Genomic DNA, 64,934 nt, shown 5'->3' with positions numbered 1-64,934 from the left:
TGTGTATGCTGGAGCTGCAGTACGGGGGTCCACATATGTGTGTGCAATGGGGGCTGCAGTCCCTCACTGCTGGGGGTGCATGTGTGTGCATGCATGTACATGTGTGTGCATACATGTGCATATGTGTGCATATGTGTGTATGCTGGAGCTGCAGTACGGGGGTCCACATATGTGTGTGCAATGGGGGCTGCAGTCCCTCACTGCTGAGGGTGCATGTGTGTGCATGCATGTGCACGCATGTACATGTGTGTGCATACATGTGCATATGTGTGTATGCTGGAGCTGCAGTACAGGGGTCCACATATGTGTGTGCAATGGGGGCTGCAGTCCCTCACTGCTGGGGGTGCATGTGTGTGCATGTGTGTGTTGCATGTGCATGCATGTGCGGGCTGGGGCTGCAGTCTCTGTGGGGTGGTGGTGCGGGGGTGCATGTGTGCACGCGTGTACAGCAGGAACTGTGGGCTCTGCAGGGCTGCGCGTGTGTGCACACCGGGGGGGGCTGCTCACCCACGGGGGGGGTGCGCACACACGGGGGCTGCAGACCCCATGGGATGGGGGGGGTGAACACATGGAGGGGGGCTGAGGACCTCGTGGGATGTGGGGGTACACATGGGGGGGCTGCAGGCCCTGTGGGAGGGGGAGTGAGCACAAGGGGGGGCTGAGGACCCCATGGGATGGGGAGTGCACACGGTGGGAGGGGGTGTGTGTCTGAGGACCCCATGAGGTCAGGGGAGTGCAAATGGGAGGTCTGCAGACCCCATAGGATTTGAGGGGGCTCAAGACCCCGTGGGATGTGGGGGTACACGGGGGGGGGGGGGGGCGGGCTGTGAGATTGGGGGGGTTGAACACGGGGGGGACTGAAGACCTCACGGGATGGGGGGGTGCCCACGGGGGGCTGCTCATGCCATTGGGGGCATGAGCTCATAGAGGGGCTGGGGACCCTGCGGGATGGGGGGGGGGCACACGGGGGGGCTGGGGACCCTGCGGGATGGGGGGGGGGGGACACACGGGGCGGCTGGGGACCCTGCGGGATGGGGGGGGGGGCACACGGGGGGGCTGGGGACCCTGCGGGATGGGGGGGGGGGACACACGGGGCGGCTGGGGACCCTGCGGGATGGGGGGGGGGGGCACACGGGGGGGCTGGGGACCCTGCGGGATGGGGGGGGGGGACACACGGGGCGGCTGGGGACCCTGCGGGATGGGGGGGGTACACGGGGGGGCTGCAGCGCCGCGGGGGCACTGCGGGGCCCGGCTCACGCGGGACCACCCCGCCCTTGCTCCTCTCCCCCGGCCCCCGTGGCAGGTGGGTCTGACACCCACCCTCACCCCCCCGGGGGGGATCCCCCCACGCGGGGCCGGGCCCGGGCCCAGACCCAGACCCAGACCCAGGGCGGGCCGGGGCCGGGGCCAGGGCCGGGCGCGGATCCCGGGCGCGCTCCGGGCGGAGCCGCCGCCCTCGGGAGCCACCGGGCGGCCGCGCCCCGTTACTGCCGGCCCGGGACCCCCGCCCGCCCCCACCGGGCAGCGCCCCACGCGGGACTGCCGTGCCCGCGCCTGGAGCCCACCCCACGGCCCCCACCGGGGCGGCCCCCGCTCCGGAGCCCGGCCCCGCTCCCCGCCCCCCGCCCCGGGGTCCCGGCCCCCCCCGCCCGGGGCCGCCGGCGGCGCATGCGCACCGAGCCCGGTTTAAAGGTAACCGGGGCCCCGGCCGAGCCCCGCCCTCTGTCCCCCCCGCCCCGCGTGGAGCTGTCCCGCGTGGGCGCCGGCCGAGCCCCTCCCCTCCCCCACGCGGGGCAGCCCGTGTCCCGCGTCCCCGTCCCCCCCCTCCGGGGCGGGGGATGCGCTGCGCTGATGGCGGCGGGGCCCCGCCGCCCCCCGGGCCGCGCAGCCGGTGGCGGCCGCCGCTGCGCCGTGTCGGCGGGCGGTAGCGGGGCGGCGCGGAGCGGCGGGTCCCGGCCATGAGGTCTACCGCCTTCCGGGCCGCCGGGCCGCCGCGGGGGGGGCGGGAGGAGGAGGAGGAGGAGGAGGAGGAGGGCAGCGCACCGCACCGCCCGCCGCCCCGCCGGCCCCGGGAGCCGCCGCCGCCGCCGCTGGGGGCACACAAGGGCCGCGGCGGCGGGGTGGCGGCGGCGGCGGAGCAGCAGCAGCAGCAGCGTTGGGCCGGGCTGGTGCCGCTGGCCGGCGGCAGGCAGGCCGGCGCGGGGGATGCCGGCGCCCGGCCCCGCTACCAGGCGGTGCTGCCCGGGCGCGGCGCCGGGGAGGGCGCGGCGGGGCCGGGAGCGGGGCCGGGAGCGGGGCCCACCGAGCCGGGCCCTCCGCCGCCGCCGCCCGCCGAGGGCAAGTGGAAGAGCGGCCCGCGGCGCGGCGGGATGGGGGCCGGCGGGGGCTCGCCGGGGCAGGCGGCCTGCCTGCGGCAGATCCTGCTGCTCCAGCTGGACCTCATCGAGCAGCAGCAGCAGCAGCTGCAGGCCAAGGAGCGGCAGATCGAGGAGCTCAAGGCCGAGCGGGACACGGTACGGCGGGGGGGGGCGGGAACGCGGCACCACAGGGGTTAACACACCCCCCCCCGCGCGGTTACCCCCCTCCCCCCCGCGGGGTTACCCCCCGCAGCGTTCATGCCCCCCCCCCAGCACCACCCAGGGGTCCCTCTGGGCTTTGGCCCACCGACAGGTAAGTGCCCCCTCGTGGCACCCCGGCGGTTAACCGCCCCCGCCGTGGGCTTGCCCCCCCCGCGGGGTTACCCCCCTCAAGGTTCACCCCCCCCAGGGCTTTGGCCCACTAACAGGTAAGTGTCCCCTCGTGGCACCCCAGGAGTTACCCCCCCCCAGGGGTAACCCCCCCACCCCCGTGGCACCCCGGGGGTTAAGGCCCCCCCCCCCCCGATAATCCCTCCCGTGGCACCCCGGGGGTTAAGGCCCCCCCCCCCCCGATAATACCTCCCCGTGGCACACCAGGGGTTAACACCCCACCCCAGGGGTTAAGGCTCCCCCCCAGGGGTAACCCCCACCACCCCCTGTGGCACCCCAGGGGTTAAGCCGCCCCCCCCCCCCAAGGATAATTCCTCCCTGCGGCACCCCAGGGGTTAACACCCCCCAGGAGTAACCCCACCACCCTCATGGCACCCCAGGAGTTAAGGCTCCCCCCCAGGGGTAACCCCTCACCCCTGTGGCACCCCAGAGGTTAACCCCCCCCCCGGGGTTAACCCCCCCCCGGGGTAACCCCCGCGGCACCCCAGGGGTTAACACCCCCCCACCCCCCCTGCAAGGGTGCCCCCCCCCCCCCCCCCCCCCGGGGCACCCGTGTGGTTAACTCCCCTCCCCATAGGGGCACCCCGGGGGTTAATGCCCCCCCCCCCCCTTGGAGGCTAATGCCCCCCCCAGGGGGTTGGTGCCCCGCCCCCCCCGCCCCCCCAGACAAAGGCCGCCGGGGGGCGGGGTGACCGGCGGGGGCACAAAGGGCCGGGGCGGGGCGGGCCGGCGGGGGTTAACGGGCCGCCGCCCGTCGCCACGGCAACGGGCCTGCGGGGGGGGCCTTAAAGGGCCCGCGGCGCCTTCCCGCCCCGCCGCGCGGGGGTTAACTTAAAGGGGCCGCGTCCCCGCGGTCACGGGGATGGGTGTGGGTGCGCCTGCCTCACCGCGGGGCCCCCCCCGCTGTTAGCCAACCAACGCGGGGGTGGGAGGCCCCCACAGCCCCCCAGGGCTGCCGGCCTTGCCCCCCTGCCGTGGGGGAGGGCCCTGTGGGGCATGGCCTCGCGGTGTGCTGCCCCACTGCGTGCACCCCACGGCAGGGCTTCACCCCCGCTGCCGCCAGCCGGTGCCTTGTTTGCATTGCTCCCCCACGGGTGCCCTGTTTGCATTGCCCTATGGATGCTGTGCATTGCCCCCCCACGGGTGCCCTGTTTGCATTGCCCTATGGGTGCTGTGCATTGCCCCCCCACGGGTGCCCTGTTTGCATTGCCCTATGGATGCTGTGCATTGCCCCCCCACGGGTGCCCTGTTTGCATTGCCCTATGGGTGCTGTGCATTGCCCCCCCACAGGTGCCCTGTTTGCATTGCCCTATGGATGCTGTGCATTGCCCCCCCACGGGTGCCCTGTTTGCATTGCCCTATGGGTGCTGTGCATTGCTCCCCCACGGGTGCCCTGTTTGCATTGCCCTATGGATGCTGTGCATTGCCCCCCCACGGGTGCCCTGTTTGCATTGCCCTATGGGTGCTGTGCATTGCCCCCCCCACGGGTGCCCTGTTTGCATTGCCCTATGGATGCTGTGCATTGCCCCCCCACGGGTGCCCTGTTTGCATTGCCCTATGGGTGCCCTGTTTGCATTGCCCTATGGATGCTGTGCATTGCCCCCCCACGGGTGCCCTGTTTGCATTGCCCTATGGGTGCTGTGCATTGCCCCCCCACGGGTGCCCTGTTTGCATTGCCCTATGGGTGCTGTGCATTGCCCCCCCACGGGTGCCCTGTTTGCATTGCCCTATGGATGCTGTGCATTGCCCCCCCACGGGTGCCCTGTTTGCATTGCCCTATGGATGCCCTGTTTGCATTGCCCTATGGATGCTGTGCATTGCCCCCCCACGGGTGCCCTGTTTGCATTGCCCTATGGATGCTGTGCATTGCCCCCCCCACGGGTGCCCTGTTTGCATTGCCCTATGGTGCTGTGCATTGCCCCCCCACGGGTGCCCTGTTTGCATTGCCCTATGGGTGCTGTGCATTGCCCCCCCACGGGTGCCCTGTTTGCATTGCCCTATGGATGCTGTGCATTGCTCCCCCACGGGTGCCCTGTTTGCATTGCCCTATGGATGCTGTGCATTGCCCCCCCACGGGTGCCCTGTTTGCATTGCCCTATGGGTGCTGTGCATTGCCCCCCCACGGGTGCCCTGTTTGCATTGCCCTATGGATGCTGTGCATTGCCCCCCCACGGGTGCCCTGTTTGCATTGCCCTATGGGTGCCCTGTTTGCATTGCCCTATGGATGCTGTGCATTGCCCCCCCACGGGTGCCCTGTTTGCATTGCCCTATGGGTGCTGTGCATTGCCCCCCCACGGGTGCCCTGTTTGCATTGCCCTATGGGTGCTGTGCATTGCCCCCCCACGGGTGCCCTGTTTGCATTGCCCTATGGATGCTGTGCATTGCCCCCCCACGGGTGCCCTGTTTGCATTGCCCTATGGATGCCCTGTTTGCATTGCCCTATGGATGCTGTGCATTGCCCCCCCACGGGTGCCCTGTTTGCATTGCCCTATGGATGCTGTGCATTGCCCCCCCACGGGTGCCCTGTTTGCATTGCCCTATGGGTGCTGTGCATTGCCCCCCCACGGGTGCCCTGTTTGCATTGCCCTATGGGTGCTGTGCATTGCCCCCCCACGGGTGCCCTGTTTGCATTGCCCTATGGATGCTGTGCATTGCCCCCCCACGGGTGCCCTGTTTGCATTGCCCTATGGGTGCCCTGTTTGCATTGCCCTATGGATGCTGTGCATTGCCCCCCCACGGGTGCCCTGTTTGCATTGCCCTGTGGATGCTGTGCATTGCCCCCCCACGGGTGCCCTGTTTGCATTGCCCTGTGGATGCTGTGCATTGCCCCCCCACGGGTGCCCTGTTTGCATTGCCCTATGGATGCTGTGCATTGCCCCCCCACGGGTGCCCTGTTTGCATTGCCCTATGGGTGCTGTGCATTGCCCCCCCACAGGTGCCCTGTTTGCATTGCCCTATGGATGCTGTGCATTGCCCCCCCCACGGGTGCCCTGTTTGCATTGCCCTATGGATGCTGTGCATTGCCCCCCCACGGGTGCCCTGTTTGCATTGCCCTATGGGTGCTGTGCATTGCCCCCCCACGGGTGCCCTGTTTGCATTGCCCTATGGGTGCTGTGCATTGCCCCCCCACGGGTGCCCTGTTTGCATTACCCTATGGATGCTGTGCATTGCCCCCCCACGGGTGCCCTGTTTGCATTGCCCTATGGGTGCTGTGCATTGCCCCCCCACGGGTGCCCTGTTTGCATTGCCCTATGGATGCTGTGCATTGTCCCCCCCCGGGTGCCCTGTTTGCATTGCCCTATGGATGCTGTGCATTGCCCCCCCACGGGTGCCCTGTTTGCATTGCCCTATGGGTGCTGTGCATTGCCCCCCCACGGGTGCCCTGTTTGCATTGCCCTATGGATGCTGTGCATTGCCCCCCCCACGGGTGCCCTGTTTGCATTGCCCTATGGATGCTGTGCATTGCCCCCCCACGGGTGCCCTGTTTGCATTGCCCTATGGGTGCTGTGCATTGTCCCCCCCCGGGTGCCCTGCCTGCATTGTCCCCCCCCGGGTGCCCTGCCTGCGTTGCCCCATGGATGCCGTGCATTGCCCCCCGGGTGCCCTGCCTGCGTTGCCCCCCCTGGGTGCCCTGCCTGCGTTGCCCCATGGATGCCGTGCATTGCCCCCCGGGTGCCCTGCCTGCATCGCCCCATGCCCGTGCCCGCATCACCCGCCTGCCAGGCCATGCCGCGAGTGCCGCATGCCGCAGGAGCGCGGCGCTCAGCCCCGCTGCAGCGGTGGCAGCTGCGGTGGCCCTGGTTGTGGAGGGAAGCGCCACCCCACGTGGTGCAGCGGCCGGGGCTGCGCAGCGATGCCGCGTCCTCGCCGCATGTGCCGGCTGCTCCAACATGGAGGAAGTGCCGTGGCGAGGTCGCCATGGGGCTTCACTGCGGTTCGTCCCCCCGCGGGGGTGATGGCAGACCCCCGGGGCACTGGGCGGGCAGGGAGGGAGAGCGGGGGCTGCTCTCAGCTCCTCTTCCCCAGGCTGGGTCCCCACTGCAGCCACATCCTGGGGGGTGCTGGGACACCACCCCCCCACCCCCCGGCTGTGCTTTGCTGACCAGACCCCTCTAAATGGCCACAGCTCCTGACTGGCGGGGATGGGCGAGGGTCGGGGCCAGGTGGCCGAGGGCTGGTGTCACCAAGGGGGGTGCTTGCCCTCTAATGAAGCCCACAGCTAAGTACAAACTGCCCTCTCCTCCTGGGGCCAGTGGTGCTGCCTGGGCACTCGGGGTGGGGGGATGCAGCGGAGGTTGCAACCCCCCCAGATATGTGGGGTTTGCTGTGGCCTTTGTGCCATGGGGACAGGCAGTGCCAGAGCACCAGTGGCCGTTTTGTGCCATTTGGTCACTCTAGGTGCTGCCTGCCGGCGTCACTGTTAAACTGCCCAGGGATGCCATGCCCACAGCACCCAGCACTGGTGGTGCTCTGGGGGGGGCAGGCATCAGCCATGGCGTTCCCGGTGTGCCGGCTGAGCCTGGGTGGGGGGTGGCTCGGTCACTGTTTAGGGGCTCCTCACGACCGTGCTCGGAACGCTTTGCCACGGCAGGGCACCGCGGTGGGGTGGCACCGGTCCGCCAAGTCCCCTCCACCTGTACTGGAGTGTTTGCACGAGTGGGCACTGGCTGAAGCGTGGGTGCTGCTCCGGGGTGTTCCTCTGCCACTGACGGGACCTGCGGGCAGGGCGATGTGCCGGGGGGAGCTGGGGTGCCCGTGGGGTGCGTGCCCGTGGGGTGAGCCCTCGCCCTGCCTTGCAGCTTCTGGCCCGGATTGAGCGCATGGAAAGGCGAGTGCAGCTGGTGAAGAAGGACAGCGAGCGGGAGAAGCACCGCATCTTCCAGGGCTTTGAGGTGGACGAGAAGCCGGAGGTGGAGGTGTGCGAGAAGCTGCCGCTGGAGTGTCCCCAGGACCTGCTGGAGCCCCCCCCGACCCTGCAGCCCAAGCACTTCCCCTATGGCAGGAATGGGAAGGGGCACAAAAGGTAGAGGGTGCTGGGGGGTGCGTGGGTCCTGGGGGAGGGTCTTTCCCCTCCATTCATGGGGCTGGTGCTACCTCGAGGTGCCAGCTCAGCTCAGTGACCCTCGAGCTGCTCAGAGGGGCTGCCCAGCACCGGCAGCACATCCCATCCATCAGCGGCTGGGGGGAACCTTGGGAAACCCTGGGGGGGGTGGGTGTCCCCAGAAAGCTGGGGAAGCCCCTTTTGCCTCTGCAGAGCTGCCTCCAGCCGGCCCTGGTGCAGCAGCCCTGGTTTGGGGGTGCTGGCAGCCCCCCCCCCCCCCCCCCCCCCAGCAACCCTGATGTGGGGCGAGGATGCGCGTGCCTGGCTCAGCTCCTCTTCCTCCCGCAGGAAGCCCACGTTTGGGAGCACGGAGAGGAAGACGCCTGTTAAAAAACTGGTGTCCGAGTTCTCGAAAGTGAAGAGTAAAACTCTAAAGCACTCCCCGGGGAAGGAGGAATCGGGCGGCTCCTTGTCCGAAACTGTTTGTAAACGAGAACTGCGGAGCCAAGAGACTCCGGAAAAACCCAGGTCGCTCCTGGAGACCCCGCTCCGAGCCTCGGCACCGCCAAAGGGCCCCGGTGCCCACCCCAAGGAGAAGAGCTTCAGCAGTGAGGCAGACGACCTGCCCTATCTCTCAACCACGGAAATGTACTTGTGCCGCTGGCACCAGCCGCCCCCGTCACCGCTGCCGTTGCGGGAGCCTTCTCCAAAGAAGGAGGAGACTGTGGCAAGTAAGCAATGGAGAGCCCGCCGTGGCACCGGCGGCACCGTGCCAGGTGTTGGGGCAGAGCCGGTGGCCGGAGAGGGGCTCGCCTGCCTCGGGGCGGCCGGGGAACGGGGCTCAGCACCCGCGACCTGACGCTGGCAAAGGGCAGAGTCCCAGTGGCGGTGGGAGAGGTGCAGCTGGTGGTGCCGCGCTGCCGGGTCCCTGCCGCGGCGATGGGTAGCGGCTCTGGTACCAGCGATGGGCTCTTCCAAACCGCGTCTCCAGCTCATCCCGCTGCAGCGTGTGCCAGGCTGCCGGAGCTGGGGGCAGCACGCTGCTCCGCTTTAGCCACCGGGTTTGCCGAGCAGCCTGCGTGCCCGTTTGAGCGAGGGGTGAAGCAACGTCCTGTTGGCAGTTGAGAAACGTGGTGGTGGCTTGTGCCAGCGCGGCACACACGGCTGCCCCCAAATCCAGCACCTGTCCTGCCGGCTGCTCCTTCCCGGCTGGTCTTCTGTGGCGTGGTGAGCACCGGTGATGGGGAGCGCTGGGCTGTGCCGGTTGCTGATGCCGGTGGAGGCTGTGCTGGATGGCCGAGCGCTCCGGCACAGGGGAGCTTGGAGCGGCTCAGGTTGGGTGTGCACGCTTGGCTGGGGAGATGGCGACGAGCTCTGCCCCCCCCGGGCCCCCCGGCAGCTCCCACCACCCTCAGCCAGCGGCATCGCCTCAGCCAGGCTCAGGATGGGGAGTTGGGGGGGCTGAGCTGTGCTCTCTGGCGGGGGGCCGGGCTGGCAAGGGACAGTGGGGCCGTGGTGGTCCCAGTGTGGGGCTAACAGCCTGGCCTCTCACCCCGCAGTTCCGTCTTGGAGGGACCATGTCGTGGAGCCCCTGAGAGACCCCAACCCCTCGGACCTTCTGGAGGTATGTACGCCGCCGCGGTGGTGGCAGAGCTGGCGGTGCCGCAGACACCTTCCAGGCTGTTCCAGCACTCCGGCAGAGCAGCTTGTGGCGTTGGCTGTGGGGCAGGCGGCATCTCATCCCCTCATCCGGCATCACCAGCGCGGCAAAGCCCAGCTGCAGCCGGAGGGCTGGGGTGGGGGTGCAGGAGCAGCACCCCGTGTGCCGTGGGGGTTGTGCCGGGGCTGGATGTGTTCATCCCTGTCTGTCGTTGCAGAACCTGGATGATAGCGTCTTTTCCAAACGGCACGCCAAGCTGGAGCTGGATGAGAAACGAAGGAAAAGGTGGGAGCAAAGAGGGCGACAGGGGGTGTCCCGGCTGGGTGGGCGATGGGCACCTGCTCCTGCTGGGAAGGGCCCCCAGGTGTCACCCAGAGCTGGGGGATGGGACTGGGGTGTGGCTGGGGTGGGCACCAGCAACGCTGCCGGAGGAGGGATGCTCTCATGGCGCAGCCAGCACGGTGGCACCGGCACAGCTCCTGGGGGGGGGTCCAGTGCCGCCCGCTTGCTACCCGCGGCATCACCTTCTCCAGGTGGGACATCCAGCGGATCAGGGAACAGAGAATTCTCCAGCGGCTGCAGCTCCGAATGTACAAAAGGAAAGGGATTCAGGAGTCGGAGCCTGAAGTTACCTCATTTTTCCCTGAGCCAGATGACGGTGAGCATCTTCGGTGCCGGGGAGCAGGCAGGGGTGCAGGTGCGGGCAGAGGCATGGGCAGGGGTGCAGGCAGGGTCAGGGGCGTGGGCACGGGGTAGGGGTAGGGGCAGGGGTGCAGGCAGGGGCGCTGCCTGCACTGGGTGTAACGCTCTGGTCTCTCCGCAGTGGAAAGCTTGCTCATCACCCCCTACCTGCCTGTCGTCGCCTTTGGCCGGCCCTTACCAAAACTGACCCCACAGTGAGTACCGGCGGCACCGGAGGGGATGGGACAGGGTGGGCTTCACCGGCGCATTGCGGGAAGGGCGCTGACCCTGGCTGTGCCCGCAGGAACTTCGAGCTGCCCTGGCTGGACGAGCGCAGCCGGTGCCGCCTGGAGATGCAGAAGAAGCAGACGCCGCACCGGACCTGCCGGAAGTAGCAGAGCCACCGGGAGCTCAGTCCCGTCACCGGGAGCTCCGTCCGTCACCGGGCCGTGCCGCCGGCTGCTCCTGCCTTCTGAGCGGGGGGCTTCGCCCCTCCAGCACCCCCGTTTTGTTCTTTTGGATTCTTACAAACGTGCCCCGGACTTGTGCCCCCCTCACCGCGCCACCAGCCGTACCCTCACCGGCACTGCTCCCCTACTGGTTGAGGCTGCCGCGGTCCTGGGGGGCAGCGGGCAGACCCCAGACCCATCCTCACTGCGCCACTGCTCTGGACGCTGCCCCTGCCGCCCCCCCCAGCCATGGTTGTGGACATTGGGGCTGGGGGCACCCGATCCTGGTGGGGGGGTGGGGGGGCTGTATCCTGCTGGGGCTCCACCGCCGCTGCTGTTACTTGTTAGTTGGGGAAAGGGGGGAGCAGCAGCTGGTGGTGGGGGGTGGGGGGCGGCGGTGGCGTGGGGAGGGTCCTCATCGGGTGGGTTTTTCCCCCCTTCCTGAACAGCTGTGAGGGGAGGGGGGGAAGTTTAAATTTTTTTTTTTTTTTTTTTTTTTTTGGTGAAATAGAAATCCTATACGCACAATTTGGGTTTTTAAATTTTTTTTTATATATATATACATATAATTTAATTGTTTTGAGGTTGCCGAGCGGTGCTGTAAGGAGGGGGGGGTTGCTGGTGGGGCCGGGGGGGGGGCTGTGGCTGCTCGGTGCGGTGGTCCTGGTCCCAGGCCCCCAGTCACGACCCTCGCTGCCAGGGCCCCCACGGTGCCAGGTAGGTGGGGAGGGGGCTCTGGGGGGGTAGGGGGGTCCCGTGTGCCCCCCGCTCCCCTTCAGCAGAGATTAAACAGGAAAGCTGCCAGCACAGCCGCTGCTTCCATTTTTAATTTTATTTTCGCCGTCCCTGCGCAGGGCCTGTACTCCCCCTGCCCCCCATGCCCACCCCCTCATTTTATCTACACACACACACACACACACACACACACACCCGGCATCCTGGCCGTGTTCTGGCCCTGAGGTTAATGAACGGAAGGAAACTTTTTTGGTGGTTTTTTTTTGTTTTGTTTTTTTTTTAAAGGAAATCTTGTTTTTAAAAAATACGAAAAATAAAGTTATAAACATGTTAGCGGCGGGGGGGGGTGTGTGTCACGTGTGGGCACACCCATGCTGGCTTTTTTTTTTCCCTCTCTTCCCCCCCCTTTTCCCTCCTCCCCTTTCCCTCGTCCCCTTTTTTTCCCTTCCCCCCCCCCCTTTTTCCCTCTCTATCCCTTCCCCCTTCTTTCCCCCCCTTCTTCCCCCCTCCCCCCCCCCTTTTTTCCCTGCGTGTTGGTATCTCCCTTCCCCTCCCGCGCGCTCATGACGCCATTTCCGCCGCCGTGACGCCACCCGGGCTGTGACGTCGTCAGCGCCGCGCCCGGCGCGCGCCTGCCCCCTGCCGGGGGGGAACGAAACCGCGGGGGGAGGGGGGGGGGAGGAGGAGTGTGTCGCTGCCGCAAGGGCTGCCGGGACGGTGGCGGTGCCCGCCGGGAGCCGTAGTCCGTCCCGTGGTGCCCCGCGCCGCCGCCCGCCCCTGCGGCTGCCCAAGATGGCGGACCGGCGGCGGCAGCGCGCCTCGCAGGACAGCGAGGACGACTCGGACTCGGCCGCCTCCGACAGCGCCGACTCGGCCGCCAGCGCCGCCCGCTCCCGCTCGGGCTCCGGCTCGGGCTCGCCCCGGCCGCCGCACCGCCCGCCGCGGGGAGCCGCCGGGGCCCTCAGCGCGGGGCCGCGGGGCCGCCGGGGCCGAGAGCGCGGCCGGCGGGGCCGCCAAGAGCGCGCCCGAGTCCGAGTGTGTGAGTGTGGCCGGGGGGGGCCGGGGGGGCGCTGGGGTGCCGAGGGCCCGCAGCCGGGGCGGTACCGGCACGGGGGGGAGCACTGGGGTGCCGGGGGGAGCCTCGGCCGGGGCGGTGGGGTGGCACCGGCACCCGGGGCGGCACTGAGGTGCTGGGGGGGCCTCAGCCGGGAAGGTACCGACACCCGGGGGGCACTGGGGTGCCGGGGGCCCGCAGCCGGGGTAGCACCGGCACTCGGGCCGGGGGAGCGCCGAGGTACCGTGGGGTCCTCAGCTGGGGCGGTACCGGTACAAGAGGGAGCACTGGGATGCTCGGGGGGCGCCTCAGCCGGGGCGGTGGGGTGACTCCGGCACCCGGGGCGGCACTGGGGTGCCGGGGGGGGCCTCAGCCGGAGCGGCACTGGCACTCGGGGGGCTGGGGTACCGTGGGGCCCTCAGCCAGGGTGGTACTGGCACCCAGGGGGGCACTGGGGTGCGGGGGGGGGGCTCACCCGGGACAGTACCAGCACCCAGGAGGACACTCGGGTGCCCTTAGCCGGGGTGATGGAGTGACCCGGGCACCCTTGGTGCCGAGGGGGCACTGGGGTGCAGGGGGAGCTGAGTGGGCAGCGGGCTGGGGGCAGCACGCTGGGACCACCCTGTGTTTGGGGGAGCAGGGCTGGGCCCCCCGGCTCCCCAGCACCGGGTAGGGGCCTCCCCTGGCCCCCCTGTGCCCCGGGGGTTGTTCCCCACAGCAGGGGCCAGGCGGGTGGGTTTGCTGCCCCATCCCGCCTCTGCCGCTCGCTATCATCTCTGACCAGCTGCCTTGTATGCCAGGGCATTAGAAACCTTTGACGGGGAGCTGGTGGTGCTGCTGTCTCCCACCCCCGCAGGGTAACTGCTCTCCTCCCGCACTTTGCAGCTGGGTGCGATTTTCCTCTGTCACAGATTTATAGTGCCAGTTATTTCAAGTTCCTCCTGAATCGCAGCGTATTTCTGCTTGGTTGTTTTGGCGTTTGGGCTTATCTCGTTAACGCGTTGGCTGGTTTTGGTTTTGATCTGAGGTTGTTTTTCCTGGACAGTACGATCAGTCTGTTCTTTTGCTAGAAACTTTTCCTGATATGAGCTGTTCTGCTTCATCCAGCATCTTCCCTGGGGCACAAGGTTTCGTTTCTGTTGCCGGAGTCTCTAGCAGATGCCTGCCTGAGCTCGGTCCTGCTTGGCATCTGTTCGTTATTCCTGGGCTCCTGCTTTAAGTAATCCTCTTGTCCTTTCCCCAGTTAGCTGTCTGGCCCTCCCTTATCGAGGGAGAGGAGCCTGGCTTCTCTGGTGATGTTGCTCTTTTCCCGCTGAAGACCCCAACAGTTAACGCAGTTTGGGCTTTTCCTTCTCAAGCTGTGTTCCCCCAGCGCAGCTTGCTCTGGAAGGATCTTAGATAAAGGTACTGGGAGCCCTGATTTTGTTGCTTCTTTCATGGTCACTGAAGTTGAACTTCCAAGGGCAGACACGATAGGGCTGGGGCCAAACCTTGTTGTAATTGTGTCTGGGATCGTAGGATGCTGTGGACACCTGGCTGCTGACCTTCCCTCTGCTAATGCGCCTTTCTCCCCCTCTCTCCCCAGGAAAGCGAGGATGGCATCGAAGGAGATGGTGAGTACTGACTCCCTGGCATTGCAGGCACTGCTGGCATGCAAAATGTAAAAACCGAACCGATGCCTTTTCCCATAGTTCCGTGGTTCTTGTCATCCCAAATATTAACTTGTAATAGTAGGCAGATGCGGGGTGCAGGGACAGCGCACCCCAAGATCGCCCTTGCTTCCTCCTGTGTGAGCTGGTGGTGGGTGGTGTTCATCAGCGACACTTTGGCACTGGCCTCTGACTTCCCCTCGGAGGGGCTCTTCGCTGTGCCTGCGCCAGCTGTCGCCCGCAGCAGGGCCTGTTACGCTCGGGGGGAAGCTGTGTTTCTCCTTCTGCCCTGACACCAAACTCCTTTTTCTCCCCTGCAGCTGTACTGTCCGATTACGAAAGCGCAGAGGACTCGGAGGTAAGAGGAGTCTCTGTCCTGGTGTTTAAAGTGTTCTGCCGAGCGACTGCATCTCGCATAATTTTAGCACAAAACCCAGTTTGTGTCCTTCGTTCTCTTACGCTGACCCTGCTGGCAGCCATCGCCTTTGTCTCAAGATACCAGCTTGTGTGCTCCGTGCCAGCCGCGCAGAAACTCGGAGCAAGCCGTGCTGCAGTGTAGTCATCGCCGCTGCGGAGGGAAACGGTCTCCCCCCGTCTGAGCCCCTCACCAGGCGATTTTCTGGCATTCAGTCCACGGTGCTGGGCCCAGCCCTGGGGAGAAGCCGCGTGTGCTGCTGGGGGGTGGACGTAGGGCCAGTATATGTGTGGGAGTGGGAATCAGACATTGGATACTGGGAGCAGGGTTTGCCCTGGTCTGGAAGGGTGTGGAAGGAAGTGTAGGGTGCTTGTTGTGTTTTGATTCGTTGAAATTAAAAAATGAACTGCTGGGTTGGAGGTATCCCAGGCAGCACCCCTGCCTTCTGCATACAGCTGCTGGAGGGGTAACGCGCCCCGTGAGTGCTGGCAACTCTGTGCTGCGTGTGTGCTGAGGAAATCCCACCTTGCATGTACCGAGACCCCCTGCCTGTGCATGGGAGGCAGCCTGGGCAGCAGCCTGTGGCTGTAGGTTTCCCTGGATTTTTGGTTCAGAACTGTAAATTCAACATTTCCAGGCAGTTTAGAAAAGTTCTGGTTCATATTGATTACAGTGAAGGTTTTCTGGTGAAAACCCTTCTCTTGAGGTGTTTGTTCTGGGGATGTTGAGTGGGGCAGCAGTTAGAGAAAACGCAAAACAACCAAGCAGCTGAAATCAAAGCTCATAAGGGCTGTTAGTTTGTGGATTAATCTCTGCCATTAGTGAGGAAGGAGCGTGGCAGGCTGTAGAGGCAGCACATGCAGGGTAAGGGCAGCTCTTCACACCTAAAAACCTGTGCGGAGGCTGCCCGGTGTTTCCACACACGGAGAAGCAGAGCAGCGCTGGTGCACGCTGGGCTGTTGGAGCAGCGAGGGTATTGCATCACTGACATGCCAAGATGACTCTGTTCCTGTGCCTAAAAATAATGCCACGTCTGGGTTTCCCCAACGTAAACAAAAGGAGCAGTTGATGTGCAAATACACTGTGTTGAAAGAGAAAAATAGAGCAGTCTTTTTGTTAATCACACAGAGCTATTTTTAGTGTCAGTTCCAGCCTAAGCAATGCTTGCAGGCTCCTGGAGGGTGAAACGAGGTCACGCTCCTGTGAGCAGAGTGCTCCGAGTGAGTCAGCTGAGTAACTCCAGGGAATTTGGAAACACGGCGCTGGCTGGATCCAGGCTCTCAGCGTGGGAAGGAAGGGACGCACACTCTGAGGGCCCTTGTTCGCTGGTCTCCCCAGCTCGCGCGAGCCCTTTGCTTTCAGGGCGGTGAGAGGTTCTGGCTTTGTGGGGGAGCTGGTCCCAGCTCTGTTCTGGAAAGCCTGACTGTTGGATCTGATGGAGTCGGAGGGGAGAGGTGTTGGGTTTAGTCTTTGTTTTTTCCGTAGAAATACAGGGGTAGGAAGGACCTTGAGAGCTAATTCTCTGCTTTGAAAGAGTCAGGTCTTCAACAACTGGAAAAGGGACTGGAACAGTCGGACTCGATGATCTTAAAGATCTTCTGCAACCTAAACAATAATTCGGTGGTTCTATGATTCTAGGGATCTAACTCCAGGTCGGGGGAGTTGTGTGGGGAAACTCCTGGGGGACCTGTTGCTAAAGGTTCATGTTTGAGTAACCGGGGCTCTTTCAGGCAGAGGAAGAGGATTACAGTGAGGAAGAAAGTGCCAAAGTGGAACTGAAGCAGGATAGTAATGATTCTTGTGAGTCAGCAGCAAAAGCGGAGAAAGGGGATGACAAACCTGACTCCAAAGGTGCTGTAACTGGTGAGAGGCAAAGTGGGGACGGGCAGGTAGGTGTTAAACATGCGTTCTCTGGGCCGTGGGGGGCTTCTGGCAGAGAGACTGCTGCAGTGGTAAGAGCTGTCTGGTTTTGACAGGAGAGCACCGAACCTGTGGAGAATAAAGTTGGAAAAAAAGTTCCCAAGCATCTGGATGACGATGAGGATCGGAAGAACCCGGCTTACATCCCCCGCAAAGGGCTCTTCTTTGAGCATGACCTCCGAGGGCAGACGCAGGAGGAGGAGGTCAGGTATGTGAGCATCCCCCACGTGCCTGCCTCTTTCTGGGTGGGTGAGGCCAGTTCCCAGGCCAGTGTTTGGCAGCGCTGCTCCTTGCTTGGGTTGTGAAGCGCTGGCAAGGTCTGTGCTTTGGTTGCCTGCTTGCAATGTCCTGCCAGGACATTTTAGCTCTTTGTTTGGAAGGGAGAGGCTGAGGGTGGTGCAAGAAAATCCACAAGGAAAGCTTCTTGCCAGTGAGTGGTGACCCTTCATGCTGCTTTTCAGAAATAGCAGTGGGTAGGCCAGCAGCTGCTGGGCAGGAGGAGTGGGAGGAAGAAGAAACACTGTCTCTTGTGCACACCCAGCCCTAGAAATGCTCAGGCTCTGTGTGTGGGACTGGTTGATGCTGCCGCGTCTCCTTGGCTTTCCAACAACTTTTTGATCTTCCCTGTGTAACTGTTCCAGGCCGAAGGGTCGTCAGCGGAAGCTGTGGAAGGACGAGGGTCGTTGGGAGCACGACAAATTCCGGGAGGATGAGCAGGCTCCCAAGACCAGGCAGGAGCTGATCGCGCTTTATGGCTACGACATCAGGTCAGCTCACAACCCCGATGACATCAAGCCCAGGAGGATGCGCAAACCAAGGTGAGCAGCAAAGTCAGACTAGAGCCTGGCTTGTCCCAGCGGGAGACGGGTCTGAAGCCCCAGCGAGGGAAAGCCTCTTGTTGTTGACTTTGGCTCTGGGGTGGGACCCTGGTCCTGGGTTTTCTAGACGCTGCGTCCCAGAGAGGGCTTCCCTCGCACAGCAGTAGCTCTCACCCAGGGATTTCTTTCCGGTCATCGGTACTGTTTTTCTCCCTCAGGTTTGGGAGTTCTCCTCAACGAGACCCAAACTGGTCCAACGAGAGGCCAAATAAGCCCCCAAGGCACCAAGGTGCAGACAGCACTTCAGCTCCCCCACGAACCTTCACAAACAGGAGCTCTGCAGGTACGGGGAGGATGCCCCCACCTAGGAACTACCCACGAATGGGGGGCTACAAAGAGACCCGTCCAAGCTACCGAGCTTCGGAAGCAAGTGTACAGCATCTGTCTCGAAACGGCGAACAAGCCAAACAGGAGAGCAACTATCGAGCAAAGCGTGCAGAGCAAACCCCACCGAGAGACAAGTCACCCGAGGTGGAAGCAGCTCATGTCCACAGCAGCCCTGTGAAGGAGGAGGTCGCTTTGGAAAACCAAGCCACGGCTGCTGATGCTGCACAGCCACCACCAGACAGACCAATTGAAAAGAAGTCTTATTCCCGGGCAAGAAGGACCAGAATCAAAGCTGGGGATGCAGGGAAGCTGGCAGATGAAGTTCCTGCTTCGGAAGGGCTGACTCCTGTGCCTCCAAAACCCGTGCAAGCCGAGACGTCCCCCCCACCAGCAAAGAGCAGTAACTGGGAGTCGCCGGTAGAATCCAGCTTGGATGGACTGGAGCAAGAGATGACCCAAATGAATCTCACTGAGCAGAACTGGACTCCGGGGCAGTCTCAGTTCCTGCAGCCCCGGGAGCTGAGGGGTAAGTAGGTGCAACCTGTTGGTTTTCCACTGCAGCCCCAGCCAAATGCGGTTCGTGTGGTCGCTCAGAGCTGAATCGGCTCTGCCTTAGTCCAGACTCAGGGTGGATAACGTGATGGCGATGCACGCTGCTGAGAAAGTGCGGTGGAGATAGTGAGAGGGGACAAAACGGAAAAGGAAAAAAAGAGGAAATTAAGCATTCTGGTATAGGCTGATGGAATTAGGGCTGGGGAGGACATGAGTAGATCCTTTCCCTCTTCCTGCCCTGTTTTGTGTTGAGATCGGGGAAGCTTCAGTGAAGCTGAAGGCTTGTGCATGGGACAGGCAACAGGGACTTTGTCCAGTGTGAATCATGGTGAGACTGGCTGCTGCAGCAGGAGCCAGAGTTCGGGAGATAAGGAGCGTTGTGCTCATCTGGCAGGTAAGGGTCGTGAGCAGTCGGGCTCCTGTAACATCCTGCTAGGAGCAGGAAGGAACATTCCTCTTGTTTATCAGCTTATTCCATAGCACTGAGACTTGGTTGCCGTTAGCTGAGGCCTGAGTGGGACTGGCAAATTCATTTTTACCTGGTGGGAGGAAGCTGCTCAGTTTGCCGCAGCAGGCAGGCTGGCTGAGGGCGGCATGTGTGGCAGAGTTACCCCCGTGCGAGCTCGGGACTGAATTCTAGTTGAGCATCCATGCGAGAGGTCGTTCAGGTATAATTATCTCTTTGCAGAATTAAGAGCCTTTTCTGGGGGAGCGTTAAGAGTTCATCCCGAGGGAAATAAAACTGGAGCAAGGAGAAGAAAGCAACTCGCTGCTTTCATAAGCATCTCTTGAGGTTTAGGTCGTGAAACCACAAGTCATCTTGTACTGATGTGACTGGTAAAATCTTTGTGCAAAGAGGCCCTTGGTCTTGACTGCGGATGCAAGTAGACAGGCTTTAAACATCCCAGTAGACTTGAGAGTTCAAAAGTGCTGTGATTTGCAGCTGAGATTATGTACTTTTTTTTTTTTTTTTAATCCTACAAAATACAGCATCCTAACAAATTTACCGTGAGACAGCTCTAGACTGCAGGTAGGAGAGCACTTTCCGTCTGTAAGCAGGGTGCGTTACTTTACTGTCCCCTTGTTTCTTCCTAGCAGAGAAGGCAGGAGTTAATTTTGGGAAACATTTGGGTAGGTGAGCCAGCCATTGGGTCATTCTGTATGTCTGTGTCTATATGTGCAATATCATTGATCCGTGGGCACTTTCAGCATTTGTTTTGTCCCCTCCTGCTTCCCTGGAAGCGGCTGTGATGAGTTTGGCACTGTGGTTTTAAATATGCGCCGTAACTTTGCTGTTCAAGTTAAAAGGAGCCTGTGATAAAAGTGGTTACGCCCTGGAGAGGGTTTAAACTGCAGCTCACCCAGTCCCACGTGGATCCTTGTTTCTACTCTGAAGAAATCCTTGTGCCAGCGGGAAGAGAGCTTAGATCAGAACTTGGATTTCCAGCTGAAAATTTTATTTTTTTATTTATTATTTTTTTTCCCAGCAAGATTTAAAAGGTGTTGAGCAGTGTGGATGATTGCACGGTGACACCACAGCTTCTAATTTGCACTGAAAGATTTAAAATTGTAACCCAAGAGATAAAGTTAGGTTTCTTGTCATGAAAGCAAGAGCTGTGCCTTTTGTAGTACAATAACGTCCCCGGGCTGCCAGCGCTCGTAGGGCCAGCGACAGGCGCCTCGGCGGGTGAGGTGGCCCTTTACTGGGAGCAAATGCAAACCATAATAACCAGTTTGTTTCTTCCTCAGGTATTCCTAACCATATGCACGTTGGAACTGGGCCACCGCCTCAGTTTAACAGGATGGAGGAAATGGTAAAGCATGTTGCGCGGTGTGTGACTCTTGCTTTTAGAAGCGCGGAAGCCCGGCGTTTATTTGTTTCTGGCTTGTAGTAATTAGAGGCTGCCTGTGACACCTCAGCCTTTCCCTTTTGTTGGGTGTTTGTCGTTTTTGCTGCGTGACCCAGATAGAGGTTTGCAGGGGCTGGTGGGGCCGTGGGTTCGTGCTCCCTCAAGCTCCTGCCCCACACACTGACCCTGGCTGATGCCTTTGGACTCTTTTCAGGCGGTGCAGGGGGGGCGCGTGAAACGCTACTCATCGCAGCGGCAGAGACCGCCAGTGCCGGAGCCTGCCCCCCCCCATGCACATCAGCATCATGGAAGGGCACTACTATGACCCACGTGAGTGTTTCCCTCTTGCTCCTGAGGCTCCGTGTGTGCTCAGACCTGAGCAGCTGCAGCAGGAATCTCCCTGCTCCTGTTAGGGTCGGGAAGGTCGGGGGCTTTGTTTTCCCTTCCCTTTGTAAATAACGTTGCTGCCTCATCTCGTACGGTAGCGGAAAGGCTGCTCTGAGCCTCCCTGGTTGGTGTTTAAACCCACAGAAATATAATCGGTGTTACCACCTCCCCTCCCTGTGCCAGGGCTCTCTAGGACACTGCTTTTCTTCAGGAAAGCTGGGATTTAAAATTAACTTGGAAATCAGAGCAATGTCTTTGACAATAGAGACCGGGGAGAATTACAGAACAGGGCTGAGGATGGAGTAGGAATTTACTCCAGCATTTAAAGTGTTGGAGAAGAAATTCCCCCAGTTATTCTCCTGTTTTGTAAAGGGAGTAGGAGGCTTTTTCTTTTGGGAGCATGCAGCATCTGCGAGCCTGGTAGACTGCGTGTGCCGATGGGAATGTCGCTTGCAGCACTGCGTTCAAGTCTTGTCGCTGGCTGGGGTGTGCGTGTGACTTGCTGCAGTAGAATCAAATTCGGTGGAGCTTTTCCTTACCAACTGTTGTGTGTTGCAGTGCAATTCCAGGGACCAATCTACACCCACAGTGAGAACCCAGCCCCGCTGCCGCCCCAAGGGATGATCGTACAGCCAGAAATGCACCTCCCTCATCCAGGTGAGGAACTGGCTCCCCAGCAGGGCACGGGGCAGCTGGTACCGATGTTATGGTTGTGCCTGGGGTAGGGGGAGGCTTGGTCTGTGCTGAGGAGTGGGTAACGCTGGTTTCACGCAGCCTCTCTCGCTGGGGGAATCCATTTTCCCTGTTTCTACAACATGGAAGAGACCTGCTTCCCTCGTGCAGTGGGGTTGAATCAATATAAATGTTAAGGAAAGAAAAATAGGCGTTTCTGGCTCTCGCAGCTGGTGCAGGACTGAGGTGAGCCGAATGTTTGGGCAGCCCCTGGCTGGCTGCCTGCAGGTCCTGCGCAGATCCTCCTGGCTGAGCCTCTTCCCCTTCGGTGGGGCCCTTTGCTCTGCCCGCCGTTGTGCCAGGCTGGTTCTTCAGTCCCTGCTGCTTGTAGTTCAGAAGAAGAAAGCAGAAACAAGAGCTGTTGAATTGGCATGTTCCCTATCTTGACCACAAGAACTGTTTCCTGGAGCGGGGGTGCCGACCCGGGGCTGTGTCTGGTTCCAGTGAGCTGGAACCCTGGTGCTGGGGAGCGAGCCGTGCTCCGCTCCGCTGAGAAGCGTTTCCCTTTTTTCCTCCCCAGCCCAGGAGCTGAGGTCTCATGGCTGCAGGAAAAGCCTTTGAACAAAGGGCTTCTCCTTCCCTCTGCAGCGGGGAAGGTGCAGCATGTCACATTCAGCCTTTTTTCTTTTTTTTTTTTTTTTTTTTTTTTTTTTTCTGTCACTTCCCAGGTTTACATCCCCACCAGACGCCAGCCCCCATGGCAAACCCTGGGCTGTACCCTCCGCCAGTCTCCATGCCCCCGGGCCAGCCCCCGCCGCAGCAGCTGCTTGCACCAACTTACTTCTCCCCTCCTGGAGTCATGAATTTTGGGAATCCTGGCTACCCCTACCCCCCAGGAGCACTGCCCCCTCCGCCCCCTCCTCATCTCTATTCCAACACGCAGGTAAGCCAGCTGCGCTGTGCCTCTCCTTCCTGAGCGGGAGCCATCAAGAGCAGATGGGATCCTGTGGAGTGTGGGGATATTCTCAGAGGCTTCCTGGGAGAGGATGTGGAGCAGCTGGGCTGCTCCGTGGTGGGAGGTTGTTTACTGTCATCCCTATCTCTGCTTGGAGCGGGGAACTGGAAAGGACTGCTCCTGTGGCTGCTGTGCAGCTACCCCGAATTTAGGGTCTAAATACCTGGGTGGGCGGATCTCAGAATCGAGGTGTTGCCCTACAGAGCAGGGAAGTGGCCCACCGGGAGCCTGTCAACAGTTGCATCCCCTCCGGGTCCATGCTAAGCCAAGGACACCTTGAAAATTGTTTTGGAAGCCCTTTTTGTTAGGGAGGGAGGCTGGAAACTGGCTGGTGCTGTTCTTTGGCACCAGCCAAAGGGACCAGCGTGGGGCTGGCTTTTCCTGCTCGACGTCCGTGTCCGCAGCGAGGAGGCAGATCTCCGTGGGCAGCGTGATGACGAGTCCGCCCAGGGCTGCCGTGCCAGCAGCACACGGCTGACACGCAGTGGCAAGCCCGCGAGATGCATCTCCCCGAGCCCTACAACCTCTCTGACCTTCCCTGCTGCCCTGGGCTGATCCCAGCTGCATTGGCAGGGATTCAAGCCCGCTTTGGGGGCAGGTCCCCAACCCCCGGGCAGCTGGAGGGGATCTGGGTGTGAAGGGGAGCTGTTACCTGCCTCGTTGGCACGGAAGAACGGTCGCTGCTGCTGTTGCAAAGCGCAGACGTTATCTAGCAGTTGGGAAACTCCACGGGGTGAAGGAAACCCATCTGCCACAGACGTCGGTCCGGCACGGCTGCGGGTTGCTGCAGCCTGAACCTGCCCACCCTGCCGAGAGCAGGGGCGCCCTGGTAAGGGGCAGGGGTAGGCGAGGGTCCTTGGGGAGCTGTAAGTGCTGCTGTGGGTTGGAAAGGACCTTAAAGACCACCCAGTTCCACCCCCCTGCCATGGGCAGGGACACCTTCCACTCACCCGGGTTGCTCCAAGCCCTGTCCAACCTGGCCTTGAACACTGCCAGGGATGGGGCACCCACAGCTTCTCTGGGCAGCCTGTTCCAATGCCTCACCACCCTCATAGATAAGGATTTCTTCCTAATATTGCATCTGAATCTCCTCTCTTTCAGTTTAAAGCCTTTCCCCCTTGTCCTATCGCTACAGACCCTGGTAAAAATTCTGTCCCCATCTTTCTCATAAGCATCTTTTTGAGTATTTGAGTATTCTCCAGTTAAGAGAATAGAGGTCTCCCTGGAGTCTTCTCCTCTCCAGGCTGAGAAACCTCAACTCTCTCAGCCTGTCCTCACAGGAGAGGTGCTCCAGCCCTTGGAGCATCTTCATGGCCTCCCCTGGACTGGTTCTGTGGTCCGTGTCCCTTTTATGCTGGGGGCTCCAGAGCCCCCGACACAGCCAGCCCCCTGCAGCGCAGAGCACTGACCCTTCTGCTCTCTGGGGAATGCAGGCCCAGTCCCAGGTGTACGGAGGGGTCACGTACTACAACACTGTCCAGCAGCAAGTGCAGCCCAAGCCTTCGCCACCTCGAAGGACATCCCAGCCTGTGACTATCAAGCCACCACCTCCTGAGGTACCGTCCCCCTCGGCCTGAGTCTGTGCGTGCGTGATGCTGTGCTGCTGGCGTGTGCGTGATGCTGCAGTCTCCCTCTCCCATCCCAAAAATACAATGTTCCAAGGAAATCTTAAACTGTCTTAATCTTTGACATGTCCCAAACCTCAGCTTCTCGTTACAGGTGGTAAGCAGGGTTCCAGTTAATTTGAGTTTCTAAATGCTTTAAAACTAAACCCACGTAAAAAGTAAGTCTAAAGTTGACTCTTGCTTTTTAAATTCTTATTATTTGCTCAGGGTAGAAAACGGAACACTTTAGAGAGAGAAAGATCGAGTCCTAAGCTAGGAGGCGGTGACTTCTCTGGAAGAATAGATGTCGAGACCTTAGTAGATAATTCAGGCAGCAGACTTCAAGGCTTTCCAGAGATGAGAGCCGTTTTTTCTGCGCTGGGAACGGTTTCCTCACTCCAGTGCTGTGAGCTGTGCGTGTGTGTGCGCGCGCCAGAGTGCCACGTGTGTGTTTGGTTTCCTTTTCAATGCTTTGCTTAGCATGTGGGAGCTGAGCGAGCCTGAATCCCAGCAAGCCCAGACCCGGGCAGGCATGTACCGGTTGTTTCCCGTACGCAGGGAAGGCGGCGTGCGGCACGGTGGAGGGCTGGGAAGCGTGCAGCGTTTGTAAATTCACTGCGAGATTGTCTGTTCGAGGTGCCCTTTGAAAGGCCTCGCGATGGGAAAATGTTTCACCAGGAGGAGGGCTTGGCTGAAGGGAGCTGGTTGTGCCTGGAGTGGGCACAACTGGGAGGAAGCTGGAGGCGGGGGCGGGGGGTGGTTGTATTTTGGCACCCAGGTAGGATGTTTTGGCATTGGAGGATGTTTGCTCGCAGGACCCTGGTGATGGTGCTGCAGCCCCCGTGCTGGTGTTTGTGGTGGGGCAGCCTAACCCTCTGCTTCTCTTCCCTCTTCCCCACCAGGACAGCAAAGGTGAAAAATCAAAGGAGAGGAGCAACACGTAGGGATGCGGCTGTGGGAAATCCCAGCGCCAGACTCGGCACCTCGGCGAGGAGGAAGCTCCTTCTCGGGAAAGGCTCCTTCCCTGTGTGTAGGTGAGGCAGCGGGATGAAATCAGCTGCACCAGCTTGTGCTCAGGGCCAGGCACCTTCCTTCCCTTTCTGGTTTTACCGGTGCCCTCCCGAAAAATCATCTCGCTGCTGCTGATCTGCCCTCCTTCCCTCTCCCTCACTGGGGCACAGAGTTCACCGAAGAATCAACCCTCAGCATCGGTCCTTGGCCGCAAGTCCTCGCGACTTCTTTTACTAAACGTCTGCCCTTTTCCCTCTCTAGGATGTTAAACTCAACTGGCTTGATTGTGTTCTCTGTTTTTATTTAAGAAATGAACCAGCCCCTTCAGTAAAGCTGATTTGTTTCTTTTGGGTATTTTGAATTTGTTTGTCTGGGCTAACTGGAACGTAACATCCCCTGCCCCCTGTGGAGACAGCTGATAAGTTAATTCTTCCTTTCCATTTTTTTTTTAAATTAGCAAGTTTATTTCTGCTGTTGTTTAAGGATAGGAAGGGCAGCTGAGCGATGGGAGCCTGTCAGGAAAGCGCTGCCTGCACGGGCACCACTTGATTTAGATGCTCCTCCCGTTTCTTTTTCCCAACAAGCCCTGTTGGTACCTTGTGTCGTTGGCTGTCTCTGTCCATGTGTGTGCAAGCTCCCAACCCGCATCAGACGGGAATCCAGGTGCACGAGCACAGGGCAGCCCCCTCCCCGCTGCCACAAGCACACCGTGCCGAGCAGGGGGAGATTTCCACCGGCCTCCTGTGCCTCAGCCAAATCAGCGCCGGCGAGGGAGGTTTATGGGCATCCAGGCACCTCGGCACTGCCAGAACAGCCCTGCCAGCAGTCAAACCAGCTAGACGGGGCAAGCAGAGGAGTGATTTGCTCCTAGCACTTGGGTGTTGCTGCTGTGGAAGTGGAAGGGGGTGTCGTAACCCGCCCCGACGCATCCAGCCTGGGCTCCCATCCCCAGGAGGAAGCACCTCAGCCCTGCGCCTGCCGCCACAGAAACCGGCGTTCCTCGCCGGGGACCTCGTGGTCGTGTTTCCCCCGTTAGGATTCGCAGGTTGATCTGCCAGGGTGCCCGGCACCGCAGCGCCGCGTGTGCCAAGCCGAGCCCGGCTGGCTCGCCTGTGCCGCAGCGCTGCGCCGCCTCTGCAGCACGCATCCTGCTGGCAGAGCCGCTCCGGCTCCCAGTCACGCTTGGGCTTGGCCGTGTCCTCGCAGCCGTTTGCAAATTGCATTAGGAAACTTGGCAAGGCAGGCTGCCGATCCCTGCCGCGCGCCCCGAGCACGTGCTGGGGCGGCGTGGGGAAGTGCCAGCTGCTGGCGCGGGTCGCTCGGCGAGAGGGGGAACGTCACCGTGGCCTCTGAGTCCCCATCTGCGGCGAGGGAGGGGTGCCCGGCAGCCCACCTGCCCGCTCGAGCTCTCCTGCATGCCCACCTCTCCAGCAGCAACACCTCCTGTGTCATTCGTAACTCGATGATCTTTTGTACCTAATTTCAGGCGTCGAAGCGACGCTTTCAAAGTAGAAATCCCGTATGTTTTCGCTGTAACCCATCTCTCTGCCTTAAGGCTGAAATGTACCGTCAACGTATCGGTCGCGTGACTGAAGTCCTGGACCTTACAACACTGTGATGCGTTTTTGGTTTTGTTGCTTTGGATTCCTGTCCTGTAGGAGTGCACGTTTGTAACCAGCGTTGTATCGGCACGCGGATGAGAATACCTTTTAGAAAGCAGCCCCTGCTCTTGTGTCTCTTTCCTCGGACCGAGACCCCCAGGGCCGGCGTTCCCTTCCACCGCGCCACCGGAAAGCTCGGCCGTGTGCCAGGAGCTGCTTTTTTCCCTTTTCCAGGAGCTCCTGGTGGGACTGGAAATGTGGCTCCTTTGTGGCCGGCGCCAGCCGCCCTCGCGCCGACATCCCTGGGGAGCAGCCACTGCGTGTCCCTGAGCCCGGCTGGGCCGTGGCAGCCGGGGCTGGGCGCAGAAGCGAGCCCCCTCCTCTTCCCCCCAGCCTCCTCGCTGGCTCGTGGGGAAAGGAACAACTGGTGTGTAGGTGGTGCGGGAGCTGCCGCCTGCGCCGCTTCTGTGCCGCCTGCTCCCTCTGGCCCGCAGCCCGGCTTCCCACGGCACATGGCAGCGGGGGGGTGGGGGTGGCAGGTACCCCAAGTCCTGCACCCTCCCGGTACACCCTGATGGCAGGGGTGGCGGCGGAGCGGGGCTGGGGGGAGATGCCGAGGGGGAAGGATGCAGGCAGGGCCTGCCAGCACCGCGCTGGAGGGTGGCTTGGGAGGGTGGGGGGCCTCAACTTGCCCCCCTTCGCATCGTCCCCCAGCCCCTTCATTCCCTGCACTCGCTGCCCTCGCTGCCAGCAGTAGGGTGGGGGTCCCAGAGCCCACCTGGCAGCAGAGGCTATTGACCTCCTGCCCACGCTGCCGTGCTGCCCCTTCCCTCCCCAGCAGCCCTGCCTCAGTTTCCCTCCCTGGCAGAGGGTTCAGGGCTGAGCCTGGGCCAGGGGCCAGCTCGGACCATCGCAGGTCTTCTCTTCGAGGGGCTCCCCCCTAAGGGCCGAGTCCCCCTCTCCCAGCGCCGCAGCTGGGAAGTGGGTTAAGGCGCTGGCTTGGGGAGGGATTTTTCCCTCCGTGTTCGTTTTTCCCTCCTACACAAGGTCTGTTTTGAGCAGAGCCTGGAGGCTTCGCACCCCCTGCTCGCTTAGCGGGGCGGGGGAACGCAGCGCGGCTGCAAATGGAGGCGCAGGCTTTGGGAGGGAAGCGACCGCTCCAGATCCCAGCTCGTTAGGAGAAATAACAGCAAATTAATTAAGCTAATAGCTTGCTCTGCGCCAGCAGTGCCCCCATCCATGCTGAGCTGGGGGAGAGGAGCCAGGCTGAGCCGATGGGCCTGGATCTGGGGTGCGTTTCCCAGGGGCGAGCGGTGCCCTTGGCACGGTGCTGCAGGTCCCTCCCGCCTGCCTGGCCCCGCTGCCACCGGCGGGCGCAGCCTCTGTGCCTCAGTTTCCCCTTCTGCCTCCTCCAGCCTCCGCTGTCAGGAGAAGCCCCTCTCCGTGCGGCTGCAGCCTGGCCAGGGCACCGCTGGCACCAGGGGCTGGGCACCCTCGTCCGGCCACCCCAGGCGGAGGGGACACCGGAGGGGACAGCGGAGCTTGGCTGGGTGGGATTGTTTTGGGGTCTCGGGTGGGGTGTGTGGGCGTCTGGGCTCTGGGGCCCGGTGGGACGGGTGGAATTGCCGTGGGGCAGAGGAGGACCGTGCCGTGCCATGCCGTGCCGTGCCGTGCCATGCCGTGCCATCCCACCGGGCCCGTGCAGCTGGGGGTGGGGACATGGGGACACGTTTTGCTGTTTTCCCGCGGCTGCATGGATGGAGTTGCCAAGCAACTGCCGGTGGAGGCGAAGTGGGAACAAAGCGGGAGCTGCCGGGACCCCCCATCCCCCCCCCAACCCCCCCCCCGGGCCGCAGGGTTCCCGCCATGTCCCCCTGCCCATTGCCACCGTCCCACCCCGGAGCTATCGCAGGGTTGGGGGTTTGCAAGGGATGAACCCAGGAGCTGGTGACTGGGGGGGGACACACGCTGGGTTTGTCCCCCCATTGCTGTCACCGCCATTGCCCTGCCCAGAGGGACGCAGCCCCGGCGCCTCCCCAGCCGCTCGCGGTGGGGCCGGGGGCAGCGGGGCCGGGGCAGGGTGGGTGCTCAGCACCCAGGGGGCAGGGGGCACGGTGGCTCTGCCCCGAGCAGGCGCCACGTCCCACCCTGCCCTGCCCTGGCACCTGCCCCGGCTTGCCAGCCCGGCAGGGCCTGTTCCCAGCCTGGCAGGCGGCTGGGGGGGGGGGGGGGGGGGGGGGGGCAGGCAGCTGCCCTGCCCTGCCCAGCCCAGCCCTGCCCGGGGGGGCCGTGCCAGGGTGGGGGGTCCTGCGCCCACCCCCAGCCCTTTCCCACGCTGCGAAGGGCTGGTCTAGGGGTGCTGGCGGTGGGTCACCCCATGCCTGGGAATGTGCCCCCTGCGGAGGGGACACTGGGGAGGGACACTGGGGGGGTGGGGGATGGTCCCGTGTGCCCCAGGGCAGTGGGCTGGCACGGGGGGCCGCGTGGGGGTGCTGGGGGGGTGTGACGCGGGTGTGCGCGCGTGTGGGGGGGACACACCGTCCCTCGGTCGAGGTGGGTGATGGTGCCAGTGGGGGGGGGGGCTGGGGGGCTTGTGCTCCCCCCACCCGGCTGTACGGCGGGGGCAGGGGGGCTGCGCCGGTGTCCCCGGTGTGCCGATGCTGGGGGGGGGGGGGGGGGGGGGGGCGGGGGTGTCACAGGGGTGTGAGCACGCGGCGGGGGTGACACTGCCCCTCGGTCGAGGCGGGTGATGGTGCCGATGGTGTGATGGGGGCGGGGGGGACTGCGCCGGTGTCCCCGGTGCGCTGGTGCTGCGGGAGGGGCTGCGGGGTTGCGCGACGCATCACCTGCGCGGTGCTGCGGGGGGCACACACGCCGCCCCCGCCGTGCCCCGGTGCGGTGCCGCCCGCTGCCCGCGCACTCCCGGGCCGGTCCCGGTGCCCGTCCCGGTGCGGCCGCGGGGGCGGGGGCGGGCAGGTGCCGGCGGCGGGGCCGGGGGGCGGGGCGGGGCGGCGGGGCCGGGGGCGGCGGCTCGGCGGGCCGCGGCGGGGCGCAGCGCGCAGCAGGCGCGGGGCGGGCGGGGAGCGGCGCCGGGGCCCGAGCCCGAGCGGAGCCGAGCGGAGCCGCCCCGCCGCCGCCGCCGCCGCCCATGGCCCCCTGAGCCGCCGCCGCCGCCGCCGCCGCGCCCGGGCGGCCATGAAGCCGCTGGAGAAGTTGCTGAAGAAGCCGGGCTCGCACCTGCCCGCCCGCCCCGCCGCCGCCCCGGGAGCGGCGCAGGGCTCGGCACCGGCGGCGCGGCGGCAGAGCCTGTCGCGCCCGGCCGCCTCCCCCGAGGAACCGGCGGGGCCGGCGGGGCCGCTGCCGGGGGGCGAGGGCCGCTGGCTGGAGCTGCGGCCGCCCGACGCGCCGCTCCGCTCCCCGGAGGACCCGTCCCCGGCTGGTGACCGCGACCGGGACCGGGAGCCGCCGAGTCCCGAAGCGCCGCCCGCCGCCCGCTGCTGCTGCGGCTGCGGCTGCGGCCCCGCCGCGCCCGCGCCCCCCGAGCGGCTCCTGGCCGCGCTGCTGGAGCGGCTGCCGGCGGGCGGCGCGCACGGCCGCGGCTGCGGAGCAGGTACCGCGGCTCGGGGGCTGCGGGACCCACGGGGGGGCTGCGGGTCCCGGCGGGAGGAGGGCTGCGGGGGTGCCCGGGGGACGGGGGGGGGCGATGCGGCAGCGGGTGGCGCTGGAGGCGGGGGGCCGGAGGTGGCGGGGGGGCGCCCGCCGGGCCGGTGCCGCCGGGATGCGGTGATGGATGCGGGTGGGCGATGCTGGGTGCGCGGGGAGGGGGGCGGCACCGCGTGGGGCGCAGGTGGGTGGCAAGGGCAGGCGGGGGTCCCACCGGGCCAGGGCAGCCGTGGCAGCCGGGTGGGCAGGGGGCCCACGGGGCAGCGCTGTCCGGCCCGACGCTGCGGTGAGGGGCACGGCGGGGCACCGAGATCGGTGGCGGCACCAGGCCCGGCGGAGGCCGAGGTTGGCCGGGCACCGGCTGCTACCGCGCCGCACCGAGCCCTGGCCTCCCGCTTGATTAATTTTTAACATCTTCCCGCTGCTAAAATTAGCCCCACCAGAGCCGCAGCATGGCGGGGGGGGGTGTCAGGTGGATGCCCCATCCCTCCGGCACAGGCTGCCCGGTGCCCCGGTGCCATCCCACCGCGGCTCCCCGTGCCAGGTTCTGGGGTGGTTTGTGGTGTGCGGAGCTGGGGGGGTGCAGGCGGGCTGGGGGTGCTCCTCAGGGTGGGGACCCCTGCTCCGGCCGACCCCCCTGGGCTGCTGGGGCGCAGGGCTGGGGGGCATCGGGGAGCCCCAGCCCCACGTTCCCGGTAGGGCGCACCCACCGACACGAGGGAGCCCTTCGGGTAGGAGCGAGATGGGACTGGCAGCGCCGGGCCCTGCCTGCACCGACACGCTGCCAGGCCCGGCCCTGCGGTGCCCAGGCTGGCGGGGAGCGGGGGGGACAGGAGCCGGTGGGGGGGGGTACGGAGTGTCCCACCAGCCCCGCTGTGGGAAAGCCATCTCTGCCGCTCTGGGGGTGGGGTGGGTGCTGCAGTGGGGTGGGGAAACTGAGGCAGGACTGGAGGGGGCTGCTGTCTGCAGGGCTGAGGGGGGGGAGGGGTGTCCGACCCCTGGCCCCCAGGCAGAGCTGGGTACATGTGCCCCCCAACTGCGGGTGTCCCTGCGTGCCCCGAGGCAGGTGCAGGGTGCTGGATGTGGGGTGCTGGATGTGGGGCACTGGCCCAGCAGCGCTGGGGGGGGGGGGGGGGCTGAGGGGTCCCGTCCGTGCCCCAGACAGCGTGTCCTGCTTTCAGCAGCACCTTGTCCCCGGCGGGCGCTGTGCCCCGGCGCGGTGGTGCCAGGGGAGCCCCAGCCCCCCCTTGGCACAGATCCACGGCCGGGTTAATGGGCCAGAGCCTGGGGGGCAGCTATGGGGGGGATGCTTTGCACGGCCCCTCCTGCGGGGACAGGTCATTGAGCCTCGGAAGGGCCCCTGGGGGGGGCACTGGGGTCTTGTCATCCCATCCCTGGGGCACCCATCCAGTTGGGGACCTGCTCAGGGTCGAGGGTTGTTCATGCCGGGCGAGGGAGCGGTGCCTCGTCCAAAGGTTGTGCGGCTGGGTGCTGGTGGCGGCTGGGTGCTGGTGGCGGCTGGGTGCTGGTGCTGACTGGCACACCGGGCCATGCCGTGCCAAAACACCCTCCCCAGGGCTGGTGCTGCCTGTGCTGACCCAGAGAGCCCGGCAGCAGGTACCGGCTGCCCCGGGGCTGACACCAGCACCAGCACGGTGCACCCTGAGCGCCCAAATATTTGCTGCAGGCACCTGACCTTGCTGCCTGCCTCAGTTTCCCCATTGCCCTGAGCTGTGTCCCAGTTTGCCCATGGCCAGGCTCTCGCTGGGCCGTTGGGCGTGCTGCGGCATCGCGGCTCAGGTCCTGCCCTGCCGGTGCCTCTGCCCCACACCACACTCGTGCCAGGACCTGGCTGCCCCACGGGGCTGGGAGTGGGGCCATGAGTCAATGCCAGGCACCGGGGGGGAGGGGGGGGGTGGGGGTGGGGGGGCTTGGCGTGGGGTTCAGCATCTCCCAGTGTTGCCCTGGGAATTAGCATCGCTCCCCTTGGCCGCCCGTTCTGCAGGGCATGGGGTCTCTGCGGGGTGGCGGTGGGGGGCTGTGTGGGGCAGGGTGCCCACACCTGCCCCCCCCCCCCCCCATCTCCCCCAGAGTCGCTGCTGGATGACATCGTGCTCACACACTCCCTTTTCCTGCCCACCGAGCGCTTCCTGCAGCAGCTGCACCAGCAATATCCTTGGGGGGCACTGGGGAGGGGGTGCAGGGGGGCATTGGGGTGCCACTGAGGGGGGTGTGAGGGTGCAATGAGGAGGGTCCGAGGTTGGGCATGCGGAGGGCACGGGGGTGCAGTGAGAGTGGGCACAAGGGTGCTGTGAAGGGGGCAGGTGGGTGCAATGGGGAGGGGTCCAAGATTGGGCACGGGGAGGGCATGAGGGTGGTACAAGGGGGAGCTTGAGGGTGCAGCCAGGAGGGCATCAGGGTGGGCATGAGGGTGGCACAAGGGTGGGCGTGGGGAGGGCAGGAGGGTGCCATGGGGGGTGCACACGGGAGCAGCAAGGAGGGAATTGGGGTGCCATGGGGGTGGGCGTATAGGTTCGGGTGCGAGGTGGGCAGCGGGGTGCCACCAGGGTGGGCACGAAGAGCCTCACAAGGGGTGCCCAGGGTGCGGTGGGTGCTGGCGGGTGGCCGGGGTCCCTCCTTGCCGTGGTGCCTCCTTGACGGTGCCACCTTCATGCTGGCGGCGGGCAGCCCCCTGCCACGCTGGGAGGAGGGGGCTGGGCTGCGGCGCAAGCGGGCAGTGCTGGCCGTGCTGCTGCATTTCCTCGAGACCTACAAGGGGCTGCTGCAGGAGGAGGAGAGCGCCGGGAAGGTGATCAAGGTGGGTGTCCCCACTCCATGACACCCCCACCCCCACCCCGGACCCCTGCAGCCCCCTGTCCTGAGCCCCTCTCGCCCCCCAGGAGCTCTACCTGCTCATCATGAAGGACACGTCCCTCTACCAGGACCTGGAGGATGAGATCCTCAAGCTGCACCAGCTCGTGGAGACCGTGGAGCTCAAGTGAGCAGGGGGTCCTGGGGGGCCAGGGGGTCCCTGTGGCTCAGGGGGTCCCCGGGGAGGGACAACGAGCTGTGGCCCAGGAGTTGGGGGGTCATTAGCTCATTAGCAGCCCTTAGGTAATGAGCAAGGACCTGGGCAGAGGCTGTGGCAGAGCACGCTGGCAGGGCTCGGCGGGCAGCACCCAAGGGTGCTAGCCATGCCGGGGCCACTGCCTGACCCCGCTGCTGTGCCGCAGGGTGGCCGACGAGACACCCCCCCCCAACAAGCAGGTGAAGCCGCTGTTCAGGCATTTTCGCCGCATCGACTCGTGCCTGCAGACACGGGTGGCTTTCCGGGGCTCCGACGAGAGTGAGTGACCGTGGCCGGGTGCCGGGATGGGTGCTGGGTGCCGGGGTCCCTTCCCTGGCCCACTGGCGGCTGCAAGAGACCGTGCCTCAGTTTCCCCACTCGGGGCTCTGGAGGACACCGGGGAGGTGCAGGGGGTCCAGCATGGCCCTGACGCTCCCCCCCAAACCTTCTCCCCAGTTTTCTGCCGCGTGTACATGCCCGACCACTCGTACGTCACCATCCGCAGCCGCCTCTCGGCCTCGGTGCAGGACATCCTGGCCTCTGTCACCGAGAAGCTGCAGTACTCGGAGGAGCAGAGTGCCCGCGAGGACGCCCTCATCCTCGTCACCATGGCCTCATCCGGAGGTGCCCGGGGGGCCGGCGGCGTTGCGGGCAGGGGTGGGGGTCTGGCTGGTGCTGAGCCCCTGCCCGCGCTCCGCCTGCAGAGAAAGCGGTGCTGCAGCCCAGCGAGGAGTGCGTCTTCACCACCCTGGGCATCAACAGCCACCTCTTCGCCTGCACCAGGGACACCTTCGACTCCCTGGTCAGCACCGTGCCGGGGACCCCCTGGGCCTGGGGGGACCCTCCTGCAGCCCCCCGTGTCCTCCAGCACCCTCTGAGCATCCCCGCCTCCTCTCACAGGTGCCGCTGCCTGAGGAGATCCAGGTGGTCCCCGGGGACACGGAGATCCACCGCGCGGAGCCGGAGGAGATCGCCAACCACCTCACCGCCTTCCACTGGGAGCTCTTCCGCTGCATCCACGAGGTGGGCTGGGGGCTGGGGGGCTGGCGGCGGGGGGCTGCCCACTGGCAGGGGATCCTGATGGCATCTGCATCCCCGCATCCCGGCAGCTGGAGTTCGTGGATTACGTGTTCCACGGGGAGCGGGGCCGGCGGGAGACGGCCAACCTGGAGCTGCTGCTGCAGCGGTGCAGCGAGGTGCAGCACTGGGTGGGCACCGAGCTGCTGCTCTGCGAGGCGCTGGGCAAGCGCGCCCACCTCCTCAAAAAGCTCATCAAGATCGCGGCCATGTGAGTGCGGGGCCGGGGTTGGGGGTGTGGGGGGGGTCCCCTGCCCGCTCCTCACCCTCTCTCCCCCCCCCTAGATGCAAGCAGAACCAGGACATGCTCTCCTTCTACGCCATTGTCATCGGGCTCAACAACGCTGCCATCAGCCGCCTGCGCCTCACCTGGGAGGTAAAGGGCTGGGGGGTGCCCTGGACCCCCCCTCTGGGTGCTCCCGGGCCCCTCCTGGGTGCTCATGGCTGCCCCCGGGACTTGTTTTTGCAGAAGCTCCCGGGGAAATTCAAGAACCTGTTTCGGAAGTTCGAGAACCTGACGGTGAGACCGTGGGTCTTGGGGACCCCCCAGCACCCTGGGGGGGAACTGGGGAGCTGGTGGGTGGGGGATGTTCTCATACTCTCCCGGGGTGTCCTTGCCCCCCCCCAGGCCCCCAGCAATGGCCACAGTGCTGTGCCCATGGAAGCTGGTGTTGTGGGGGGCGGGGGTCCAGGGTGGGCTGGGTGCTGGCACCCATAAAGAGCCCCCCTCCCCCAACCCTGAACCCCCGTGTTCCCCCTCCCAGGACCCCTGCAGGAACCACAAGACCTACCGGGAGGTGCTGGCCAAGATGAAACCCCCCCTCATCCCCTTTGTGCCGCTTATCCTCAAAGGTGAGGGGGGCACAGGGGCTCCCGCGCCCCATGGGGGGCCAGGGTCCCACTGCTGCCCCATGGGGTCCCCCTCACCCCCTGCTCGCCCCCAGATCTGACCTTCCTGCATGAAGGCAGCAAGACCCTCCTGGACGGGCTGGTCAACGTGGAGAAACTGGTGGGTGCCCTTTGCTGGGGGGACATGGCCGAGGGATCCCTGGGGTGCAGCCAGGGAAGGGGGACTGGGGGGGCTGGAGCCCTCCTGCCTGGTTGGGGTGGGGGGTGCTGGGGGATGTGGGGTCCCTAAGGTGCAGAATAGGATCCCCAAGGTGGAGACCCTGGTGATGGGGATGCCCCAGGGTGTGCAGCAGGATCCCAGAGGGGGTACGGTCCCCAGGCTCCTGGGGGGCAGGTGGTCCCTGGGGGGCCAGGCAGGGTCCTGGGGGGCTGGTGCCGATGGGGGGGTGCTCTCTGTTCCAGCACTGCATCGCCGAGAAAGTGAGGACCATCCGCAAGTACCGGAGCCGCCCGCTCTGTGAGTACGGTGGGGGGCCGGGACCCCCGCAGCCCCGGCTGGGCAGGGGTGGGGGGCCGGTGCTGTGGGAGGGGGCTGACCCTGTAGGGTGGGGGGACGTGCATGGCCCTGCACCTCTGGTGCTGGAGCCACATCCCCGTTCCTGCATCCCCATTCCTGCATTGCCGTCCCCGCGTCCCTCTGCGTCCCCGCGTCCCTCCGTCCCTGCGTCCCTTCATCCCCACATCCCCATTGCTGTTGCCCTTCATCCCTGCATCCCCATCCCTCCATCCCTGTCCCCCTGCATCCCCATCCCCCCATCCCCACGGCACCATCCCTGTCCATCCCTGCATCTGCATCCCCATCCCTCCACCCCTGCATCCCTGTCCCTGTATCCCTGTCCCTCCATCCCTTCATCCCCACATCGTCATCGCCGTCCCCCTTCATCCCTGTCCCTCCATCCCTGTCCATCCCTGCATCCCACATCCTTCCATCCCCCACCCCACTGTTGCCGTGTCCATCCATCCCCGTCCATCCATCCCCGTCCATCCATCCCCGTCCATCCATCCCCCTCCATCCATCCCCCTCCATCCATCCCCCTCCATCCATCCCCCTCCATCCATCCCCCTCCATCCATCCCCCTCCATCCATCCCCCTCCATCCATCCCCCTCCATCCATCCCCCTCCATCCATCCCCCTCCATCCATCCCCCTCCATCCATCCCCCTCCATCCATCCCCCTCCATCCATCCCCCTCCATCCATCCCCCTCCATCCATCCCCCTCCATCCATCCCCCTCCATCCATCCCCCTCCATCCATCCCCCTCCATCCATCCCCCTCCATCCATCCCCCTCCATCCATCCCCCTCCATCCATCCCCCTCCATCCATGCCCCTCCATCCATGCCCCTCCATCCATGCCCCTCCATCCATCCCCCTCCATCCATCCCCCTCCATCCATGCCCCTCCATCCATGCCCCTCCATCCATGCCCCTCCATCCATGCCCCTCCATCCATGCCCCTCCATCCATGCCCCTCCATCCATGCCCCTCCATCCATGCCCCTCCATCCATGCCCCTCCATCCATCCCCCTCCATCCATCCCCCTCCATCCCTCCATCCCACCCCGGTCCCGGGTGGGCGGGGGGCTGCCCGGCGCTGCCCCTGGCACTGACCCCCCCCCAGGCCTGGAGCTGGAGGCCTCCCCCGGGCAGCTGCAGACCAAGGCCTACGTGCGGCAGCTGCGCGTCATCGACAACCAGAACCTGCTCTTCGAGCTCTCCTACAAGCTGGAGCCCGGCAGCCAGTGAGGGCCGGGGGGCCCCCGCCTGGGGACCCCCACCCGCCGGGGGGCCCGGCCCCCCCAGCACTGACGCACTTTGGCCAGGGGACCCCGGCCTGGGCAGGGCGGGAGGTGCAGCGGGGTGCTGCCCCCCACCCTTGGCACGGGGTGGGGTGGGGGGTTGGGGACCCCGGGTGCATCCCCCCCCCTCCTCCATGTCCCCCATGTCCCCCTGGCTCCCCACTGTCCCGCCCCCCCCCCCCCCCCCCCGCCGCCTTGGCTGGGGTGCAGGGACGCCCTGGGGTGCACCCCCCCCTCCCCTGGCTGGGGGGCAGAGACCCCCCGGGGTATCGTGTATCCCCCCCTGGCCGGGGTGCAGGGACCCCCTGGGGTGTCCCCCCACCCCCAGCCGGGGTGCAGAGACCCCCTGAGGTGTGTGTGTCCCCCCTCTATTTTTGTACATGTCCTCCCGCTCGCCTGCCCCCCCCCCCCCAGACGTGTATATTTTGTACCGAGCTGCCATCAGGAATTGTACATTTATTTTTTAAGAAAAAAGGAGGAAAAAAAGGGGAAAAAAAAAAAAGAAAGAAAGCTGGTAGGGGGGCGCGGAGCCCCAATAAAAGGCTGTCCCAGCGCTCGTCTCCTGATGTCATGCCGGGGAGCGACGCCAGCGCCGTGCTGCCGGGTGAGGTCATGCCCGGAGCAGCGGGGGGCGCGGGCATCGCCCCCCCGCCCGCCTCTCGGCACCGAGCGCGGCCCCTGACCTTCTCAAGATGGCGGCAGCGTGGGCCACCACGGTGACCTTCCCAAGATGGCGACGACCAGGGGCCTGCCGGCCCTTCCCAACATGGCGGCGACCGGTGTCCGCTCGCCCTTCCCAACATGGCGGGCGGAGCTGCTGGCGGTAGCCGGGCCACCTCGGGGCTGGAGCGGCGGCTGGGCTGGCAGCGGGGAGTCGCTCCCCTGCGGCGCCCCGCTCCTCAGGCCGCCCGCGGAGCTCGGCAGTCCCGCCGCGGCGGGTGACCTTCCCAAGGTGGCGGCCGCCGCGCCCTTCCCACCATGGCCGCCCGACCTCTCCAAGATGGCGCCGCGGCCGTGCCGCCCCGCCGGGCCCCGCCCACATCCGGTCCGTGCGGCGCAGGCGCAGGAGGGGCGGCGGCCGCCATTTTGTTTGGCCGCGGCTGGAGGCCGGACGGCGCCGCGGGGCCGCGTTTCCGGGTGCGGCGGGAGGAGGCCGCGGGCGGCGGGTGAGCGCGGGGGCACCGGGGCGGGCACGGCGGGGCCTGTGCGGGCCGGGGCCGCGGCCCTCCGTGGGCTCCGGCGCCTCGGGGTGGGCGTGCGGGGGGCCGTGCGGCTTGGCGGGGCGAGGGGGCCGGGGCTGCGCTGGGGTCTGTGCGGGGCCTGCTCGGGGCAGGGGGACGCGTCGGGGGCTGTTGGGGGGGCGCAGGAGGGCTGGGGTGGCCGTGGGTCCGCAGGGGCGGTGGCAGCGGGGGGCGGGGAGGCCGTGGGGCAGTGCCCAGGGGGGGCACCGGCGCTGCTGGCCGTGTCTGTGCTGGGGGGGTGTTGGCAGCGGGCCCCGGTGGCGGCGGGGGGTGCTCTGCTGGGGTCCCGGGGAGAGCTGCTCCCCACTCCGCTTCTCCCCGCGTCACGGGAAGGTGGCCGGCACGTTCGTCCCTTTGCCCCCCGTCCAGCGACGCTGACAGGGGGAGCTCCGGGCCTGCGTGTGGGCAGCACCCGTGGGTGCCTCGTTTGTGTCCTTCGGGGGGGGGGGGACACACGGGGGACAGCGCTCCCAGGCACCGCCCAGGCCCAGGGTCCCCAAGCAGCGTTGCGGTCTGGTTGCTCCTCCGGGCCCGGTGCCGGCAAACCGCGGCCTGAGCAGCCTCTGCCTGCGAAGACCCGAGCGCGGGGCACATCTGGCTGGGCAGCGAAGTGCTGCGAGCGCCACGGTGGAGGCCGAGCTCTCCCTTCGGCTCTGGGTAAACACGGCTCCGCTGCGTGTTCCCCTTCCCACCCACGGAGCCTGTACGGCAGCGCCTGCCCCTGCCAGACACTGCCCAGGCAGCGTCCCAGCCTTGAGGACTGAATTCCTGCTGTGGGTTTTACCCTCTGGACCCCTCCAGAGCCCTGGTTGGAAGCACACAAATAAGGAGCTGATTGTTTTCTGCGTGTCCTTTGGGACAGAGGGAGCGCAGCAGCGCTGTGGCACGAGCAGCCGCAGCCTTCCCCCCCCCCCCCCTCGAAGACTCAGCAGAATTGATGTGGCTCACGCCTGTCCTTGAGTGCACAGCTGGCTCCGGCGAGCAGCTCTCGCCCACCCTGGCTCTCTGTTTGCAGGGTTCCCCGTGTGCCTCGATGTCCTCAGCCGCGACGTGGGAGGGATGCGGCTGGGTTCAGGCTGCGGGGTACGTGTGCTGCATGGTGACGAGCCCCGCGAGCGGGCTGCATCCATGAGCCGGTGTGCCTGGACACCAAGCTGTGCCTCCTTGGGGCTCTGCTCTTGTTGAGGTGTCGCTTGTTTTAGCGTTTGTCCTGTCACGGAGAAGCTGCGCTGAGCCCAGACCTGGGGGAGGCAGTGGCCAGGGTGGGTTTGGGGCAGTGCAGGCCGAAGCCCCAGCAAGCCCAGCGCTGTGTCCTCTGAACCCATTTATTCTCCAAGCACTGCTCAGAGACTTTTAAGGGGTTTACCTCGAGTCCCTGTTGCTGTTAGCCAGGGCTCCGCTGCAGGTACCCCCCCTGCGGTGAGTGGGACGGGAGCCCAGGCTGTGCCCACCCCCCTCATCTGCTTGGACTTGGGCAGCGTTTCTGGGGCCCGTAGGGTGGGATGCAGAGGGAGGAGATGCCGGCTGCCTCCTGACCCTCAGCTGACGGGTGGATGTTGGGTGCTGAGCGCCTCGTGACTGCCTTGCTCCGGTTTTTGCCCCACCTCAGCATCCAGGCAAGACGTCGGCTGGGAGCCACTTCCCCCACCCCGCTGGCCGGTGGGAAGGTGGCAAGGAGCCAGTGCAGCAGTGTCCTCGGGCCAGGTGGAGGCAGAGGTTTTGCATGAAAGTCATTTCAATGAAGCACAGCCTGCACGCTGGGCTGAGCAGGAGCCCTTGGAGAGGTGCCGTGATCCCAAACCGGCCTTGTTTTACCTTTGGCAGACTTGGCCGCGGATGGGTGTCCGCCTGGGTTGCTCTAGCCTGGCCTGATCTCTGGTGTGGAGTGTCGCTGCCCCGCTGACGGCTGCCAGAGAGGATCTAATCTGACCTGACTCCTGCCTCCGCTGCCGAAGGAGGCGGCTCGGTTTGCAGATGAGGTGTGAATCCGCCTGGCCCTGGCTTGGACGTGCTCTCTGGGGCAAAGCTACCTGGCGAGTGCATCCTCCGCTCTTCGTGGCTTGGCTGCCTGTCTTCATTCCTGCCTGTCTCAGCTTATTGAGTGTGTTGTGTCCCCAAGGTGTTTCGGCACTGCTGCTTCAGCTGAGCCTCCCCCCCCGTGCTGGGAGACATCCCCTCTTTGCACCTTGCGCGACGGCGGCCGTGCTCCCCGCCGGTGCGGGCTGCCAGGCAGCACGGTGGCTCTCCCGCTCGCAGGCCCTCCCGCTCGCAGCCATGCGTTGTTGCTGGAATGCAGAGGCAGAGCCTGTTTTCCCATGGCCGCTCCGGGGCCGGGAGCACAGACCCCTCTTTGTGCCGTGGAGGGCGAGGGAGAGCTTGGCTTCATCCCGCCGTGAACAAATGGGAACTGTCGGCCGTGGCTTGCCAAGCCGGTGCCATCCAGAGTGTGTGTCGTGCCCGGCGCCGAGTCGTGAGTGTGGCACGGAGGGGAGCGCGGCTGGCCGCTCCCACCTTTACCACCACTGCCTGCCCCTCCACCTCCCTTCCCCGTGGATCGGGTCTGTTTGGGTTAGTTTCTGCCGTGAAAAGTAGGTCTGTGGTTACGCGCTGTGGCAGATCGGCCGGTGCCGCCGACACGCGAGGCTGCAAAGCTTTCGGCTCCTGCAGCTGCAGGATATGAGACCCTGACACACAAGCCGCTGCGCAGAGTGCCGCTCTGCTGCTGTTAGATTTTCTGCTCTTGCTGAACGCATTATCTCTGAGGTGAGGTGTGCCGGTTTCCCCCCCTACCTCCACCAGCACCAAGGTGACGGGGCATGTTCCAGGTCAGGGCTCGCTTCCCGCTTTGCTTTGCTTTAAAGTGCTGTTGTCGAGGCGCTCTGGTCCTTGTCTGACCTACTTCCTTACATCTGGCTGCTTGGAAGGCAGGCAGATTTGCTCTGCCAAAGAAGTAGCTTTCTGTTGGGAAGCAAAGGTGGGAGGAGGGAACGGGGAAAGTGCCCTCCTGATGAAGGGCTGAGCATCTTGGGTTTCTCCTGCTCGTTTTCCCAGGGCAGCTCTGGCATGAGCGCAGCTCCCAGGGCTTGCTCCTCACTCTGATGTTACGAGGTTGGTTCAAAAATTAAATGGTCTTTTTCCCAAGCTGAGCCGGCTTTTTTGTCACTGGCCTCGGGGGGGGCTGCAGTACTGGGGGCTGAAACCTGCTGGGGGGATCTCCTGCAGGCTGTGGAGCTCTATGCCCCGGCATGGTGCTGGGGCTCGGGTGCCTTTCTGCTTCCTTGGGTCCATCCCCACTCCTGCATGGAGTCTCCCACATGCAGTATCAAACCCGTAGAGATTCCTGCTGCTCGGCAGGACCAGCTGCACCAGCCGGAGCCGCGGCAGCCCCGTGCCCTGGGCGCAGACTCTCCCTCCGGCAGCCCTGGGGCGGAGGCAGCTCGGGAGGGATGCTCACGGGGAAGGGGGAGAAGCTGCCGGGCAGGTGCGGAGGGTGGCAGGGAGCTCTGCTTTCCCCTTACCAGTGGGAGCAGGTGAGGGAAGTTGCAAATGCTGCTTGGCAGAGCTCGCTCGCAGCATGGCCCCCGGGCAGTCTGGGCCGTGGGGAGACGTGGGCATCATGCCGGGCCCTGCGCCCCAGGACGCTGCTTGCTGGGGTTTGGTGCTGCTGCGCTCGAGTGTCCTTGTCGGGTCTGACCCGCTGCCGTGGCGCTCCTGCAGCGATGCACGCTGTGCTTGCTTGCGCCCAGGGCCTGTCTCTGCTTTGGCCAAAGCAGCCGGGCACCTTCCCTGCAGGGCCGGTGGTGGTTCCTCTGGAGGTGTGGGGGCTTAAAGCTTCCCTGGCCTGGGCTGGGCTCGGGGTCGACAGCTGGGGTGTGCTCGCGGCTTCGCCTGGGAGCGAGGGGCTTGCATCTGCAAGGACCATCCGACCCCATTGCCGAGTCTCTCTGTCACACTCTTTTACTAGATCACGTCTCAAAGCAAGCCCTCCTCTCCCTCTGCGCCGGCTGTAAATTTGCAGCGTGTTCTTGGCACCTACCGACCTGAAAAGCAGCCGAGTGTAGATCCGACTGTGCGGAGAACTCGCTCTGACGGGGCTTGGCTCGCTTTCCCCTTGGCATTGACACAGGCACTTCCTTCGTGCTCTTACACCTCCTGCAGCTGCGGCTGTCACAGGGAAGGCTGGTGGGGCTGGGCCCTCGCCGCCTTCGGCCTCGTGCCCCAGCCAGGCCTCCGCTTGCCTTAAGCCATCCTGTCGATCCTACGGTGTGGATCGGCCCCGTTGGTAAGGTTTCTGTAGCTTTAGGGTCTTGCACAAGCCTCAAGTGTATACCTGTGTCCCGAGATAACACTTAAGTGTTGGGCGTTCTATGGTAGCTCGTCAGTTTTCTCCTAATGACTCGGGGTGCAAACTTGGTTGCAGGAAGGATGCGTTTCTTTAGCCAATTTGACTTTTTAGAAGCAGTCAGCAGTGGTTTTCCTAGTGGCTGCTTCCTCTCTGCGAGGTCGCTGTGGCTTTGGGGTGGTTCGGGGTGACTTTATTCCGCGGCGGGGACTGCACCCTTCCAGCAGGCACCTCCCGACAGCACCCAGTGACTTGCACTCTGCCTCGGTTACTTGTCCTGTGTATTCTGGATTGTGAGTCGGCGCATCTCTGCTTGGCCTTTGCCTAGGAAAACCCTGAGAATACTTGGCTGAGTTTTGTGGAACAGCAGGAGACCTCGCGCTCCAGCCCGGCTCCGCTTGTCTCCTTCGGGGCTGCTTCCCGCAGCCGGGCTCGGAGCAGCGCTTGCAAAAGAGTCGGCGCGGGAGGTGGGCGAGCAGGCAGAGCCCCAGCACCTCTGGCCTGCAGGAGGGGGGTGGCAAAAGGGACCAAAGGTGGAGGTCTCTGCCCTCAGCCTCCCCGCAGTCCTCGTCGGCAGATGACGAGGGTGGGAGCCTCAGGGATGCCTGGCCGGAGGTGGGAGAGACCCCAGCAGGGGACAAGGGCCGGAGGGCTAGCTGCCAAGGAGGCTCCTGGCCAGGGCAGGGCAACCAACCCAGCCCTGGGTGCTGCCTTGCTGAGCGAAGGGGCTGAAGGGCCACAGGCAGAGCAGGAGGGCGGCCGCTGCGGGCTACGGCGGGGTCTCAGCCTTAAGCCGCGTGTTTAAACACAGGCGGAGGCTGGTACGGGGGTTTAAGCTGGAGCCAGCCCTGCGGTACTTTAAAGGCATGGTTATTCTCCATCCAGGCTCTTGAGCAGAGCCGACCTCCAGGCAGCGTGTGTGTGAGTGTAGCTCATGGGTTTTCCACGGATATTTTTTATTTTTTCTTTACGGTTATAACCAAACTCTCTGGATGGGGGCCGGGGGACTGAGCAGAGGCTTTTTTCCTAAGATAGCCGCGCAGCCCGTTCGGTCTCGGGGCGCAGTGAACCTCTTGCAGAGGGGCTGTCTGCTGGGCCCGTGTGCCTGGGCAGGGCCACCGCTCCCGAGGGACAGAGGAGGAGGAGGAGGATGCAGAAATGTCAGCCCTTCAGCGCTGGCCTGGCGTTGCGTCGGCTGAGAGGGCGGGTTGGTTTGGTGCCAGCCGCTCGGATGTCGGGGTGAGCCTGGCAGAAGAGCTTGGCTCAGGGTTTTGGTTTGAAAGCGTGGCCTTCAGCGGGGTCCCGTCCAATTAATGTGCTTTTTTTGGCAGAAGGTTTCACCTGGACCATTTTGCTGTCCCTACCTCGTGACTCAGACCAGCATCAGTAGACGGCTGCGGCAGCTGACGGCGTCAACTCAGGGTGGCAGGCTGGAGCTGGAGACTGGGTGCCTGCTCCCGTGTAAGGCTCGCTGGTGCTGTAAGCTCTGCCCCGTGGAGCGCCTGGTGCTGTTTTACAGATAACTTTGCGTGCTCTTGGTTTGGACTGACGGTTGGGGGGGTGGGCCTGGCTCTGCACTGGTACCGCGGGCAGCCTCAGCCTGGTGGAGACCAAAGACTTGACGCTGCGTCGGGTTTGCTGTGCGGGGAGCCTTAGATGCAGCTGCCTCTGAACCAGCCTGGTGTGAGCGAGCCCCGGCACTGCTGGGGGGCTTTAAAAAGCTCTTGGAGGTGGCTGGAGCTCTTCTCTGCTCCTCGTCCTGCTCGGAGCAGCCTGAGGCCACCGGTATTTTCCTTGCTGCCTTGCACCTCGATTAGCTCCCAGCTCTGTCAGCTCCAACGTGCAGGCTTCATTTGCTCTAAACGTGCAGACGGTGTTTGGAGCCGACGGTGAAGGGGACGGTGCATTGTTGGCAGTCGATAAAAAGGCATTTTAATCTGACCTCTAGACTAACACCACCAGGCTCAGGAGCCGCTTTCCATTCAGCGGCGTATTGTTCTCTGCGAGGCGTGGGCTGTGCAGCACGTTATTCCCAGCCGTGGGTCACCGTCAAAGCAGCCGGGAAGTCCCTGCGTCTCCCGCTGCTTCCTCCCGCTGGAACAATCGGAGATGTCCGTCGGAGAGCGGTGGTTCAGAGCGGTTCCTGCCCAGTCCCCTCGTGTGCCACCTCTCCCTCCCCGGCTTCCTTTCCCTTCTCGCCTGGCACATGGGACAGGGAGAGGCAGGGAAGTCTGTGGGCCCTCCTGGGACAGGCTCTTCCTGCTCTTCCCTTGGCTGCAGCCTAATGTCGGGACACGATTCCTTGCTCCTGATTAAAGGTTTCCTCTGCCAAGTGCACCGAGCTGAGCTGGGTGGAAAGCTGCTAAAGGACAGCCCGACTCCGGGGTCCGATGGTCGGGGCTGGGGAAGCACCAAGGGCTGTGGAATTCGGCCCTGAGGCATTAGAAACTTTTGTGTTCGGGGTTTTGTTAAAAATGCATTGTCAGTGACCGTGGGTTGTTAATAATTCACAGTGAATGTCTGAGTCCCGCGGGGCTGGAGTGTGTCTGTCTGTCTGCACGCAGCGATGCACCAGCTCTTTGAGACGCTCCAAATCGAGATGGCAGCTCACTCTCTTAAAGCATGCTGATACGATTTTAAAAGCCTGAATGACCTTAAATCCTGTGATGGCTGTCTTTCAGGATAAATTATTTATGTCGCATCTTCAGTGCTGCCGAAGCCCTCGCTCCTCAGGAACGGGCAGAAATGTCAGGCTTTGGAGGACAGGCTCTGAATTTGGAAGGGCTGCACTCAGGGTAATGAGGAACTGAGGGTTTGGATGGGAAGAGGTGGAAGATAAAGGCGCCCTGCGAGGCGGGGTGGGAGGGAGGGTGTTTAAGAGGTCCAGCCTTGGAAGTTGTCCCCAAACCGGTGCAGCCACATTCTGCAGCCGACATCAGAGGGCTGGAAATTCCTCTTGATCTGCAGTTCAAAGCCGCTGCCTCCCTGAGGATGAAGCGCTTCATCTCGGGTTTGCAAATGCGGCCTCGCCGCAGCAGCGAGTGTAGCTGTGAAATACAAATCCGCCCCAGCGCCCAAATCCCCCTGAAAAGCGAGGAAACGCGCTTACTGCGTCTGAAGGTCACTGCTGCCTGTCCTGCTAAAAAAGCAACCCCCCCACCCCGAGGGATGAGCAGAATCCAGGGCTGCTTGCTGGAAAAGGCATTTCATTTCCCTTCACGGCAAATGGGGACTTGAAAAACACCTAAAAAATCCAACCAACCGAACTCCTGAAAACCGTGGTGTGTAGTCCAGGCCAGATCTGGCTAATTCAGCTGTTTTACAGGAGAGAGGGGCTGCTGAATGGCACATCCTGGGCTTTTAACAGTGTTTTGAACCCAGGGTTGGCAGGGGAGTGCCAACTCAAAACGCTCCAGGATCTTCCACCGTGGTCAGTGCCACCATGGGGCGAGGGGTCTGCGGTGCCGGTGACACCCGGCGTGGCTGCTGGGAGCAGCTTTCTGCAGGGTCACCTCGATTTTAGTGAGCCCGCTCTCCTCCAAAGTGATAGCTTTTCACACGTCGCCTTCCTCCTGGTTTTCTCACAGCTTTCTTGCGTTTTGTTTTTTTCATTTTAAAAGGAAAGCTAACGTGCAAACCTGCCCCTCCCGGCTTAACCGAAGACAAGCTCTCCTCTGCGCTTTGATCTAGCTGTGTCTCTCTCGCCACCCCGATTCAGGTCTTTCAAACCACTTTCCCTGCAAGTGCAGGGAGCTGCCGTGGCGGCATATGGAGCTCTCAAAGGCTCAGATCTGGCTTGGTGAAAGGATCCCTGGTAACGAAGAACAAAGGAGAAGAAATGCAGAGAAGTCGGCTGTCGGAGCAGCATTGTTTTAAAGGGCATGGTTTCCGTAAGGCATACGCCAGACATTAAGGGGTGGTAAGCAGAGCTGGGAGAACCCCCTCCTTTTTTTTTTTTCCTGGAGGATTTAGCTTGTGTCTCCCTAATCTTTATCAGCTGTGTCTGTCTTCATGAACATTAAAGATCTAGGCTTTATTTTAAAGACAGACACAAATCACTCCAGCGTTCCCACCCAGAGGTCTCGGCTTTTCTCATGGTATGAAATAAGCAGCAGCCTCCATGTGCTGAGTTCGGTGCCTCTTGATTTTGGTTTTTCAATGTGACCTTTGCTGTTAATCCACAACCTGAATGGGGCCGTGTGCTGAAACGAAATGACCTGTTTCTCGGGAATTCAGCTCCAGTTTATCCTCAAGCTGCTTTAGCTTAAACTCTTCTCTCCCCTCCTCTCGCTCTTCTAGGTCAGAGCCTTTATCTGAATGCGGGTTTCGGTGCAGCACTAGTTTTAAGGGCATGTTAGATACGGGGAGGTAATGACTCATGGTTTTCTTTGTAGAAATACCCCTCTCCTCCCCTGTGTTTACAGGAGGTAACGTCGCTGTGGGATTGTCCCTAGTCGCTCTGCCTGATGTGGGGCTTACGTGGGGAGCAGCAGGGCAAAGAGGGGGACCTGAGCAGCGTGCTCCCCTTGCAGATGTGGCACTGCCTTGTCTTCTGACAGCCAACAAACCCCTGTCCGCCCGTCTGTGTACAGCGAGGCGGTGTGTCCCTGTCGCAGAAGTATCTGAAGGGGCTCCTGTGACCCCCACGTGCTGTCGAGGTGCAGAGCTGGGTGGGGAGTGTCACCCCGTGAGTAACCAGCTGGAGCAGGAGCGTAACGGGCAGACGATGTGTGGGTGTTTTCTGTTCCCATGGATCAGGAGCAGAGGTGACGGCCCGCAGCGCTGGCACCGCTCCGGTGCTGGCTCAGGCCTGTGACACATGAGACCGAGTCAGGAGTCTCATTACCTGACACGTTTCTCAGCTGTATCTCTGCTAATTACCTCCAGCTGCTGGTGTTCAAACAAGGCCGGGGCCCTCCTGCCTGTCATGCCACGACGCCATCACGCCGTCCCCCGACGTCACGCTCTGCCCTGGCAGCAGCTCGCGCCGTCCTGGCCCTGTGGTCCCGCTGCAGGGTGGGCAGGAGCACAGGGGAAAAGCGCTCCTGTTGCAACATGTCCTGGCAGCGCCGGCGGGTCCCAGACGAGCACATTATGAGCCGTCTCTGATCTTGCTTTGGTGGGAAAGGTACAGGCCAAATGGGTTTGCTGGGCTTTGTTCCAGTCTGCAGAGCAGCCTGGCTTGGTGGGGCTGCAGAAATCCGGGGATTTGGGCTTTTTTGTGTGAGGCCTCGAGGTTGGTCTGGCGCAAAGTGGCACTTGGAGGTGTCAGGGGAGGGTTTTCCGGGAGGCAGGAGTGAGCTGGCGTCCCTGGCCTCCCCAGTGGGGTGGGCAAGGACCTGCTGAGTCCCGGTGGGTTCGAGTTCCTGCAGCTCCCGGCTCCGCAGAGGTGTGGCTGGTGCCACCGGAGAACTTGCCATCTCGAGTGACTTTAAAAAGGCCAGAAGATAGAGGGAGGGATGTCTTCCCAGAGAGAGGGTGTCTGTAGTTGAGGAGTTTCTCACTCAGTAGAGGAGCTGTTTTTAATTAAAAGGCAGTTTACTTATTTCTTTTCCTGAACCGCAGAGAGCTGGTGGTTCGCTTGAGGGCAGGGGAGCCGCTGGCATCGCAGAGATGCTGCTGGTCCATTTCTCCTGTTCTCACACCTCTGCCGTGATGGGGAGTGGGAACGTCACATGTGAGGATGGGCCAGGTCTTCTTCTGGCTTCCACGTACTGTAGCATCAGTAAATTGTGTTTTTTCTAGTAGAAGGCGAGTCTTAGAAGGGATCTGGATTTTAATATCTGATACAAACCATTTCAAAGGCCGTGGGCACCTGGGTTTCAGTGCCTGGGTCGTCAAGAAACTTTCACTGTCGTGGTGGATGTGTCTGTGACCTCTCTGGTCACCTGCCCTGGAGGTCAGGGATCACAAGTCGGAAGCTGCAGGTGTGAAACTGTCCTGTTCTTACCTCGGGTTGGTATTGTGGTCCCCTTTAATGGTTAGGGAACAGGTTTTCCTGGGGGAAAGACATCTGCGGTTCAGAAAGGGGCATTTATCCCCTGCCTTTTGGTCTGCCCTGGGCACCCGAAACTCCCGGGGTGGCGAGTGAGGCCTCCAGTCATCACATTCCTATTCCCTGAGCCGGTGCTGCCGGGACAGCCCTACCTGCCTGCTGCTGTCAGAAGCACGAGCTTGCCAGGGGCCCATCCTGTGATCTCCCGGTGATTCAGGTGCCTTTTCCTGTCCCTGCTTCCTCTGTGCTCCGTCTCCGCTGCCAACCGGAGCTGCCGGGCTCTGGGGACCCCGACCTGTGCAGGCTGGGAGCCGTTCTGGGTAAGCCGTGGTGCGGGACAGGCTCCTTTTGCGCTTGTGATGCGGTGAGTTGAAATCTAATCAGGCCGATGTTGGTAACGTTCGTTTTGCTGCTGCTTGGACAGCTTCGAGGGGGGCTTTGGGGCTGTGGGGCTGTGGGAATGGCTGTTCTGGGTAAGCCGTGGTGCGGGACAGGTTCGTTTGGGGCTTGTGATGCGGTGGGTTGAAATCTAGTCAGGCCGATGTTGGTAAAGCTCGTTTTGCTGCTACTTGGACAGCTTCAAGGGGCGCTTTGGAGCTGTGGGGATGGAGCGGGGCGCAGCCAGCCTTCGGGTGTTGGGATGTTGGAGGATCGGAGGGGTTGGGAAAACCTGCCTTATCTGTCAGGGCTGTTTGGGGGCAGGAGTGATTCTCCTTGTGCCACAGGACAGCACCGTGCCGCTTCGTCTGCCTTCTGCTTGGTGATCCGTCTGGCAGATTGAACGGCGTTCGTGGCCGGAGGGACCTGCTGGGGACGCGTGCCAGGGCTGGCCGTGGTGCCTGCTGACGGGCTGTAGGCTTTGGGCTCCTGTCGTGCTTCCACGTGAGCAGCCTCCGGCTGCAGATAAAGGAGCTGGATTGATGGAGCAGGATTAGCTTGGCTGGGTTTTCTCTACTGAGCGAGGCGGTCGTGCGAAAAGTGTCCTGGGTTTCAGCAGCAGGCTCTGTGCTGGGGTGGGGGCCCTGGAAATTTGGGGTGGGGGATCCTGCTGGCTCCCACCTCTGGGACCTGCTGCTCTGGAGTCTTGGGAGAATCTGGAGACCCTGTTGAGCCAGCTGGGAGAGAACAGCCCCAGCCCCTCTCTGCTCCGTGTGAGCTCCAGGCCCAGGGCACTAGCACGCTAGCCTGGGGCCATGTTTCTCGGTGGCCAGTTTGCCAGCTTTCCCTTCCAGTCCCTGACCGCTTCCTCCCTTCCCGCAGGCATGAGTGACCAGGCTAGCCCCCAGCACTGAGCCGCCGGAGCTGCTGGGAGCTGGGCCAGGATGCCGATCCCTCCTCCCCCACCGCCGCCGCCGCCTGGCCCCCCGCCGCCTCCTACCTTCAGTCAGGTAGGGTTGTAGGGTGGGCAGGTGGCCCGTCTCCGCATGGTGCCGCTTGCCAGGGGCTCCTCTATTGTCTCTGGACCTCCTCAAGTCCAACCTACGAGAGCGTCAGGTGGGCTGTGGGCTGCGCCTCAGTTTCCCTTGCGGCAGAGGAAGGGCCTGCGCTGTGCGTTAGGACCTTCTGCTCCACGATGGCCTGGAGTGGAGAGCGGGGGGTCTCGCACGTGGTTGTAACTGAGCTGAGCCTTGGCTCTAGGTAGGACGGGGTCTCAGCCTCACTCTGTAGAAGAACAGCGTGACCTCCTGGGGCAGCCCCCTCTCTCCATCGGGAAAAGAGCCCCCGGAGAAGGCTGTTTGCCAGCAGGGGGTGGGAGTGCTTCTGGGCTCAGCGGAGTGGGAAGGTGGATCAGGATGTCTGTGCACAGGCGAGCTGCTGAGCTGCTTCTTAATCTCCAGGCAAACACAGAGCTGCCGAAACTGAGCCGAGAGGAGCAGCGAGGCCGTGGGGCCCTCCTGCAGGACATCTGTAAAGGGACCAAGCTAAGGAAAGTGACACAAATCAACGACCGGAGCGCACCAATCCTAGAGAGTGAGTACCCACCTGGCCTGCACCCGGGAGGCCCTCAGCCCCACGCCGGGTGTTGCCGTGCCCTTCAGGATGGTTTCTGGGCTGTCGCCCATCTGGTTTCCAGCAGCTCCTCGTTGGAGGAGCTGATAATACCGGGCTTAACCTCCCTGTCCCTGTCCCTCTCCTTTCAGAGCCCAAGGGCAGTGGTGGCGGCAGCTACAGCTCTAGCTCAGCTGCAATCCAGGCGAAGGGCGGCCTCTTCCAAGGCGGTGTGCCCAAGCTCAGACCCGTGGGAGCGAAGGACAGCTCAGGTAATGGCCCCTGTCTGTGGTTTGCACGGAGGTTCCCTGGGAAGGCTCCCGAGCAGGAGGGGGTTGAGGATCTTGCCGTGTTTGCTTGGGAATTTCAGCTGGGTAGAGGCAGGGACCCCCACATCAACACGCCACGTGTGGCCGCAGGCAAGCTGCGCTCTCTGCACACCGCAGCGTCCCATGACACAAACCTCCTTGGAGGGCCCGGGAGTCGTGTGTGTTGCTGAACGTTTCTTTCTGCTATTTTCTGTGGCAACCTGCCTTCCAGCAAGCCAGAGAGCGAATAGCAGTGGTGAGAGAGGAGCTGTGTGTGGCTGAGCGCGGTGCCAGCTCCCTGCCTGTGCCAGACAGCGTTCCGCACGGTCTGGCCCTCCTCGGCCGAGCGGGCAGGCTGCCCCGCGCTCTGCGCAGGCTCGGGAACGAGCGCCACACGTCGCTCTCGCCGTCTTCCCGGCCCGTGCCGTGCCTGGCCAGTCACTCTGCTTTCCTTCACCGCAGACAGCTCCAGTAAGCAAACCCTGCAAGTCCCCGGCTCCAGAGCAGCCGCCCCCAGGCCCCCGGTGCCGGCCAGCAACAGCCGACCTCAAGATGATGCTGACAACAGCCGGGGCTCTCCGCCGGAGCTGCCGCGCACGCAGAGGCCCTCCCTGCCGGATCTCTCCCGGCCCAACACCACCAGCAGCACCGGCATGAAGCACAGCTCCTCCGCCCCGCCGCCTCCCCCGCCGGGACGCCGTGCTGCCGCCCCTCCGGCCCCCCCGCCGGCGCACAGCGCCAAGGCCTCTTCCTACAACCGAGAGAAGCCCCTGCCGCCCACCCCGGGACAGCGACTGCCCGTGAGCAGGGACGGACCCCCTGCTCCACCACCCATCAAGCCCCCTCCCTCCCCAGTCAGTATCCGAACGGGGTCGGGGGCTCAGAGCCAGTCTCTCGCCCCCCCGCCGCCCCCTTATCGGCAACCCCCCAGTGTCCCCAACGGCCCTTCCAGCCCCATCAACGAATCCGCCCCAGAGCTGCCGCAGAGACACAACTCCTTGCACAGGAAGACGCCGGGCGCTTTGCGGGGTCTGGCACCACCGCCACCTGCTTCAGCCTCCCCGTCTCTCCAGAGCAGTCGCCCCCCTCCGCCAGCCAGAGACCCCCCCAGCCGGGGAGCAGGTAAAAACCGTTCGCTCTGCTGAGCCTGGCTCCGTTGCACCCAGGAGCGGCCGTGGTGGGTCAGACTGCGGCCACCTGCCCGTGGGGTCTTTGGTATCTGGAAGCAGATGCTGGGGGAAGAGTCAGCGCCGGGGCGCAGTGACGCTTCTGCACGTGGCAGCCAGCGTAGGGGTTGAGCCAGGGGCAGTAGCTGGACTGTCATGTTTAATACGTGTCCTTGGTCCTGTCCTTTGTTTGTTTGGCTCCTTTCAGGCCTGATGTTGGCAGGGGGTTGCGGCTGGGCAGCTCCTGCCCGTGAGGTTGCTGTGTCCTCCCGGGGTGGGAGGTCAGAACGTGGTGGAGCCAGAGCTGTGCACGCTGTGGTTGCTCCCCGTGAGCTTCCTAAATGTCACTGGGGTAGCGACAAAAAGCTGTGGCAGAGAAGGAAGAAGCCTTTCCCTTGGTGGTGCAGCCAGACACCCTCGCTCAGCCCTGGGGAACAATCCTGCTCCTCTCCGGGCTGCTTTTGGCACTGCGTCATTTGGAGCGCAGTTGGCAGTGAAGGCTCTGTCACCTCTGGTGCAGGCATTTTGGTGGCAGGCACCACGAAGAGGGGTGACTTCGTGAGAACCACTAGCTGTTGCCCCCCTGCACATGGAGCTGGGTGTGAGCATGTCCCTGCTGCCAGGAGCGGTGACAGCTTTGCCCCGGTGCCCCCCCCCTGCGCTCCTGGGCTCCGCGTCCAGACCGCAGCTCCCGCCTGGTCCCCTGCCAAGCCGCTCTGTCCTTCCGGCCCTGCCAGAATCTCTCCTTTGAGTTACAGCTGGGGATCTGCTCTGTTAGTCTGTGTGTAATTAGCTTAATGAAGAGCATGAACTGCCACTGTGCGTCTGTGGGAGGCTGGGCAGGAGCGAGAGGTGGGTTGGAGGGGCCCTGGGTCCTGTCGCTGCCTTGGCGGCCGTGTGGACGCAGCTTCCCAGCCGGGCCAGGCTGCATCTTGGCTCCATGTGGAGCCGCTGCCCTCAAACCCTGGTGTGTGCAGGCTCGGAGCTGGTCCTTGGACCCCTTCTCATGCTGAAGGTGACCTGGGTCGTGCTGGGGCTGGAGCAGCCCCCCTGGGGGTGGGCGGGGAGCCAGCGGGGAGCAGGCTGGCCAGTCCCCTCCGCTGCAGCTGACGGGAGGAATGCAGATGTCAGGAGCGAGCAGGAAATCTCTGGGCGCGCGTAGGAGCATCCCTGGGCGGCCACTTTGGCCGCTGGAGCGACCTGGCTCAGCAGCTGGCCTGGAAAGCTACCTCGGAGGATGTCCTTGGCCCCGCTGCCGGAGGGAGGGTTTGCCCTGGGGATGCCGTGCCTTGGCAGGCTGCGGTGGGCCGTGCCGGTGCTGACCCAGCTCTCCTTGCAGCTCCGCCACCCCCTCCGCCGATGCTGCGAAATGGGGGGCGTGACGCCCCCCCACCCCCGCCCCCCTACAGATTGCATGGTTCCGCCGAGCCCCCGAGCCGAGGGAAGCCGCCACCACCGCCCACAAGGACCCCGGCCGGGCCACCACCACCGCCTCCACCGGTGCGGAACGGGCACCGGGACTCCATCTCCACCGTCAGAGCATTCCTGGGTGAGTGGGACCCCGGGTGGGACCCCGGGCACGGATCTGTGCTCACTGTAGCCGCTGCTGTCCTGGGGGGCTGGAGCTGGGGGGAGCCCCCAACGTGGAGCCAAGCCCTTCAGCTTTCGCTGTGCTTGTCGGAGCCCCCCTCGCTGACCTGCCCATTTCTCCCCCCTCCTCCGCAGATGACTTCGAATCCAAATACTCCTTTCACCCTGTCGAAGACTTCCCAGCCCCAGAAGAATATAAATACTTCCAGAGAATCTACCCCAGCAAAACAAACAGAGGTAAGGGAGGAGGAGGGGTCCTCGTGGCTGGTGCTCGAGGGTGGCAGGAGGTGACAGCAGTGACAGCTGCTGCCTTGTTTGCTCAGGCTGGATCACGTAGGGGCTGGTGTGAGCCGCCCCAGGCTCCTGATCACGTCCTTCCCCATGCAGCAGCGTTGCCCGGGGGCCTGCACACGCTCCCTGGAGCCCCCAGGGCAGCCTGCTGCGCTTGGGGGGGGGGGGCCCTGAGGATTTGGGCTGTGAGGGGGGGCCCCGAGGGTTTGGGCTGTGCCTGCGTCCCGTCCCACCTGCCCCCTCTTCTGCCTGCTGAGCCTGTGCAGAGAAATGCCGCAGGGCTCGTTCCTGCCTGCGCTCAGCACCTTTGGTGCTGGAGCGGTTACAAAACGACCCCAGCAGCCGCCCCTGTGGCCAAAGCTGGTGTTGGGCAGGGGCTGGGGGGGTGGGGGGTGAAGAGCCCCCCAGTGCATCCCAGTACAGGCCTGACTGGTGTGGCCCTGAGCAATGGTGCTTGGACCTGGCGCTGGCGGCACAGCGCAAAGTGCCCTTGCTGCGCCGCTGCTGCGCGTCAGCCTTGCGGATCCTGGAGGAGACTCCGGGGAGAATGGGATGCTCGTTTATTTTTAGAGCGATGAATGTTTAATGTGGATTTGAAAAGCTCTGAGCTTTCCATGCGTGCTGCAGCGGCTGGTTTTGAGTCGCAAATCCCAGGCTCCAGATCTCTGCAGGGAGTATGCTGGGGTGGGGGTGGGGGGGCTGCTGGCGTGAGGATGTGGAGGAGGGAAGGCAGACGTGTCGGATCCTGCTCTGCGGAGCACCGGGGTGCTGATCCGCTGAGCTGGTGCTGGTGGCTTCCAGCGTGTGCCAGCAGCGCGGGGCACGCCGTGCCCACCATCTCTGTGCAGGTTCTGGTTTCAATGGTCTTTCTTGTCTTTCAGCTACACGTGGGGCCCCCCCCCTGCCCCCCATCCCCAGGTGAAAGCGGGCTGCACAGGCGGATTGTTCCTGAGCAGAGAGACGAACCTCCTCCCCCTTCCTCAGGCGGACCCTCCCCACCTCCCTGCCCCCCAGGATCCTGCATGAGAAACTTCCAGCGTCTTTGGTTTTCCCAGCTGCACCAGGACGAGCAGATACCTCCAGCCCAGCTCTCTCCGCCAGCCCACCCTCATCTATGCATCTCCCCCGGGACTCGGGGACCTTGCTGGCAAACCCGCCTGGGTCCTTTCCTCCTCGTTCGTCGCAGATCCCGGTTCGGGCCAGGATCCCACGTCCAGCCGCAGCCTGGGAGCCAGGCGCGAGGACTTGGGGCAGTTGGGACCGGAGGTGGCTCAGTGCCCGATCCCTCAGGGCTGGGGCAGAGCGAGGGCTCGGAGAGGAGCTGGGGTAGGGCAGGGGGTGGATGCGCTGCGTGATCACCGGCTGCGCCGGCGGTGGAGCGAGCGGGAGCTGGGGTGCACCGGCAGAGCCTCGTTACTCCGGCGCAGCCGATTGCTTTTTTGCACAGGAGCCAGTGGAGGAGCAGGGGGGTGACAGGGACCATCCAGGGAGACCCCCACAGCCCTGGGCAGGGGCTGGGGGCCACGAGGTGGCTTGAAGCTGGGGGGGGGACACACCCCCCTTTCTCTGCTCCCACCCCCCACACCCCTCCGGCAGCATCACCCCCCAAACCCACCGCAGCCTTTTCACACCACGGGGTTTTGATGGGGCGAGGAGGCGCCCGGCGGCGGCACCCCGGCTTTTAACGCTAAATCACCAAACTTTGAGCATTTTAACGGGAAGACACTAATTATCCGTGGAGGAAACCGGGGGTGGGGTGGTGGTTTGTTCTTTTTCTTCTGTGGCAGGGGGGGAACGTGGGGAGGGAGCTGGGGCCACAGCCCCCGCGCTGGGGGGGCTCCGCTGACGTTTTGCCTTACACACTCCCCTGTCCGACTGTTGGTACTGGGCTGGATTCTCTGTATTTACTCGCAGTACCGGGGTGGGCTGGACATTAACCGTAGTTACTGATCTATTTTGTACGTTGTAAAAAGCTTGTACTATAGGAGGAAGGTGGGCTCGCTGCGGGGGTACTAAACCCTCCCCTCTAACTGTTTTGGGGGATTTTTTTTTTTTTTTTTTTTTTTTTAAAAGAAGATGGAAACTTTCCCTGTTGAGGCTGGAGCCAGGCAGTGCACAGGGCAAGGGATGCGTGGGTGGGGGGTGGGGGTGTTTCTCTGGAGGATGAGCCCCCCGTCACCCCCCCAGTGCTGCCTTTTTGGTTTAAATAAAGGTAAAACACGGTTCTCCCCGAGCGCCAGCCCCTCCTGGGGCGTGAGGGGCTGTTTTAAGAGGGAACAGAATAAAAACAGAGGAGCTTGAAATTCCATTTAAATAAAAGTAATAAAGATACACGACTCTTCAGGGGCACCGGCTGGAGGAGGGGGGAGGTGCAGGGGAGCTCTGCGCCTCCCTAAGGACCCCCCCCTCCCTTTTTTTTGGGGGGGGGGGTGATGGGCCAGGGCGCTCTGCTTGCAGCCAGGCTGGTACTGGGAGGCCTGAGGAAGGTGGGGTGGGAGATGCTGGGGGCACTGGGAGCGCTGGGGAGGCAGGGCTGGGGGTACTGGTGAGGCTGGGCTGATGGCACTGGGAGCGCTGGAGGGGCAGGGTTGGGGGCACTCGTGGCGCTGGGAGGCAGGGCTGGTGGCACTGGGAGCGCTGGAGGGGCAGGGTTGGGGGCACTCGTGGCGCTGGGAGGCAGGGCTGGTGGCACTGGGATGGCAGCGCTGGGAGCAGTGGTGGCACTGGGAGCGCTGGGCTGGGGGTATTGGTGACACGGAGCGCTGGGGAGGTAGGGCGGGGGCACTGGTGGCACTGGGCAGGCGGGGCTGGTGACACTGGGAGCACTGGGGACACCGCGAGATCGCGGCCCCACCCGACTACGCCTCCCGGCGTGCCCCGCGCTCCCTCGCCGATTGGTTGCTGGGCGACGGCCCCTCCTCCGGCCGCGGCGCTCGGCGTAGGGCCTTGCGATTGGTGGCGGCGGCGGGCGGTGCAGCCAATGGGGCGCAGGGGGCGGGCCCGGCTCAGCCTGGTGGCGGGAAATGCAGAGCTAGGACTGAGTTGGCGCGAGAAGGTTGGGGGGGCGGCGGCGGCGCGTGGGGGGCCGGGGGTCTGGGGGGGCCGGGATTGGGAGGGGGGGCACGGGGGGGGACTGGGGTGAGGGGGGGGTTGGGGGGGACCGAGGCGAAGCGGGGGGGCGCGGGAGTTTAGGGGCGTCTGAGGTGAGGGGGGAGCATGTGCCGCCGGGGAGGGGGGCTGTGGTGAGGGGGAGCGCGGGGGTCTTGGGGGATCCGGGCTGGGGGGGGGGGGGGGCACCGGGGTCTGGGAGTGTCTGCGGTGAGGGGGGAGCACTGGCGGCCGAGGAGGGTTTAGGGTGAGGGGCGGCACGGGGGTCTGGGGGGATCCGGGCTGGAGGGGGGCACGGGAGCTGGGAGCCGGGGTACGGAGGGGGCTGAGGGGGGAGGGGCAGGGAGGAGGAAGGGAGCACGGGAGGCTGGGACACGGGTGGGCGAGTGGGGGGCCGAGGGCTGGGGGTTGCAGCCTGAGCGGGGGCAGGGGTTATCAGGAACAGAGATGTGGGGCAGAGCAGGCCCATGGGGGGTGGGGGATGCAGGAGAGGGTTGAGTGGGTGCAGATGGAGATGTGGGGCTGGGACCCTTACCCCGCCTGACCGGTGTCCCTGCTCCACCCGCAGCCCCCCCACCATGGCCAGCAGCAGCCCCCAGTGCCAGCCCACCATCAGCTTCCCCCGCAGGCGCAGCGCCCGCTGCCTCGCCAAGAGCACCGAGCCCACCGCCCTGCGGCTCTCCCCCTACCCCAGGGCCACGGACCCTGGCCGGGCGGCGCTGGCCACATGCTCACCCTGGACCAAAACGCCGCCCCTGAGCCCCTGCAAGCGCCTGGGTGAGCCCTGCCCCCCCCCCCGCCCCCTCCCCTGGGACCCCCCGGGATGGTGTGGGGGGCACCCCTTCCCCAAGAGCTGCTGTGGGGCTGGGGCAGGCAGCGTATCGAGCTCCGTCCCATCCCTCGCACGGCTGCATTTGGGGCTTTGCCTGGTTGCAAGACGAAAATCTGCTGGTGGGGTGGGTGACACCATGTGACAAGTGGCATCTTGCCAGCATCGGGCCCTTGGGGGCGGGGGGGGGGGAGTGGCACCATGTGACATCTGGCATCTTGCCAGGATCAGGCCCACCAGCTCGGCCACCCCGCTGATCCGTCTCTTCCGCAGGTGACGACAACCTCTGCAATGTCCCCCACGCGCTGCCCTGCTCCCCGGCCAAGCGCAGTAAGGAGAACCAGGGGCGCCGCTTGCTCTTCAAGACCCCCCCAGCCTCCCCCCAGAAGCCCAGCAGCCCAGGGGCATCCCCGCAGAAGGGGGGGCAGGAGACCCCCCAGAGGTGCCGGCAGCCTGCCCGCACCCGGCTCTTCAGGCAGGGAGGTGAGTGTGGTCAGGGGGGCACCAGGGGGGTCCTGGCAGCACCATGAGCCCCCCGTGACCCCCCCCCCCTCTCCCCGGCGCAGGCACCTGCTACCTGCAGGCGAAGCGGGTGCTGCACACAGCCATGCCCGACCGCCTCCATGCCAGGGAGAGGGAGATGGGCATCATCCGGCAATTCCTGCGGGATCACGTCCGTGGGTGCCAGCCCGGCAGCCTCTACATCTCTGGAGCCCCTGGGACAGGGAAAACAGCCTGTCTGAACCGCGTCCTGCTCGACTGCAAGGTGCGCCACGCCGGGGGTCCCGGCAACCTCTCAGGAGTGGGGCAGACCCCCGTGGGGGGGTGGGGGCAGAGGTGCCTGTTTTGGGGGTGCTGGCACAGCAAGCCAGTAGGGAAATGGGGCAGGGGGGCAGCACTGCTGCGGTGCCAGCTCAGGGGAGGGGGCAGCAGTGTGGCCGGTGTGACGCTCCTGTCGCTGGCAGGATGAGCTCGCCAGGAGCAAAACCGTCGTCCTGAACTGCATGTCGCTGAGCAGCCCGCAGGCCGTCTTCCCCGCCGTGGCGCAGCAGCTGGGCCTGCCCGTGGCCACCGGCCGCGAGGGCGTGCGGAGGCTGGAGAAGCAGCTGACGGCCGCGGGGCCCATGGTGTGAGTTCCTACCTGGGGCTGGGGGGGCCCCCGCTCGATGCCCCCAGCGTGGCCAGCTGGGAGAGGTGGCCCCAGCAGCGGCTTTCCCTGCTCGGGGGGGCTGTGAAGGGGCTGCGGGGGTGTGGGCAGAGCCGGGGCTGATCCGGGCTCCCTGTTCCCTGCAGCCTGCTGGTGCTGGACGAGCTGGACCAGCTGGAGAACAGGGGGCAGGATGTGCTCTACACCCTCTTTGAATGGCCCCAGCTGCCCGGCTCCCGGCTTGTCCTCATGGGTGAGTGCGCGGCAGCGTGGCACTGCCCACCCCGGCGACCCTCCCTATTTAGGGGGCTGATGGGAGGGGGGAGGGGAATTGTCATTGCAACCCCCCCTCGCCCACCCTCTCCCTCCTCGGGGCACAGCCCTCCTCCCTCCCCTCCTCACCCCGCTGTGCCCACAGGGCTGGCCAACGCTCTGGACCTGACGGACCGCAGCCTGGCGCGGCTGGGGGCCTGGGTGGCTGGTGGCCCCCGGCTGCTGCACTTCCCGCCCTACACCCGGGAGCAGCTCGTCGTCATCTTGCAGGAGCGGCTGGGGCAGGTGGAGACGTGGGGGGACACACAGGGTGGGTGACAACGTGGGGTGGCTCGGCAGTGCTGATGGTGTGCGGTGCCTCGGCAGGTGGCTGGTGACCCCGTCCTGGATGCCGCCGCCATCCAGTTCTGCGCCCGCAAGGTCTCTGCAGTCACTGGGGACGCTCGCAAGGCCCTGGATATTTGCAGGTCAGTGACGGTGCTGCGGCTGGTGGCCCTTGCGAGCTCTGTGCCGTGGTGCCACGGCCGGTGGCCCCTGCAGGCTCTGTGCCAGCGGTGCCTGTGCCGGTGGTGCCACGGCCGGTGGCCCCTGCAGGCTCTGTGCCAGCGGTGCCTGTGCCTGTGGTGCTGCAGCCGGTGGCCCCTGCAGGCTCTGTGCCAGCGGTGCCTGTGCCGTGGTGCCACGGCCGGTGGCCCCTGCAGGCTCTGTGCCAGCGGTGCCTGTGCCTGTGGTGCTGCAGCCGGTGGCCCCTGCAGGCTCTGTGCCAGCAGTGCCTGTGCCGGTGGTGCCGCAGCCGGTGGCCCCTGCAGGCTCTGTGCCAGCGGTGCCTGTGCCGGTGGTGCCACGGCCGGTGGCCCCTGCAGGCTCTGTGCCAGCGGTGCCCATGGCAGTGGTGCTGTGGCCGGTGGCCCGTGTGAGCTCTGTGCCGGCGGTGCCTGTGCCCGTGGTGCCACGGCCGGTGGCCCCCGTGAGCCCCGTGCCGGCGGTGCCCGTGCCAGGGCGGCCGCTCTGCCCGACGCTCAGGGCTGTCTCTCCCCAGGCGCGCCGTGGAGGTGGTGGAGCTGGAGGTGCAGAGCCAGACCCTGCTCAAGCCGCTGCCCGGCAGTGAGTAGCTGCTGCCGGCTGCCGCGCCGGCACCAAAACCCTGTGTGTGGCACCTCCGGGCTGGGGTCCCTTTCTGGGGCACCTGCTCTGCGCTGCCACCCACTCCTATTCCTCGTCACCCCCGTATCTCCTGCAGCCCTATCTGTCCCCACAGGTGACTCCCCGGTGTCCCCTGTCCCCAAGCGCGTGGGGCTCCCGCACATCTCCCGTGTCATCTCGGAGGTGTTTGAGGATCGGCTGGTGGCGGCCGGCCGTGGGGCCCGGGATGCCTTCCCGCTGCAGCAGAAGGTGCTGCTCTGCTCCCTGCTGCTGCTCACCCGGCGCCTGCGTGCCCAGGAGGTGACACTGGGGAAGGTGAGTGGCAGTGGGACCCTCTCAGGGCTGGATTTGGGGATCTGGGGGGTGTCCCTGGGGTCTTCCCTTTGGATGCCACGCCATGGCGTAATGCCCGCCCTGCCTTCCCCAGCTCCACGATGCCTACAGCAAGGTCTGCCAGCAGCAGCAGCTCCCTGCTGTCGACCAGGCTGAGTGTCTGTCCCTTGTCACCCTCCTGGAGTCACGCGGTGTCCTTGAGCTGAAGAGGGCCAAGGAGGCCCGGCTGGCCAAGGTACCCTGGGGGGCAGTGGGGCAGGGGTCTGGGAGTGGGGCAGGGGTCTGTCAGGTGTCTGGGAGTGGGGCAGGGGTCTGTCAGGGCTCTGGGAGCAGAGGGGGGTCCAGCAGGGGTCCGGGAGTGGGGCAGGGGTCTGGGAAGGGGGGCAGGGGTCCGGCGGGGATCCAAGAGCGGGGCAGGGATCCAAGAGCGGGGCAGGGGTCCGGCAGGGAGCCGGGAGCGGGGCAGGGGTCCGGCGCGGATCCAAGAGCGGGGCAGGGGTCCGGCAGCACCATGCTGAGCCGCTCTCTCTCCCCCAGGTCTCCCTGAAGATGGAGGCGGCGGCGGTGGAGCACGTGCTGCAGGACGCGGTGCTGGTGGGCAGCATCATGGCCCAGGGGCTGCGCTAGCCCCCGGCAGCCCCCTCCCCACGGCCCCTCGGGGCGGGCTGGGCGGGCGCTGCCCTGGGTGGGATTTTGGCGTGTGCGTGGTTGGGCTGGGCTGTGCCGGGAGCAGGAAAATGGCTCCAAGAGGCCTCGGCCCTTGTTTGTTGACTCCTGCCCTGGGGCTCTCAGTCTGGGGCAGTTTTATTATTATTATTATTATTTTATCATTATTATGATTATTCTTTCTGCACAGCTGGAGGTGAGGCGGGAGGCTGGCACCCACCCCAGCCCCTCCGCAGCAGTGGCCGTGGCCTTGGGGGAGCTCCTGGCCCCACTCCCACCCTGGCACGCGTGATCCCGGGATCCTGTGTTGATCCCGGGACCCGGCGTTGCTCCCTGGAGCCATGGCCGCGTTTGCCCCCGGCTCGTTCAGAGCCCTGGGACCCCCCCAGGCCCCTGGGTGCAGCAGGGAGGGTCCCAGTGTCCCCGTGCGCTCGGTCCAGGCTGTGCCCAGCCGCAGGGTGGGGTGACAGCAGGGTCCCCCCCATCTCCTGGTGTTAGTAAAGTTGTTCTGGATCAGCGCTGGCTCCTGTGTCTGCCCCCTCCCCCCTCCTTGTTCCTTTCCTGCCCCGGGGCTGGGGGCGCACAGCCCTGGTCCCCCTCTCCAGCCCCTCTGGCCTCCCGGGCTGCAGCCCCCCGGCTCTCCCCCCAGCTCCTGGCCCCAGCTCCTCCGCTCGTAATTAATAGATGCTTTGACCTAATTTTGCAGCTTGCCTGGCTGGGGGGGCCCAGGCACGCGGGGGAGCGGGGAGGGGCTGGGGCTCCAGCAGTGCCCCACAGCCCACCATCGCCCCCCACCCTGGCCATCGCCCCCCACCGTGTCACCCAGGCCCCCCGGCTGGGGCTGGGGCGCCGGGTGTAGGGGCAGGGTGGGGTGCCTGGGTCCCCTCTGTGCCTCAGTTTCCCCATCGTGGCTTCGGTATGTGCCAGCCCCATCGTGGCTCTGGCCCTGTGGCTTGTGGGGTGCCCCCAGTGTGGGGACATCGGCCGTGTCCTTCCCCTCGGCACCCAGTGCCAAAGCAGAGCCCGGCGAGGGGGCTGGATACCACCGCCCGACTGGGCGTCCTGGTGCAGCCTCCGGTTCCCACCCTGTGGTTTGGCACGCCGGGGCACTGGCTGGCCCTGCCGGGCCGGGGACACCATGGGGTCGGGGCAGCAGCCGCCAGCTCCTTCCCCGGCTGCCGTTTGCCCTGGGGAGCAGTGGGGAAACTGAGGCAGGGGCGGCGCGGCAGGGCCGGGGGCAGCTGGCAGCCCCAGCCAGGCCCCGAGCGCGGCTCAGCCATCGCTGCCGCTGGGCTATTTATAGCCAGAGCTGCCATGTGTCGGACGTGTGCAGCGGCACGGAGGGGGCAGCGGGTTCAGGCCAGGCTGCGCCCGCTGTTCTGTGTCCCTGTCCCCTCACTGTGCCATGGGGCTGAGCGGGGACCGTGGTGCTGCCACCCCTCACCGGGCCGTGGGGCTGAGCCAGTACCGGCATCCCCACACCTGCGGGCAGTGCTGGGCCGGGCACGGGGTGCCAGCCCCCCGCTCCCCCCCCCCCCCAGGCCATGGCGGCTGCATCCTGCCCTGTGCCAGCCCTGTGGCTGTGACACAGCCCCACGGCACGAAGCCACGGCACATGGTGACGGTGGCCGGAAGGAAGCGGCTGGCAGCGTGTGTGACCGCAGTGACGTGGCGGTGACGCAGGTGGGCACCGTGGTGCCCCTGCTCCCCACATTGCCCCCCCCCCCAACCACTCCATCCCCAGCCCTCCCTGAGCCCACCGTGATGCTGGGCAAGGTGGCAGCTGTGCCAGTAGGGCAAGGGGGGCCTGTGCCAGACTGGCCAGACTGGGCGTCCCATTGGAGGGTCCCCAGTTGTGGCGCTGTCCCCAGGGTGGCGAGTGGGGAGGGGGCCAGCAGGGTGGCGCGGGGACACGGGCGTGCGGCTCCCGTCACCGTGTCAGCCCGCCGGGGCACCCACGGCCACACCGGCCCCGACTCCGCTCTCTGCCGCAGTGGATGAAAAATCGATGGCGCAGATGGATTCAGCCGCGTGGGTGCCGGAGCTCCCGCCGGAGCCGTTCATCACCGCCCGGTGAGGGGCCGGCAGCGCCGCAGCGGGAGCCCCACGGCTCGAGGACATCACCGCTGTCCCCAGGACACCATGGCGGCCTCGTGCCGAAGGCGGGGGGACCAAGGGGCTGGCAGGGCCCGCTCCGGCCCGTGTGCCCTCACTCCCGCACACGCGTGCCGTGCCGTGCCTGGCTGTGCCGTGGGCAGCCCTTGGTGCGCGTGTCCGGCTGCGCAGCTGCCTGCGTGTGCGCGGTGGGGGCCCAGTGTCCCCTCGGCGGTGTCCCCGCTGCCCCGGCCTCCCTGTCCTCCCCTGCACTCTCCTTACATAAGCGGCCACGTGGCGGGCACGGCCGCCTCCCGCCGCGCCGTCACCGCCAGCACCCAGATTCCATCTGACAGCCCCTTTCTGCTCCGCTGCGCTCGCACCGGGCACCGGGGCCAGGGGTGCGGGGCAGGACCCCACATGACCCCACCATGCCAGCACCAGGCTCCATGCTGGCTGGGGGCTGTGGGGCCTCGAGCGGATGGGGACATCGGGGACACTGGGGATGCAGCCCTGCCCCGTGGCATCTCCTGCCCACGCCCTGGCACCCCGCTGCCCTACCGGACCTCAGCACCCCGACACCCTACTGGACCTCGGCACCCCGACGCCACCGGCCGGGCTGGACCCCATGGCCGGGCAGGATCCGGCCCCACGGGCAGCCCTGTGGCGGGGTGGTGTGGGGTCCCCGGTGCCCGGCGGCTGTGCCGGTGGGCCACGGAGGGGGCGGCGGGCTGGCCGCCACGCACATCTGGGAGTGATTTGGCACATTCCTCTGGGCTGAGCACATGCCGGCAGCTGGGCTTCGCTGCGGCCGGCAGCCCCGGCGTGCTGGGGAGGGGGCTGGTGGCCACACCAGGCTCTGGGTGCCCAGGCCTCGCTGCCTGCGGCATCCTGCCTCGCTCTGCTGAGCACCACGGGGAAACTGAGGCACGGTAGCTGCCCAGTGGGCACCCAGCCCTGCCGGTGGGCACCAAGCCCTCCTGGTGGGGGTGCCGCAGAGCCTGACAGGTGCGAGGGTCCCCCAGGACCCCCCTGGGGTGGGTGTCCTCAGCACCCAGACTCCTCACACGTGTGGCACCTCCCACCCCCCTGCCCCCCCCAGCCCTCACGCCATGGGGCAGGGCTGTGCCGTGGGTTAGGGGCTCCTGGGTGCCGCTGCTGGCCTCACCCCCGCCGGGGGTGGCAGGGCCTGGGTCACCTCCTGCCTCAGTTTCCCCTGGCAGCAGGCGAGGACCGGTGGAGCCGGAGATCTGCTCAGCCCTGTCCTCGCCCTGGCTCTGGGTGGTCCAGGAGCTTTGGGGGGGGGTGGCCCCAGGGGCTTTGTGGGGGGGTGGGCCCCCTCCTCTGCCCCATGGGACCCAGCCCTGGGGCATGGGGCTGTGCCAGGGTTGTCCCAGCACCCCAGTTCTCCTTTTTCTTCCTTTTTTTCAGAGTGAAGTTGCTTTTACCCCTCCTGTGCCCTCGGTGGGCTGCGGGTGGGTGGCCTGGGGGGTGGGGGACCCGGGGGGGGGGGCTGGTGCTGTCACTGTGGTGGGGGTAGCTGGCAGGGGCTGGGGTGTCAGGGATGCGGACCCGTGTCCCCATCCCTGTGGGCAGTGGCTCTGCTGAGGGCAGGCAGCCAGGGACACCCCCCACCACCACCACCCTGGGTACAGGCAC

The 64,934-nt window shown here is 64.7% G+C and overlaps 5 protein-coding genes across 13 annotated transcripts; all 5 read left to right on the top strand.

Moving 5' to 3' along the window:
* The first annotated feature begins 2,345 nt into the window (after window positions 1-2,345).
* Window positions 2,346-11,385, top strand: MSL1 (MSL complex subunit 1). Of its 2 annotated transcripts, none has more exons than XM_037411432.1 (8): window positions 2,346-2,513; window positions 7,547-7,770; window positions 8,137-8,519; window positions 9,288-9,412; window positions 9,666-9,733; window positions 9,982-10,106; window positions 10,272-10,344; window positions 10,434-11,385. In XM_037411432.1, exons 1-8 carry the CDS (start codon window positions 2,370-2,372, stop codon window positions 10,522-10,524), a joined length of 1,233 nt encoding a protein of 410 aa, XP_037267329.1. In that variant the 5' UTR covers window positions 2,346-2,369; the 3' UTR covers window positions 10,525-11,385. The 2 variants fall into 2 exon arrangements, with proteins under 2 accessions (XP_037267329.1, XP_037267328.1); XM_037411431.1 differs by having other exon boundaries at window positions 2,348-2,513; window positions 9,348-9,412.
* Window positions 11,386-12,105: 720 nt separating this feature from the next.
* On the top strand, window positions 12,106-25,008 carry CASC3 (CASC3 exon junction complex subunit). Its single transcript, XM_037411233.1, is given in 15 exon segments — window positions 12,106-12,247; window positions 12,279-12,352; window positions 13,953-13,980; window positions 14,337-14,374; window positions 16,162-16,320; window positions 16,408-16,559; window positions 16,993-17,169; window positions 17,388-18,082; window positions 19,858-19,922; window positions 20,173-20,237; window positions 20,239-20,288; window positions 20,904-21,002; window positions 21,746-21,960; window positions 23,466-23,588; window positions 24,539-25,008. Coding segments are annotated over 15 exon segments (2,124 nt in total). The 3' UTR covers window positions 24,581-25,008.
* A 4,389-nt stretch (window positions 25,009-29,397) lies between these two features.
* RAPGEFL1 (Rap guanine nucleotide exchange factor like 1) lies at window positions 29,398-36,934 on the top strand. The gene is made up of 15 exons (XM_037411225.1): window positions 29,398-29,858; window positions 32,003-32,081; window positions 32,579-32,729; window positions 32,812-32,909; window positions 33,145-33,257; window positions 33,435-33,602; window positions 33,683-33,780; window positions 33,879-34,001; window positions 34,088-34,266; window positions 34,341-34,431; window positions 34,525-34,575; window positions 34,820-34,907; window positions 35,000-35,064; window positions 35,367-35,421; window positions 36,583-36,934. Exons 1-15 carry the CDS (start codon window positions 29,444-29,446, stop codon window positions 36,705-36,707), a joined length of 1,899 nt encoding a protein of 632 aa, XP_037267122.1. The 5' UTR covers window positions 29,398-29,443; the 3' UTR covers window positions 36,708-36,934.
* A 904-nt stretch (window positions 36,935-37,838) lies between these two features.
* On the top strand, window positions 37,839-56,009 carry WIPF2 (WAS/WASL interacting protein family member 2). Of its 8 annotated transcripts, none has more exons than XM_037411317.1 (11): window positions 37,907-37,926; window positions 39,017-39,084; window positions 39,611-39,705; window positions 39,826-40,764; window positions 49,599-49,726; window positions 50,177-50,309; window positions 50,480-50,599; window positions 51,098-51,757; window positions 53,141-53,350; window positions 53,527-53,628; window positions 54,564-56,009. In XM_037411317.1, exons 5-11 carry the CDS (start codon window positions 49,661-49,663, stop codon window positions 54,602-54,604), a joined length of 1,332 nt encoding a protein of 443 aa, XP_037267214.1. In that variant the 5' UTR covers window positions 37,907-37,926; window positions 39,017-39,084; window positions 39,611-39,705; window positions 39,826-40,764; window positions 49,599-49,660; the 3' UTR covers window positions 54,605-56,009. The 8 variants fall into 8 exon arrangements, with proteins under 8 accessions (XP_037267215.1, XP_037267214.1, XP_037267216.1 ...); XM_037411319.1 differs by having other exon boundaries at window positions 39,611-39,980; window positions 40,121-40,764; XM_037411321.1 differs by having other exon boundaries at window positions 39,611-39,980.
* A 1,248-nt stretch (window positions 56,010-57,257) lies between these two features.
* CDC6 (cell division cycle 6) lies at window positions 57,258-61,697 on the top strand. Its single transcript, XM_037411581.1, has 11 exons — window positions 57,258-57,567; window positions 57,893-58,102; window positions 58,186-58,385; window positions 58,585-58,748; window positions 58,913-59,019; window positions 59,185-59,324; window positions 59,406-59,506; window positions 60,079-60,143; window positions 60,298-60,497; window positions 60,610-60,750; window positions 61,053-61,697. The coding sequence occupies exons 1-11, from the start codon at window positions 57,258-57,260 to the stop codon at window positions 61,140-61,142; spliced, it is 1,728 nt and encodes a 575-aa protein (XP_037267478.1). The 3' UTR covers window positions 61,143-61,697.
* The last annotated feature ends 3,237 nt before the right edge of the window (window positions 61,698-64,934 follow it).

The sequence above is a fragment of the Falco rusticolus genome, chromosome 18 (assembly GCF_015220075.1).
Source record: "Falco rusticolus isolate bFalRus1 chromosome 18, bFalRus1.pri, whole genome shotgun sequence".
NCBI classification, from domain to species: domain Eukaryota; kingdom Metazoa; phylum Chordata; class Aves; order Falconiformes; family Falconidae; genus Falco; species Falco rusticolus.
Note: the sequence above shows the minus strand (reverse complement) of the source record. Positions and strands in the feature narration are given on the sequence as shown.

What these genes read in the sequence shown, in the direction of transcription:
- CDC6 (XM_037411581.1), top strand. Translation starts at nt 57,258, where the DNA reads ATGGGGGGTGGGGGATGCAGGAGAGGGTTGAGTGGGTGCAGATGGAGA. An exon ending in GCGTCCTGCTCGACTGCAAG is followed by an intron (nt 58,386 to 58,584) that starts GTGCGCCACGCC and finishes TGTCGCTGGCAG; the next exon opens with GATGAGCTCGCCAGGAGCAA. An exon ending in AAGGCCCTGGATATTTGCAG is followed by an intron (nt 59,507 to 60,078) that starts GTCAGTGACGGT and finishes GTCTCTCCCCAG; the next exon opens with GCGCGCCGTGGAGGTGGTGG.
- RAPGEFL1 (XM_037411225.1), top strand. Translation starts at nt 29,444, where the DNA reads ATGAAGCCGCTGGAGAAGTTGCTGAAGAAGCCGGGCTCGCACCTGCCC. An exon ending in GTGGAGACCGTGGAGCTCAA is followed by an intron (nt 32,910 to 33,144) that starts GTGAGCAGGGGG and finishes GCTGTGCCGCAG; the next exon opens with GGTGGCCGACGAGACACCCC. An exon ending in CTCATCAAGATCGCGGCCAT is followed by an intron (nt 34,267 to 34,340) that starts GTGAGTGCGGGG and finishes CCCCCCCCCTAG; the next exon opens with ATGCAAGCAGAACCAGGACA.
- MSL1 (XM_037411432.1), top strand. Translation starts at nt 2,370, where the DNA reads ATGGGGGCCGGCGGGGGCTCGCCGGGGCAGGCGGCCTGCCTGCGGCAG. An exon ending in ACCCCTCGGACCTTCTGGAG is followed by an intron (nt 9,413 to 9,665) that starts GTATGTACGCCG and finishes CTGTCGTTGCAG; the next exon opens with AACCTGGATGATAGCGTCTT. An exon ending in TTACCAAAACTGACCCCACA is followed by an intron (nt 10,345 to 10,433) that starts GTGAGTACCGGC and finishes CTGTGCCCGCAG; the next exon opens with GAACTTCGAGCTGCCCTGGC.
- WIPF2 (XM_037411318.1), top strand. Translation starts at nt 49,661, where the DNA reads ATGCCGATCCCTCCTCCCCCACCGCCGCCGCCGCCTGGCCCCCCGCCG. An exon ending in GGGAGCGAAGGACAGCTCAG is followed by an intron (nt 50,600 to 51,097) that starts GTAATGGCCCCT and finishes CCTTCACCGCAG; the next exon opens with ACAGCTCCAGTAAGCAAACC. An exon ending in CCCCCCCAGCCGGGGAGCAG is followed by an intron (nt 51,758 to 53,140) that starts GTAAAAACCGTT and finishes CTCTCCTTGCAG; the next exon opens with CTCCGCCACCCCCTCCGCCG.